The 61,629-nt window shown below is 41.4% G+C and overlaps 5 protein-coding genes across 8 annotated transcripts in view; 2 read left to right on the forward strand and 3 right to left on the reverse strand.

The window, feature by feature from the left end:
• fancb (FA complementation group B) overlaps positions 1-2,710 on the reverse strand; it is a 5,794-nt gene extending 3,084 nt beyond the window's left edge. Inside the window, exons 1-5 of the mRNA XM_071927024.2 lie at positions 1,624-2,710; positions 1,355-1,510; positions 1,129-1,218; positions 818-946; positions 46-218 (exon numbers count right to left, since the gene is read on the reverse strand). Coding sequence (XP_071783125.1) covers positions 46-218; positions 818-946; positions 1,129-1,218; positions 1,355-1,510; positions 1,624-2,571 — 1,496 coding nt within the window. The 5' untranslated portion in view covers positions 2,572-2,710. The remainder of the gene's footprint in view (positions 1-45; positions 219-817; positions 947-1,128; positions 1,219-1,354; positions 1,511-1,623) is intronic.
• Positions 2,711-3,075: 365 nt separating this feature from the next.
• mospd2 (motile sperm domain containing 2) lies at positions 3,076-17,673 on the forward strand. 3 transcript variants are annotated; one of them, XR_013505144.1, is made up of 16 exons: positions 3,076-3,315; positions 3,401-3,458; positions 3,881-4,036; positions 4,981-5,067; positions 5,231-5,385; positions 6,797-6,857; positions 7,023-7,061; positions 7,180-7,304; positions 7,519-7,692; positions 12,948-13,066; positions 15,102-15,195; positions 15,366-15,462; positions 16,132-16,252; positions 16,474-16,576; positions 17,004-17,393; positions 17,454-17,673. XR_013505144.1 is itself a non-coding variant. In XM_078286184.1 (15 exons), the coding sequence occupies exons 1-15, from the start codon at positions 3,283-3,285 to the stop codon at positions 17,154-17,156; spliced, it is 1,575 nt and encodes a 524-aa protein (XP_078142310.1). In that variant the 5' UTR covers positions 3,076-3,282; the 3' UTR covers positions 17,157-17,673. The 3 variants fall into 3 exon arrangements, 2 of the variants coding, with proteins under 2 accessions (XP_078142310.1, XP_078142311.1); XM_078286184.1 differs by having other exon boundaries at positions 17,004-17,673; XM_078286185.1 differs by having other exon boundaries at positions 3,404-3,458; positions 17,004-17,673.
• A 3,850-nt stretch (positions 17,674-21,523) lies between these two features.
• On the reverse strand, positions 21,524-24,944 carry LOC139933062 (ankyrin repeat and SOCS box protein 9-like). 2 transcript variants are annotated; one of them, XM_071927064.2, is made up of 7 exons: positions 24,686-24,944; positions 24,455-24,534; positions 24,261-24,368; positions 23,427-23,577; positions 23,039-23,173; positions 22,129-22,320; positions 21,524-22,006 (listed from the first exon to the last, which is right to left on the reverse strand). In XM_071927064.2, exons 1-7 carry the CDS (start codon positions 24,768-24,770, stop codon positions 21,864-21,866), a joined length of 894 nt encoding a protein of 297 aa, XP_071783165.1. In that variant the 5' UTR covers positions 24,771-24,944; the 3' UTR covers positions 21,524-21,863. The 2 variants fall into 2 exon arrangements, with proteins under 2 accessions (XP_071783165.1, XP_071783167.1); XM_071927066.2 differs by lacking the exon at positions 24,261-24,368.
• A 3,306-nt stretch (positions 24,945-28,250) lies between these two features.
• gpr143 (G protein-coupled receptor 143) lies at positions 28,251-34,256 on the forward strand. Its single transcript, XM_071927086.2, has 9 exons — positions 28,251-28,509; positions 29,831-29,940; positions 30,487-30,581; positions 31,089-31,181; positions 31,650-31,759; positions 31,849-31,957; positions 32,483-32,600; positions 32,709-32,964; positions 34,014-34,256. Exons 1-9 carry the CDS (start codon positions 28,251-28,253, stop codon positions 34,115-34,117), a joined length of 1,254 nt encoding a protein of 417 aa, XP_071783187.1. The 3' UTR covers positions 34,118-34,256.
• A 693-nt stretch (positions 34,257-34,949) lies between these two features.
• On the reverse strand, positions 34,950-57,141 carry tbl1x (transducin beta like 1 X-linked). Its single transcript, XM_071926992.2, has 16 exons — positions 57,106-57,141; positions 56,178-56,340; positions 43,661-43,765; positions 42,784-42,929; positions 42,090-42,309; positions 40,627-40,756; positions 40,202-40,343; positions 40,024-40,087; positions 39,788-39,885; positions 39,521-39,581; positions 39,281-39,402; positions 39,069-39,143; positions 38,841-38,968; positions 37,482-37,647; positions 37,270-37,371; positions 34,950-37,069 (listed from the first exon to the last, which is right to left on the reverse strand). The coding sequence occupies exons 3-16, from the start codon at positions 43,716-43,718 to the stop codon at positions 37,043-37,045; spliced, it is 1,539 nt and encodes a 512-aa protein (XP_071783093.1). The 5' UTR covers positions 43,719-43,765; positions 56,178-56,340; positions 57,106-57,141; the 3' UTR covers positions 34,950-37,042.
• Positions 57,142-61,629: the final 4,488 nt, after the last annotated feature.

The following is a 61,629-nucleotide window of genomic DNA, read 5'->3' on the forward strand; positions in this document are numbered from 1 at the left end:
TACACAGTAAAATATACAATCCACTTAAATAAAAATCACATTTACATAGAGCTGTCAGTAGTTAGCATCACGCCCACAACCAATCGGTCCTCAATGATGCGATGCCACAGCTTGTCAACTTGAGGTTTTGAACACACTGCTGGCATGTCTTGCATCTTGTCATCCAAGGCCTCATCCTTTGACTCATCATCCCCGTCCCACAGAGCAATAAGGCCTTCCTGTACAGAAAGTGCAAAGACTATAATCAACAATGACAGTGTGACAGCATTGACAGCAATGGCAGTTATGTCAGTCATTTCCATTTGAACTGCCACCCATGAGGTACACCAATAGTGGAGTTTTTTTTAATGCAATTAAAAAATAGTGTGTTATAGAGATAATTTCTGTCAAAATATAATTGTATCTACATTTTACAGTATCTGCATTCTGTCAAAATTGCAACATTGACATCATATCATATTGCAAGGTCTACCAATACTCAGTCAGGACTATGAGAAAGGTAAAGGTTCCAGGTTAATAACATTACTATTATACTATTATAACACGACAATTACAGTGGGTTAGCAAGCTGGCTAACGAGGCCTATTAGGGGAAGGGTTGCTGGTTTGATTCCCAGTTCTGACGGTGTCCAAAGCTACCGAAATGCCTCTGAACAACGACACCTAACCCCCACATGTAAGTACCAACCTGCTCTAGGACAGATATTGAAAACTAGCAAACACTAGGTAAATACTGTGATACAACACAACAGGCAATGGTTTGCAGTACATTGTTGTAGCTGTACATCTCATAATGCATAAATATACATATTCAGTACCTGCTCATACTGGGTGACAACAGGCTCTCTTTCTGAGACGACATCAGTAAGGGCTTGGACTGACTGCAACAGAACCCTTTCCTTCACCCTCACGTCTCTGTGAAGCTCCTGCAGCATCGTCAAGCCACTCTACACACAAATGGACAGACAGATAACATTTGATTGACATGAGAACACACTGAGTGACTGATAGGTTGAATGATTGATTTGTTCCTTTCAAGACAACATTCATCTCATAAGAATAACATCATCAGATCGCTGATTACACAACCTAAAAACCACTTCAGCAATGCTTTGCAGATCATGTCTACCTGTAGTCTGGACTCTAAAGCTTGAAGAGTGAGGAGATACTTCTCCTGTGGAGGATGAGATGTCTTTCGTGCTCCATTCTCCTGGCCACTCTAAAAACAAGTATTTTCCATTAGTCATGATGACCTGCTTCACATTTGCACTTTATTCAGGCAAAATACCCTTTAAAAGCAGGTTGCTTCTTAACTGTCAAGCAGCATTGCCCATGAAAAGGAAAAAATGTCTTACAGAGTATGTAGTGCCACAGAGGTCAGTGATGAGGAAATTATCCAATGGCTGTCCTGCTGCACCCTGATCCTCAAAAAACAGCAGCAGCTGGTCTGTTCCACATCCCAGGAAGTCATCAACATGAACAGAGCTGACACCTGACCAGTGGGAGGCTATCTGGGGGAGACAGTTTAACAACGTGGGATGGTAAAAATTGGCAACTGAATGAAACTATAGGAAACATGGATAAGGCATGGATCTCACACGGATAAAACCACACATTTGCATACCTGAAATGTTTCCTTCCATATAGCACAGACATGTCCCTGGTCAAAGGATATGGTAAACAGACAGCCATTTCTTCCTGTGTTCACCACCCGAATATCTTTAGGCCGCTCGAAGGGGAGCTGGCATACCTCTTTCAGAATTCCATTCTCAAAATAAACTAGCTGCCTTTTAGAAGTTGCTGCAACCACGGAGGATTTCAACACACCATCCACCTGTTCAGCTGAGAGCACCAAGATGCACTGTGTAATGCAACTGTAGGGATGAGGTAAAATCATAGTGCCATCAAACACCTGTCCATTCTCTACAAAATACCCCAGGGTTTGGCTCCCGACTGAACCGCTGGACTGGTCTCTCAAGCCTTCTTTTGAGGAGTTTTGCAGTCCTAGGACGAATACCTGTCCTTTGTGAAGGGGGAGTTCTCCAATAAGGCTGTGGGAGAACTGTATGGGTATTTGTCTCACTTCACCTGCCTGCAGGGATGTGTAGAAGACATCACCAGCATGACTCCACAACACTGTGGGGCCCTGGAGAATGGACACACTCTCTCTCATTTGATAAGGGAGTTTAAATTCCATGTGGGGCTCCAGTCTGTTTGAGCTGCTCAGCATGAGAAGACTGTACTTGAAGCTCTCCCCTTTGTGGCTCTTTGCCACTAAAATGCATGGTGTATTGACTCTCTTCTGACCATCCAAGGCACATTTACATTTTACAATATCCACGTGTGCTGAACTTTTTCGGCTGATGATGATAGACACTCCATCATCATTTGCCTTTAGGAAAGTGTTGTCTTCCCGTTTAAATGAAAGGCTGCTGAATATTAACTCAGACGCGTTTCTTTCACTTTCCCTGGGGGCTGAAGCACGTTTGCACTGAAATAAAATTACTCTTCCACAGAGAGATAGCCGATGGGGTTTTTGATTCCAGTCTTCTAAGTGCATTCTCTCCATCATGCAAAACAGAAACGAGTGCCATCCAGGTTTGCCCCTTTTTTGTCGGGGGCTAAAGGTTAACGTTACATAACATAAGGAACTGTCACTCGCATGGCAGTTGTGCTACCAGCTGTTAATGACACCTAGCAACAAGTGGACGAGTAGTTTTTGCTAAACCTAAGTTAGTTGTGAAACCAAGCATAACGACTGCCTAACACTGTCGCCGCAAACAGTCAAATCATTACGCCCAGAGAGTGCATGTACGTGCTAAATAAAAATAGATGTAACTTAAATTGTGATAAACAGCAACGCAGATTAGCTGTTTTAACAAAATGTATACTCATCTCTCTCATACTCGGGCTCTGCTCTGCTCAGCTACTCTCTAGCGCGCCAACAGAAATTGAACGCTTCCTGTGATACCAATCCAAGTGCATTGTGGGTGAGAGTTGGTAAACAGTTAGCGTTAGCTGAAGTGCTTAGCTAATCCTATCTAAAAGGAAGCAGCTGTGTGAATAATTGCTTTACTTGTTATCTCGAATATAATTCAACACTATTTCTATCAAATCAAATGCATCTGAAGTAAACAATGAAACGGCCACAGGAAGGAGAGGTGTGGCCATACTAGAGCCGAAATGGCAGTGACAGGACGTCAGTTTCACAGTTCGCACTGATTCATCAACGTTTGCTAGTCAACAAGGAACTACCAGCGAGAAGTAAGCCGGAGACTTGAACATGGCTGAACTTGACCAACACGAACCGGACCAGGTATCGTTACAGAACACTAGCTTTTCTCGCCAGTTTATTTTGTACCCAATAACGTAGCTAACGTGAGCTAACTCTCTGTTGACAGGAGATGGTGAAAAAGATTGAGGAGACGAGACAGAGATTCAAGAATGAGTACCTCCAAGGTAACAGTTACTGTGGATAAACTGACATTAACTTGCTCATTGGCTAACCAGTAGCTTTGGCATGAATTGTGGTAACTTAAGCGCCATCTGTTACTGTACACCAAGTTGGAAAAATATGCTAGGTTAACTGTTTACTACTTTACTTCATGTGTGACCTGATTGATCATGTACTCAGAGCAGACAGATAGCTAGCTCTATAGTTATTGTAGTTTAGTCTAAGATAACTTTGGCAATATGGTCCCCTGGTGGGATTTACACATTATATTTACTACACAACTCCATGAGCATTATTTGCCAAGTAACATTATTTTTCTGTATTTGTTAGATAAGTTGCAAAGACTGTCTGTTTAAAAGTGAAAGTATGTGTTTGACCTCTATAAATTCGCTAGTCATGTGACCTGCCCTTTGTCTTATGTTTACAGATTCATCAGAGAAATATGACTCCAGAGATGTGGACAGACTTGAGAAAGATGATGCTCTGGTGGAGGGGTACCTGACATGGAGAATATATGTTGTTGACGATGCCTTGAAAATGATCGATGACAGTTTTCAGTGGAGGAAAGAATATGGTTTGAATGGTAGGAAGATATGTTGGATTCGTTGTAATATCTTGTTGTGCACATCATCTAAAGTTAGAAATGTGGTACATATTTAGATGTTTGTGAGCCAGGCACACAGATCAGTGGTTGTCTTTGTGCTCCTCTGGGATGGATCCAGACAGAGTGTTATTGTGTGTTGAGCACCCATATCTCTATGCGTTCCCTCCTAGAACAATCCCTTCTGTTTATGTTTTCTGAAGAATTACTCAGAATTGCTGTTTGTTACTCAAGAAATTGCTGGCCTTTTAAGCCAGCAAATTCTATTTGTCAAATATTTGTTTTTCTGAAATTAGATTTATATAAGTCATTAGTATCCAATTTTCACATGTCAGATAATCTAAATGCATTATCACATGTTGGAAATATTTTTGTTATTTTTATTTGGGAAAGGTTGGTGACAAAGTGTGTTATTTTCTATAAACTTAAGCCATGTTCCGCTTAACAGATAAGAACATAGAAGTGCTGAATTAAGTGCAGGCTTTCTCTGCAGGTCTAGGAAGTCAGGAAATGTAGTGAAAAAAATAATTCCCAGGTCTTGAAAAGTTTAGGGGAATTACACAAAAAATGTGGATGGAAATGTATTGTTGTTCAGCCCTGACTCACATATGCCCATACATTTTTAATTGCTGTAGACCCATTTCAGCTGTATTTTGTTGTTGTGAAGACTAATCTCGTGCAAAAGAAAGAGACGGCCTTGTTGAGTATTGTCCAGGTGTTACATGAGATATTGAGCACCAGTGAAAACTTTCAAATGCAGGAATTGTTTTTGTGCCTTCAAATCATGAAATTAAGGCATGGGAAAGTTTGTAGGAACCAAACAATGCCATGATCTGTGTAGCTACAGTTGGTATTGAAATTTTAAGCACCAGCTACAATGAAAGGTTTGCCAATACTATCTGTGTATATCTGCCTATGTGTTTCAGATCTCTCTGAGAGCAGCATTCCCAGATGGATGTTTGAGACTGGTGCTGTCTACCTCCATGGCTATGACAAAGAGGGCAACAAGCTCTGTATGTACATCAGGTTTTATTACAGACGTACTTAGTCCTTAGATTTTTGGCACACACAAGATAACTACACACCTAAAAGTGTATAACCTTAGCCTAAATCCACTCATATCTCATTTATTCATTGCTGTCAATAATGTGAACTGTGTTTTTTTTCTGACTTTAGTCTGGTTCAAAGTAAAGCTACACATCAAGGATGCCAAAACCATCGTGGACAAGAAGAAGTATGTTGCTTTTTGGCTGGAACGGTATTCGAAGAGAGAGCCTGGGATGCCACTCACTGTTGTGTTTGACATGTCAGAATCTGGACTCAGCAATATTGTAAGTCCATGATGATCAAAAAATGCTCGAAAATGTGAATCTTTTCCGTTTTTCAGAAAATTAGCTTTTTGTAATTTATTTCACTTATTTATTTTTATTTTTTTAATTGATGTGCCATGTGTTAATCTGAGTATTAATTGCACTCCTGTCTTCCAAGTTAAAATCCAGATCTGGGAGAGGAATGTTTTTTGAATTTTCATTCCCTCCCTATTAAACATGCTTGGCTCTTATTTAAATAAGAGCAATTCTTTGCTATGAGTGTCATTGAAGCCCTGGTGAGCATCCTAATATTTCTCGCTGTTTGAGCCGTAGTCATGGAGGGATTGATATTCTTCAGTGGTTTAACACTTTGGAGATTAAAGTGACCTTTAAATCCGGTTGGTCAATCCAAGTGGACTGCCTAATCCATAGACTGACTTTGTCCCAGACTCTCTGGCAGCAAGCGCGTTTCATGGGCCAAACTCTCTCCTGGAGAAATGTCTCAATTGAACACACATAAACCAACACATGCAAGGCAGAAAGGATAAATAGCTGTGCAACCCAAATATGAAATTAGCGGATTAGGAGACGGGTTTGGAAACCAGCCTGATTAAGGTTTGGTGAACCACAGTACGGGCTGGAGTAGGCCTAGCCAGTGTGATCTCATTAACGCTCAGCAGTGTGCCTGCTGCATAGCAATGAGACGTGCAGCCAATAATGGAGCCCAGCCAGGCTATAGGGGCTGCTTCCATTGACAGATCTGCAGTTTGTCTGATGGTGATAATTAACCTATTGCTATAACACACACATTTATCACGTTCACCTGAAAGAGAGATTTCAAGTGTGGCAAGAATCTTTCACCAGAATACACGCTTTCTAGATAAGATTTACAGTATGTCGCTTATTTGTTAGCAATGATATGATTTGATTTTACTGTGCTGTGCTTGCTGAATGGTAGATGAGATTTGTCTATTTGAATTAGACCCATATATTCATTCTCATTTGCACATGGGGGGGGGGGGGGGGGGGGAGCATTTGAGTTTAAGCCATTTAACTCTCCCTAGTTTTGTATGGAAATTGTGCAAAATCTCCTAGAAGGGATCAGGTTAGTTCAATCAAAACGTAAACATCACAAGGTTATATAATTATCTATTTTGCAGACGAATGACCATTAGTCACCATTTTTCTGTAGGCTAGTGACATCCTCATTAATTCCCTGTAGTTGAAAATTGGATGGATTGAGAGACTGTTCAGAGGAACTTGTGACAAATTTTCATTTGCCATGAACTGTGTCATTGCAGATCCAGAGGCTGTTAAGAGGGAACAAGCATTCTCCTTATTGAAATCCATAAAACATCTATTATAGTTGAAGCCCTCTGTAAGGTTCCATATAATGTACTAAGTCACACTTTTTGTTTACTTTTTGTTTCAGGACATGGACTTTGTGAAGTACATCATTAATTGCTTCAAAGTATATTACCCAAAGTTTTTATGTAAGTAACAAATAAGTTGTAATAAAAATGCAATAAATGTGTAACCTCATTCCCATATGTTACGTTTACTCGTTTACTAATAGAGATTTACAACTAATTTCAAGTCAAACCTGGGTACATTAGAAATTATTTCTACATTAACATTTTTCTTTTTTGCCCTGTCAGCCAAAATGATCATCGTGGATATGCCTTGGATCATGAATGGTGAGACTCAAACCTACCTTTTCCATTAAGTTCATACAAGCTTGTATATTTCTATGCCCATCAGAAACTGATCACAATGATGATCTAATCTAATACATCTATTTTCTTTCCGTTGTAGCTGCATGGAAGATTGTGAAGACATGGTTGGGTCCTGAAGCGATCAGCAAGCTCAAATTCGCATCCAAATCTGAGATCCAGACATTCATAGGCCCCGAATACCTGCCACCTCACATGGGTGGAACGGTATGTCATTAAGTCTCTCTATATGTAGAAGTGTTCTGAATTTACAAATAGCACTTCTTTACATCACTCAATTTAAAAACATCCAGTAGTTATGTGACTCTCTGTACTTACTCTGTACTTATCGAGGATATGTGACCACCATAATTTACATTTAGCGTTTACACTCATGTAAAAACATGCTTGTATTGATATAACTTATTTGGCTACATTCCAGGACCCCTTCAAGTACAGTTACCCTCCCCTTCCTGATGACGACTTCCAAACGCCCATCTGTGACAATGGACCTATTGTCAGCGAGGATGATACGGAGAGTAAAGAGGGTGAATCAGAGGGCAAAGACACCCTCGAGTCCAGCTTCAACTCTGACGTTGCGGTAAAGCCCAAAAAGGTACAAAACGTTTCAAGTTTATTTGTAGTTATTTTCAGTCCCTTCAGCATGTGGAGAAGCTGTGAAAGACAGCTGAAAAAAGCATGGTGTTTCTTATTCCTTGTACACCAATTAACTTTAGAATTTAAGGCAAAAGAGCCCCCTGTGTCAAGCCTTGACTTTGTTAGCAAGCACAGTCTGTGTGTGTGTGTGTGTGTGTGTGTGTGTATGTATGTGGGGGGGGTTCTTAGTTTAGATCATATCTTCTATAAATCCAACTCTCATTGCTGAATCTGGATCAGTAAGTATTCAACTTTTGGATAGAAATGCTAAATTGAATCAATAAATAATGTTAATGTTCAAGCTAAGGTTGGGAGCAGGACTGTTTCCATGGTTATAAAATGTGGCGTAATCAGTCTTGAGTTGTTCTGTGTAACCTCTCTCATTCAATCTAACAACAATGGAAGGCTTTACTCATTAACACTAACACTGTAATGTTGTGAGCTGAGACTGATTGAGTCACGATTAACTCTGCATCTGGCTTTTTCAGGCAGTTGAGTCCATCTCTCTCAGATATGCAGCGGTATCCTGTTCCTAGATGTACTGTAGTCAGAGATTCATCTTCGCTTTGATGTGTTCCTTCACTCACACAGTCTTTAATTGTTGTTGTTTTTTTTTGTTTTTTTAAGTTGAGTCTGAGATTACAGCATGTAATCGAGGCCCCTCTGCCGAGACAACTGTGAATTAAGTGGCAGTAATGCCCTGATTTGGCAGCCGTTAAGCTCCTGCTCATTGTCTCTGTGAAGGTGACTCCTAATGTCTTCGGCTGCAGTTTAATCCTGCCAACAATGCTCAGACATCACAGCCAACCTCACTCAGTGCCTTGCTTCTCTCATCTTCTGAGCTGCTATTAGGGTACACAGAGTGTGTCATGTCTGTTACTGAAGCCGCTCCCTGCTGTAGCTGGATTGCCTTTTTCGCCACACATCCACCTCACTTCAACACTGGGCTCTTTCAGAAATGTTCACAGAACGGGTCCCCATTGGGTGTTTCTTTTTGTTCTGACTAATGGCTTTGTGTTTGACCTCGTTGGAGACTGGAGTGATGCGGCGGTCATGACAGCCTGTCCCGTGCTTATGGGCTAGCTGGCAAGCAGCCCTAATGCAACCCCATCAAAGAGATGCTCACAGCTTTTAGCTTGAATACATCCATGCAGCCACCGTCAACCTCCCTCTCGCTCTGGTGTCACCAAACTGCACCATAGTTGCGGTCAGATCATCGCTATATGCTACAGCCCTTTACTGCCTACAGGACTACAGCCCTCACCTATTAATCTATTTAGCTTCTTTTCTAGCTAGCGGCATGCAAACCAAGCCTGCATGGAAATAGATGGAAGGTGTTAAGGAGGTCATCTCAGATGTCTGGTGTGGTGAGATTTTTGCTCTTGTGCAGTGTTGTGTCCAACCATGACTGTTTATTCAGTTTGTGTTGTTATTTAGTGTTTCAGTTATTATTTGCTGTTATTTTTGTTGTTTTTTGTTTGTTTGTTTTGCCTTTTTTCAGTTTTAGGAGTAACCTAGATTTGACGACTAGTGCATATGTGCTGTAGTATATAGCAGCTGTATGCTAGGCAAACCCCTGTTGAGCTTTTAAGCTATTTGCGTAACCTGCTGCCCATAGGAGACTCCTCTGTATTCGCTGGAGACCTGTCAGTGCTGCGTCACCCAAAGCTGCTCCCATGAGCCAACTAAGCCCCAGCAAACAAACAGCAATGCTCCCATTGTAAATGAATACCACATTAGTCATGCACAACAGATTTAGATTTACAAAACAGAGATATGCAAATCAGTCAGTTGGTAGCCTCAACAGTAATCCACAGTCATCAGTTTGAAAGGCATGCTGATGGTCTTACTGTAAGATACAAGCATGGAATCACCTTGCACTCCTTCTTGGGCCTATTTATGGCAAGCGTGGGTCAACCTGCCTTGCATAACCCCAGAGAAAATGGTATGGAGGTTTGTCGTGGGGCTCATTGTTGGTACAATATTTAATTCACCAGGGATTGAAACCTATAGCTGTGGTATAACAAGCACTGTAATCCTCTGAGCTCTGATGTTTGGAAATCAAGCATTTTTTACTTGTGAGCCGGGTCCATGGGAAATAAGAAGATATTTCTTTTTCAGGTTAGCCAGAGAGGCTGGAGTTACGCAAATACATTACCATGTAAGAGACGAAGTGTATGAATATGACTCTGTGCGAATGGTCTCTGAGTGAAGCAGGTTGATAAGCCCCTAATGAGCTAGGCCTTATTTCTGAGTGTGCTAGCCTGCGCTGCGACTAAAACTGTGGCATTGTGTTAATACCAGTGAGAGTGTCTGTAGACACTTAAGGCCTGTCTGAACGCATTCCACAGCCTTTTGCTCAACACTCTTCTTCTCATCCTCCTTGCCTATATAAACAAGAGATACCGCCACCCTCCCTCCTGAATACCTCTGGGTTCCAGCACTGCGTTGATAACTGATCGCTACGGGAAGCTAATTGCCTTTCTCTCTGTCTTGAAACAAGGGCTGGAGGTGGTAAGGCAGTGTAGGATCACACCCACTCAAGGAGCTCAGAGTCCAGGAGATTTCTACAGACTGGAAAGGCAGGTGTACTCACGTGTCTAGTGTTATTTGTGAGTACACCTCCCTCACCATCAACTGATGTCATCACCACTGTGGACATGTTCGCCCCTTGACCTGTCCTGGACCACCTTTTTAAATTTAGCCCACTAAAATGTGTTGCACTTGTAAAACGTCAAAATTTTGGATTTTTGACTTTTATATGAAGTGATACAACAGTGTAGGCTAATTGGTTGATAACCTACCTTCTACACAACATCATGTAAACGTGGAGCCAAGCCAGTGACTCCTTTCACAATATAATTAGCACAACAGAGAGAATAGGTGGCACGTTTGTGCCCAGAATCACTAACAACTTATATTTGCACTAACTCCTAACCTTAGATTATAAACTGTTTGAGTAAATACTGTTGTATCACAGTAGAGAAAGACACTCCGCACTAAATTGTTTATCCTTCCGTTTTTATTGTGTCATATTTTTAGCATCAGTGATCTTTGCAAAAATGCTTTATTTTTTACTAACAACTGCCATTCAGGCAAATTGGAGCATAAGGAGGATAAGGCTGGTGTTTTTTAATGCATTGCTTACGGTCAACAAATCCTATGAAAATAACAAAATCAACAATGATTTTGTTTTGCCAACAAGTCTTGTCCATGTAGCCGGTGCCCAATGAAGCCATGTCCCAGCAGCCAGAGAACTCCATTGTATTAAAAAAATGATTAAAATCACGTCACAGAGCCATGCCGTTGCTCTGGGCAACATATTTCATCATCACGATGCACCAGGCCAGCCGACTTTTTCCTCAAACAACTTAATAGGCCGGCTGTAAACACGTTTGCGATCTCAGGAAAGTAGTTCCGTAGCACCGAAAATAGTTCCTGGCGTAATGAAGAATTTGTTCCCATTTGATTTGGTAATAACTACAACAGCCTGACTTTTCGTGGTAACAGTTAGCGATTTTAAAAATTGAAACTATGTCTTTGTGAGCTGTATATCAAGATTTTTAGCTTACAATTGGAGCCAATGACTTCCGGGTTGACGGCTAAAAACGGTACGTGGGAAGTCAGAAAGTAACGGGAGTAGAGCAAACGCATTGTTGATTTTGTTATTTTCATAGGATTTGTTGACGGTAAGCAATGCATTAAAAAACACCGGCCTTATCCTTTAACACACGCTACCTCTGTGCCTTGACCTCTAACACTATCTTTTTCCAGTCCTGTGACTCTGGAGAGTGCTGATCACATAGAGAACCCTGTTTTGTGCCTTAGTGTCATAATATGTATAATTGATAGACACTCCACATCATTAGAAATTTACTAAGCTTGCAGCTTAAGATGATGTAAAATTATAAACCTTAATTATTTCTTTGTCTTCTCATTTCATACCTTACACAATGTGTGTATAAACCATGTTAAAGTTCTTTCTTGTTTGGAAGTAAGCTGTGGTCCATTTTATTTCTATGATTTTGATTATTTCAATTTTTTAATTGATTTTTAACAATGAATCTGTTTCTCAAAATAAATGAACAATTATTTTCATCTTTGTAAATCTATACTGGATTTAGATAATGTGATTTAATGCCAATAATAGTTCCAATGATATTTTTAACGCAGTCCTTGACTTTGAAGTCTAATATTTGGTTAGCAGTTGCATTGCTTAAAAACACTCCATTTTCCAACGTCCAGGTACCTTTTCATTTCATTTCAGTATGTTTTGCTTTTTCTATCACATAAGTGCCTGACTGTATTAGACCTGATTTTTTTTTTAAATGATAAATAAATGGAGACATTTCAGAAGCAGCTAAGCATCTCTTGATATCTTCATTCTGGCAGTAGCGTGGCAGTCAGCCATTGAATTAAGATGACATTGTGTATGGGTGCTTATCACAGCAGAGGACACACTTCCCTTCTGAGTCATAAATGTTCCCATCACAGGGAGAGCCCACTCACCTTTCCCCTGCCCTCCCATCCTCGCCTGATGCGCTCACTCTCCCATCTGTCTCACACAATCTGTGGTCTCAACAACACAGTGAAAAAAGCCCAGTGATTCAAGCATTCACTTCCCCAACTGACCTTCATCTATAATTTCCAACCTTTATGCAAACGCTGCACAATTTCTGTTCTGTCAGCTGTTGTATGGTCCCGTGCTATGTGTGTGGCTGATTTGGATGTAGAGGAGAGTTTATGGGTGTTTTGTTGAAGTGAAAGTGACAATGTATGAATGATGCATCACCACCTCTGGCCTAGTTGAACTAGTTTCGGTCAGGGGATTCTGTGTTGTCAAAGGTCATGTGTTTGTTATTTTGGTTCTGCATTCACAAACGGACATGTTGTTTGTGCTTCTGTGCTTCCACTGGAGGCTACTAGGAATAAGGGTCAGGTGTTTTCATGAGGGTTTTTCTTTAAAAGGAAATAACTTTTGAAGATGGCTTCCATTATGATAACAGATAACACTTCACACCATTATTTCAGATGGACCAGTAATTAATCATTACAGATGACTGTCAAGGCCTTCATTAACTGATAGCTTTCTCCGTATGACCGAGGTCAAGGGGCAAACACTGCGTTTTCAGAGAAAGTGCCAGATAACAGTCACATGCTTAAGTTATCAGTGTCCTAAGCCCCTTTCTAATTAAGTGGTCTTTGTTGTTTCAGGTGAATTTCCTGGAAGACAGTCTGAGGTCAGAGGACAATGATAAAGGAGACACAGCCAATAGGACCAAAGGAGTCAGGAAGCCACTGACCACCTTCAAAGGACCTCTACTACATGTTAGGTACTCATCCTGCTTCCCCCTTCTCCATCTGGTCATCTGCCTATACGTCACCTTACAGCCAGTCATAGTGGCACCATGACTAGAAGCCATTTGTGTCAACACCAAGACACCAAGGTGTAGATGATCGACTTATTGACTCATTGGCTAAAGCCATTTATCATGTGTTTGTACCTTTATAGCTCAATTGATCTAGTCAAATGTGGGCAGAAATTAAGGATGCCACCCAATCAATTGTTCACTGGGTAGAAATTGGTTGGTGTAGTTAATTATTATTGTGCTGCGGTAATCAATGAGAAACATTGACCAATGACCAATTAATCTTTAACCAAGGAGCACTCGTCACTTTTGCCCATATCGTCATACATATCAAATGTGCAAATGAGGGGTCATTAAATTGCAAAGGGTGCTGTTGACCTCAGCAACATATTAAAGTCAATGGTGAAGTACAAAGGTTTATAGCAATCACACAATGATGTAATCAGATATTGTTGGTTAATTTTATACTCCACATAAGCTAATGTAAAAGCTTCTTAATTTACCAATGCAAGAATTTTATCATTGCGGTTGGCTTCGTCATTGAGATTAGATTGGTTGGGTCTCATGTAAATACTCAGCAGGGTGCCATTTGCATTCAGATATTGTATGACGTTACTCCTCATTTTCATAAATAATGTCCATTGAGTTGTGTTTTTACAGAGTAAGGTCTTTGATCTAAGGTTTTTGACAGCTCCGGGCTAAGTATTAAAGTGATAAACAGATTTATATGAGCCTTAAATGCAATTATGTTTCGGAGCTGTTAGCCCTGATTCGAGACTGGGGGGCTTTAGAAGTGGGAGGGGAAGGAAGGCTTTGATCTTCAGTATGTGTTTGTCAAAGGTTTCTGGAGCCTAGAGAGTCATTCTGGGCTCAAGGGAGCACCAGTCTCCACAGCTGTTTTACTGGAGAAAAGAACACAAGAGGACATGAAAAACAAAAAATATCTTTGTTCTTAACTGTTCCAGTCCATGGAGTGTAGCCTAGCTGCATCAAGGAGAAACCTTATAAATACTGAACAGAAATTCTAATCTTTTTGGTAATTTGAAAATGAGGCCTATTGGCAGAGTAACGGTGTATTGAAGTGTTCGCTGAGGCTGAATTCATCTAATCACAAACTAGTTAGAGCTTAGTGAGACAGTTTGGGACTTGGTTAGAGGGAAGCATTGGGTGTGCGCACAGATCGAGTGTCAGAGAGTGAAGCAAAGTGCCTCATGGCTAGTTTTTAGGCCATGGATGTGCTTATGCTCCAGATTTCACAGCTTTGATGCACGATCAGGGCTCTTTTCTGCCTAAACCTGATAATAATGGGGTGTAATTCCTCATGTTCCCTGTGAAGGGGCTCAGATACGGCTGCCCCAGCCACCCGAAGCCCTGACAGCTCCATATGGGTCAGGGATAAATGCAGCACATCAGAGACTGTGAGAACGGCCCAAAGAATTGTAGTTAGGAGCTACGTTACTTGGAAATGTCTCTATGGAAACTATGCAAACAATAGGATGTTGACTCTACTGGTGCTTTCTTTTTTTGATACGAGTCCATATCTAAATTAATGTGCACACACAGGCAGAAACCCTGTATTTGAAAGTATGCGTTGTGATTATTTTGATTTGCACAAAGGCCGGAAAACGTTGCCGCTCACAGCACCATTCTTGAGTCAAGATTTCATAAAGCAGATTGTTTAGCTGATGTGCAGCAGGAAAAGCTAGCAGTCCCTGGATAATCACACCTCACAGACTGCAAGGCCTTCATCTAAGCACAGGAAGCTTAGCAGCCCAATCAATATTGCTAAGATACCACAGAGAAGAACAACAAAGCATGCTGTAAAGCAAATGGAAACTCCTGTGTGCATCTACTAGTTATTTCAGCATCGGAGTGCCCAAATAGACACTTTATGGCAAAGAATTATTTATTGAGACCTGAGCCTCTGCTTTCCACCCAGACAGCCCATTAATGTGGTTCCTGTTCAAAGATATGTGTTTTTCTCTCTCTCTCCCTGTAGCCCTGCAGAGGAGCTCAGCTTTGGTTCAAAAGAGACAGAGAAGAAATGCCTCATTATCCTGAACAATGTGACCAAAAATCAAGTGGCCTTCAAGGTGTGTGCGTGTGTGCTTGCATTCATGCTTGTGTGCTTACTTATGTGCTTAAGTTTGTGAGCATGAGTGGACAAAAAAACACTATATGCTGCTATAGTGCAGACTTTCTGTTTGTGTGTGTGTGTGTGCGTGCATGGTATCTATTCAAGCTGCCTCTGGTGTGTCCACAGGTACGAACCACAGCACCTGAGAAGTACAGAGTGAAGCCCAGTAGCAGCTGTTGTGAACCAGGTGCATCAGTTGATATAGTGGTGTCCCTACATGGAGGTACTGCACTTTAACTCTGCACTCTACTCCACTCAGGGCGGATGTTCCCAAATATTCTCCTGAAGTTCAGAATAATCAAGTGGTCCAGTCTATTACCTACCGACAAAGTGCTGACAAAGTGCCGCTTTCTTTTTCTGACATACATATTTCAAGAGTGATAAAAGAATCATCTCTCATCTCCCCAAAACAAACCTTCAGAAACCGAACGTAACGGGACTTGACAATGTTGTGTGAGTTAAAATGTTTTGTGGCCTTCAAGCACTGAAATGTCAGATGGGGCTTACGATGTGCTGCACATGGCCCAGAAGAATCAGCTCTGTTTCAGATGATTTTTTCTGGCTTTTAACATGAGGGGTTTTATTATTACCGTGTGTCTCTAGCACTGAGTTTTATGAAAAAGGTTCTTCTGTTTATGAATCTGAACGATGCTGATCAAGTCAGCTGTCAGCTGGTTATTCCGCTTGACTATTTAAACAATAATTGACCTAAATTACCCCTTCACATTTAATGAAGAAGAATTGTGTCTTTTGTGTAATTTGATTCAGAGATAACAAAAATATATTCCTACATCAAAACCACAAAGAGCAATGGCCTTATTGTTAAAATTGTTTTCGGAGTCACATGAAATTGTCTTTTTGGTGTAATCTTGTCCTGGCTGTGTTTGTGCAGGTTATCAGGCCTCTCTGCAGGACCGCTTTCTGGTCATGGCTGCTGAGATGGACAACGCTGGAACACAAGAACTTGCACAGTTCTGGAAAGAAGTACCGAAAACCAAGGTCATGGAACATAGGTACAAGACTGCGGTCCTTATTCAGCCATGTCACTTAATTAGCAAAAGAGATTGTAAGACAACAAGTCATGCCTTTTGCAAAGCCATCTTTGGTTTCACAGTCTGGGCCTCAAGTCAACTTGTTTACTTGATTCACCATGGTGTCTTGCCACACGGATTTTCACACTACAGTCGTGACACTGGACTTGTAGGCTGCTAATGCCCTCTGCTCTTTCCTGTAGATTACGCTGTCACGTCCTGGAGAGCATTAAACCAGCACTGAGCCTTCTTGGGGACGGCCCTGTGGAGCCAGGAACCAATGGGCATCAGGATCTTAACATAGCGGTGAGCTCTGATTGGAGGAGAGGCCTTGATCCACCAGACTGCTTATTATCTTTTTGTTACAATTTATTTGCTACATTTGTTCACTGTGATACTTTTGACTGCCCTTATACATTTTTTAGAATGACATCTATTATTAGTAGAATTGTTACTAATTTCAGTGTTAATTAACTTAAATTATCTCTTGACTAATCCTGTACAACCAGACACTGGATGATGACTTATATTTTTCCCCAGTAAGTATAATGTGTAGGTTAAATATAGGTTTATTGAGTAGTTCCCCTATTAAAGTCTAGTACAGCACCCAGTCATTAATCAGCTCCCTGGATAATCATTACATTCCTAATTTACTGTACATTTTTAATGGTTTGATGGTTTTTTTCCCATGACTTTCATTATGAATGAACTGAACCAAATCTTTTCCCACCAGCTCATGCGAGTCGTTGCCTGCAACGCAAGGTTGGAGCAGAAGCTGGATGGGTGTCTGTGGGTCCAGAAGCTTCTCATTGGGCTGGTGTTGGTCCTGATGGTGCTCAACCTCCAGTGTCTCTACCTATTGGGCACGGCCCGGCGGCCATCCTGACCCGGCCCAGCAGCCTGCTCCTGCATCTGTCTACCATAGACACACAGACATCCAGCGGATCCGTGGTTAACCATCTGAGGGACGGTTGGTCATTCTGAGCTCACCAATGAAACCAGAGCGGACCTTCTCCTCTCCTCTCCCCTCCCCCTCCCTCCCTCCCTCCCTCCCTCCCCATGGGCTGTTGTCATGGAGAGGAGGAGTATTCTCTGGCAGCAGTGAATTTAGGGACGTGAATTTGTGGCGTTTTCAAGTTGCTACGGAAAGATTTGTACTCGTTTCTTTTCAGGCACTCGAGAGTCACAGTAGCAGCGACTCTAACCATGTGAGATGAAATCAGTGTATTTTTATGACTGATCATGGCATAATAAATGAAGAGTCTATTTATTGCAAAAGTGACAAAATGTAGAAAAATGTAGTTGATTATTTTGTATTTGATTATATTTCTGATTATAATGTACAATATTCTTTAAAATATTATACATATCTATATAAGAATAAACAGGCACTTTTTTGTTTATCTGCTTCTCTCATTGTGTTGGGTTACTTTTATCATTGTGTTTGTGCAGTCAGGTATTTACTGAGGCAGAGATAAGAAAAAGAAGAGTGAACTTGTGTAGTTACAAAGAGCAACTACACACCCAGCTATATAAATGTCTCAGCCACTTAGCAGTAACAGCACTGCAACTTCTCTTTCCCCCCTGTTTTGCATAAATATCCACACTGTTGCTGTGCATCTCTTTAATAAAAGCCTCATCAGTGCAGAGGTGTCTAATTGAAAACATTGCAGTGTGTGACCTCGCTAAACCTCTCCTCACTTATCCCCGGGAGCCAGGGGAGATCTCTGTCTCTGCTATCTCCTCTATTTGTTTTAATTACCCCGACACTGGCAAACTAAAAATACCAAAGCAATTACTGGTGAGTACAAGGACGTGGCAGAACCCACTCTCGTAGCTCGGTGGGAAGGCTAGATATCTATAACAAGATCCAGCTCAGAGCAATCAGACTACAAGCCGCTGCACAGGGGGAGATCATGCTTTGGTTATTATATACATGCTCTTGGACTTGTCTGGCGTCAACATTTGCATCTGGTTTGCAGTACGTGGTTGCTGCTTGCATTTGAATAACGATTAGAATGAGTCAAGCAACAGGGAGTAAACTAACTGAAAAACACGTGAGTTTCATCATACGCACTCGGCTATGCTTTGCCTCCACAAAAGCTGAAGCCCCTGGAGATCACATTCTGCAATTTGTTTCGTAACTCCGTCTATTTTGGTAGTTACCATTCACATGGTTTCCTGTTTCCCTCCTCTTACCACGCGATTGTAAAACCTCTTTCTGCGGTAATGGCTGTTTGTTGAAGGAATTGGATAGTTTTAGGAGAACATGTGCACTGGATGTAAAACTTGTATTATGTGTTTTACTTCAACCCTCAGTAAGAAATGCATTCGCCGCTATTTGGGTAGTAAGTGCATGTGCATTAAGAAAAGGAAAATAGAGTGCTTGCCTCTCTAGAGAATAAAAGTAAAAGCTTTGGCATCACACATAGGTGGGCTGACTCTTAAGTGCGTCTGTGCACCTCTCAGTACCTGACCCAACCCAGAGTCATTCAGGAGATACACCGTCCAGGTTATGTAAGGGTCATGAATACAAATGTATTAAGCCTTCATAAGTTGTAAGACCTTATCAATATTATGGATAAGGGCAAAATATTACACCATTACCAGAGATGATGCAGTCGCTGTAGTAGAGAAGTGTGTGAAAGCGGTCATGTGACAGTCATTCCCTCAGACAGATTCCTCCCTCCTGATTCTCTAGATGTCACTAATTACAGGGGTCTGGTAGGTCTTTCCAGGGAGTCTCAGAAGTCAGAACTCCTCCACAGTATTGATTTAACATTAAACAGCAGTAAATCGAAACCAGGCTCAGTGTGCGGCTGGCCCCAGGTACTCATGCAACGTTTGAGGGGACAATGATTTACTTCAAGTGGCAAATTGGGACAGGGGATCAATGGAAAGTTAATGAGTATTGCAAGTAACAAGAAGCTGTGGGTGAGTTGAGCAACTGTTGCTCTCATCACCGTGGAGAGGATCTTGATGTTCATGGCAAACTACCTTGTGTTTTCTATTGAAATCAAGGGTTCTAACATAATGGTGATCAACATTACTCAGTCCCCATAACAATGGTTTTATTACTTTCATAATGAGGGCTGATATCTCACCTTTTTCTCAACTATACCAGACATCAGCGGGGTACGCAAGACAGCTAGATGTGGAGGCCACACTCCAACATTGTACCATTGTTATCAATTTCTTCATAGACCAAAATCTCCCTATTCACTGCTGAATACTATAATATTATCCAGTGTGCAGTGACGCAAAAGGACAGGCTGATGCCAATGAGCAGATACCTTACTGAAAGGGTTTATTCTCCATACACCAGAAATGTTTTCTGCCTCATCACTGTCTTCCTTACCTTTCCATCTATCCTAAACCTGTTTTCTGCTTCCCTTCCCTATATGGTATGTTGGCTCTCTGAGGGGCTTCATGCACAGACAAATACAGAGAGGTCAGAGGACACAGGATGTTTTTTTAGACACAGAGAGAAGGCATGAACATTGACAGGCGGTCAGCTTTCTTCCACCTCAGAAACATCTCCAGACTCCATCCATCCCTCACACCCTTTATAGCTGAAACTCTCATACATGCCTTTGTTACATCCAGGCTGGACTACTGTAACTCTGTTCTCCTTGGAGTACAGTATGTCCGAAACTCAGCAGCCAGAGGTCTCACCTGATCCAGACCTTGGGAACACACCGCTCTCACCCTCCAGCACTCACATTGTCTCCCAGTCCAAATCACATACAGTACAAGATCCTCCTGCTCGTCTTCAAGTCCCTCCACGGTCTTGCCCTTCCCTTTCTCACTGACCTCCTCCATCCCAACACTCTTCTCCTCTCGGTCCCCACTGCTAAAGCTCCGCTCTATAGGTGATAGGGCCATAGGTTTGCTGGCCCCAGGCTGTGGAACTCTCTGCCCCAGGATCTTCGTGCCGCCACCTCCGTTACTTCATTGAAGTCTCATCTTCAAACTTCTCTTTTCAAACTTGCCTGCCCTCTGTCTTCTTAAAGTGTGAGCTTTTTGCTTTGATCATTGTTTCGCTGCTGTTTTGTTGTGTCTGTTTTGTTATCGTCAGTGTACTCAAATCCTTTACTTAAATAAAAGTAGCAATACCATAATGGAAAAATACTTCATTAAAAGTAAAAGTTCTGCATTCAAAAGTATAGAAATATTAGCAGTAGAATGTACTTAAATATCAAGTCCTAATCCTGAAGAACGGTCCCTTTCAGTGTGTTAAATTACTGATGCATTAACCTGTAAGGAGTATTTTAATGTTGTAGGTAAAACCACTCCATATACTGTTGGGTCGTTTAAACTCTAACAATGTAACATATTTTATGAGCTCAATGTATGTTTTGGTTGTAAAATATTATTCTACAAAGTAACTTGTAACTCCAGCCATCAGATAAATGTAGTGGAGTAAAAAGTACAATATTTCCCTCTGAAATGTAGTGTAGAGTAAAAGTATAAAATCACACAAAGTAAAGTGCCAGTACCTCAAAATTGTACTTAAGCACGTACTTGAGTAAATCCACCTCTGGTTATTGTACATTTTAATGTCTTGAATTTTGTGCAGTGTCTTTGGATACCAGGAAAGGTGCTTAAAATAAAATGTAATGTATTGCTAGGAGCTTTGGGAATGATACCTCACTCACACTGTGCTTTCATTATCACTCATATTTTTGGGACTTGTGTGGACAAAATTATTCAGAGCATCAAGAGGAAGAGACCGCTGTGTATCACATGAGATGTTGCTGCTTCAGGCAGAGGACAAACAAATGATTATCATAAAATCAGCCACCACATTATAACTGCTAGATTTGAGGGGGGGGGGGGGGGGGATAGGGAGAAGTGGTGACCTAAATCTGAGATCTTATTCCTAGGCTTGACTCACAGGTTCCTACCATCTGAATTAATAGGAATCAAAGATGAATAGTTCACTACACCACACTGACATCGCATCACGTTTATTACCTTGATGCATGCGAGACCCCAGGCCAGTGTCTTCATGGCTTGTCTTGACTGAAATGTGGTTTTTAAGGAAGAATTAAACAGCCAGGGTGTAATTGTATTAAAATGTATTCATTCCTATGATGGAATACTTTAGTGGCATTGTTCTATATGATGTGTGTTGTTTTTATCTTTTTTTTTTCTGTATGTGCTATATGTTGCATACTGTATGTTTTTTGTCCCTGTGTTGTGCATCATAAATAGCCATAGATCACACACTGTAGGTACAAATAACTTGATATCAATTTTTAATCATGTTTCAAAGGTGCTTTGAAAAAGCAAAGCAAAGCAAACATAAAACATCAACTAAAACATAAAACATAAAGTTCCTTGTTTCAAGATTTTGAAGTCCCTATATAAGTCCAATGTGAACTTGACAATCAGTTAACACTCTAATTTCATATCAATTAGTTTACAGCAGTCTATCATAAATGAGAAACATTATCACCACCATCACAACCATACAGTACATGAACTATGAAGTCCTCTCCCATCAAGATGATGCAAGTACACCCCCTATTGACCTACAACTGAAATGCATCAAATCTGAAGTAGAAAGGCTTTGCAACAGACAGAAATTTCAATGCCCCCCCTGGTCTGATTGGTAGAGAAGATACTTTTTCAGTTCTGTGGGGAGGTGAAGGTCACGAATCCAATCCAGTCTCTCCTTGCCCACAATTTTCCTGATGTATAGCCGGCAGAGCTGCATTAGACGGGACGCTCCTGAGCAGGCATCGAGGGCGGGAGAAGCGGGAGCCATGACAGAGAGATGTTTTGATTATTAGCTACTGTTCGGACACGGAAAGCTCCACAGTCAGACTATTTGGTTAGTTTGGAAGGAATACCTCCTGCTTGTCCCAGCAGCCTCTCCGCCAGGCTGCTGGGAGGCGCGAGGTCCAGTGGCTGTTTGCCCTCAGAGTTCCTGAGGGAGCGATCCGCCCCGTGGTCCAGCAGGACAGACACCAGCTCAGGACTGGACAGGCGGGCAGCAATGTGCAGGGGGGAGTCACCGGACACACTGCTGTTCACACTGGCACCTGAAGGAGAGCAGAACCCAACGAATGCGACTTTAATGCCATGCCACACACTCACTATACTGAGGTTTGATGTTCTTATATTATGTAAGTGGGAAATTCAAATTGGTAAAGAGTATGAGTTCTGTAAATGGTTGTCTCCTTTTAGACTGAAATGAGATTTTGATTATCATTATTCTTACGTAAAGCACCACTTTAACCTCTTTTAATATTTGCATAAAAGATTTTGGGAGCATTTCCTTCACTCTTAGTTTGATAGGAGGCATTTATTTAGGTCATGAATATTCAAATCAAGAAATCCAAAAGAATGATTTAATTTAAGTACACACAGCATAAATTTCACGTAAGCAGAACCCCATGAGAAACAGAGTGCGGTTTGTTTTCCTGTTATTGAGTGGCAATATAATTTGATTTGTCTGACTTAAAGAAAATGTGAAACTTATCTTTTGTAAATCATTTATAAGTTGAAGTACTAGCCCACTCTTCAACCTGAAAGAACCATGCATTTATTTCAATTTTTGGTTTGTTTTTTGTTGGTTTTTTAAGATTTTTTTTTTTGCATTTGTTGGACAGATCAAAGTGGAGAAACACAGGAAAGACTGGGAGAGAGAGGGGGATGACATGCGACATTGCATTTACAAAACCACTGAGTCACCAGGACGCCCCCCCCCCCCCATGTATTTCTTTCTGAAGTAAAGGTAAATTGAAAAGGAATTCATACCGAGCTGAAGCAATTTCCTCGCAGTACTCGGATGCTGATTGGAGCAGGCCATGTGGAGAGGGGAACCTGATTGGTCAATATGCTGATCCACATCTGCACCATGCTGAACGAGCGTCTCAATGCACTCTGGGTGACCTAGACAAGAGATACCAGAATCATCAGAATGAGACGTGGTGTACATGAAAGGATCTGCTTAGAAAACTGCTTGCATATTGCATCCTGGGCAAAGAATCTACTATTCTTTTACTTTGTATCCCACAACAACACGCACTTTTTATATCTTATGCATTTCACACAGCTTGTCTGATGTTTTAGCATTTTGTAGAGACTGAGTAAGCTGCTTCAGTGTAGATTATCTGTGTACACGCTGAGGAATGCGACATCTAACCTTTGGCTGCAGCCCTGTGCATTGGAGAACTGGACTGGCTGGTTCCCATGGGAGTGGCTCCATGCTGAAGGAGCAGCGACACACAGGTCACATGACCCCGGGCACAAGCCTCAGACAGGGCCGTCTTTCCATCCACCGTCGGAGAGTTCACCTGGTGCGGACCAGCAGACGGGTTTGAGACAAATCACCAGACATTCTCCGCACAAATCCTTCAAATCAAAATTTCCATAATGAACAAGCCATGGAAAAGTAATGACACAAGGGGAAATGAATGTTTTACTTTGTCACATGCAGACATATTAATACTGTGCATGTCAGAATTCTGTGTGATAGTAATATCGAGTTACAAATAATATTAAGATGTTATGAAGCTTTAATGTAGGCTAGCTAAAATCCTCCATTGATTATTATATATATAGCACACTTAGATTAGCTATCAAACATGTGACTTTGTATCCCGTGCACTGTAGTTGTTTAACAATAGCAGTATTTTTGTCTGCAGATTTGTGCTTGTTAATGTGTGACTGTGTGTCTGTGGCTGCATGTGTATGCATGCATGGGGTCATGTGCATCTGTGTTTTTACGTGTGTGTGTGTGTGTGTGCGTGTGTGTGTGTGTGTGTGTGTGTGTGTTTGGTTAATCTCCTACTAATATGCACCCCACACACAGTTAAATCCAGCAATAATTGATATGGTTTCCTTCTAACTAGAACATCATAAAGTCTTTCAAGGGAAATATAGTGGTGATGATAGACCACAAAGCACACTATCTTGATTTGGGGTTGCCTTAAATTCAGTCATGTTCACAAATCACACACTATAATGCCTTACTGACATTTGCCCCGTTTTCCACCAGAAGCTTGGTGCAAGCCACATGGCCTTGTATACATGCTCCATGCAGGGGAGAGACCTGGTCCAGAGTGCTCAGATTCACACAGGTGCCCTGTGAACATTACACAGCACACCTAGATTTAGTTGAATAGATGCATATTGACTTGACCTGAACTACAAAATCCCACAAGGCTTTACCTGAGCAATGAGGCTCCGCAGAGTGAGGATACGTCCGTTAAAGGCTGCATCGTGAATTGGAGACCAATCTGATTCAATGTCTTAGTATAGACATTATAGATAAAGCATATGGTCAACTTAAACAGTATCATACATTCACATAATGTAAATGGCATCATACTTTACAATGACATGTTGAAACTTTCTGTGTACAGCAGTATATACTCCAGCTGCAGCCAAAGTGCTACTCACCACTCATCAAAGGGTTAGAGAAAAAAACAGCAGGTCCAGTTTGACATGTATTGTCTCGCGGATTCTCTTTGTGCCCGGCAGACATAGTTCACAATAGAGTTCCGAAAACTGTTTTGTGGCCTGGGTGTTTCGCCCCATAGATTTTGTAACAACAGAGGCTGAACTGTGACTTTGTGGCAAAACACATCTGAAATGCGCTTTGTCCTCATCTGTTTTCAGTGTGTTTGGCATCTCAGGTCACAGCACTGTGATGTCATTTCCCTTTAGACAGAGTGTCTGCCACGCAGGAAGCAGGCTATTTGAATATAGTGGTTGGTTCTCAACCAGTGAAGGTGCAGAGAGAGAGAGAGAGAGAGAGCCAGGGCCTGTTGAGCAGGTCTGTAATTTGACACTGTTAACACATACCATCCACACCCATCCCCTCCAGCTGGGGAGAGATGGGCGGTGTTGGGGGTGGGCATTGGTTGAGGTTGAGTGGAAAGAAGGGAAATGAAGTGGTAAGAAAGAGGTGGGGCTCATAAATTCTTCATCTGGTGCATCTGCATTTTCATAATCTGTATGTGAGGTGCATGTCAAGCATTATGGGTTTAAAAACTGGGTGGGCTATGGCTGAGCTTGATGATTGTTTATTCTTTTCCATTTTCTTTCCTGTTTCATCAAAAATGCATGTCTGCAGAGTCCAATTACAACCACAGCAGTAGAACTTTTACATTTGCTAGGCCTTTCTTAAGGTCTGCTATATAAACCAGAAAATTCACTAATATTTTAGGACAACCCAAACGTTTCGATTTATGTATGTATTAAGTATGGTTTTGGGGGAGGAAGGGTGGCCTAGTGATTCAACTGTAAGACATGGGTTCAAGCCCCCATGTCAGCAAGCAGCCGCCCTGCTGAAGTGTCCTTGAGCAAGACACTCATATGTGATTATTAATTTAGGCTACTGTTAGTGCAACAGCAGCAGACGGCTCTCTCCGATCGCACTTACAGTTCTTCCCATGGAAATACAAACAAGTGCCTGCACGCCCATCCTGTTCCATGAGAGGCATAATCCTCTGTGATCCATGGGAAAACATTTTGAAGAGCCGTGCCGACCAGCAGGTGGCAGCAACAGAGAGCAGACGTGCAAAGGCAGCAGAGAACAGCAGGTCAATATTCTAATTGTATTCCTTATGGAGTAGTTAATCCCTGGCAGCAGGCTACAAGCTTACCATACAATTGACTTTGTGCCTTGTCAGGGAAGGTGCATATGGATTAGAATGCCATTGTACAAACCCAATGAATGCCCTCTCTGTACTGAATAATGAAAGCCCTTGATGCTTTGTTTCCCAAATAAATCTGCCTCAAATGTTCACCCATTTTCTCAGATCTCAGTCCAAACGAGCATATCCAGCAGCTGCTGTGACCTCTCCTGTATCTAGAGGTAGTACATGTCTGCTTGGCTGCAAAGCAGAGGTGAAATTAAGCTATAATAACAAATTCAAATATAGGCTTAATCATGATGCGAGCCGCTGCAAAACTATTCATCTCATTCATCTAGAAAGCAAAGTGTACCAGAAAAGACTATTTTAAACTTTTTCCTTATTGTCATGAATCTAAGGAGGGGGGGCTACGCCTAACGTATTGATAGGCTTCCCATCCCTATGCCGGCACAAAAAATATGTAATTTTTAACCCTTTGTAGCACAGATCTGACCTTTTCATGGCCATCTAAACAGAAAGAAAACATAAAATTTGATCTTCCCCTGTTTAGACAGCAATGAAAAAAGCTTCTTTCCCAAAAATGAGACTTCGTGTTAATGTGTAAATCAATTCCTAAATGAGCTTTTTATAACATTTTGAGTGTTGTCTATACACTAGGAATTGATAGATGAGGTAAATCAACCTCTTTTACTGCTACCATCGTACAGTCACTGCATTTAGCAATACACAGGATGTGATGTAACAGTCCTTTGTGCCTGAATCCAGGGCGAGCATTCATACAGAAGCCCAATTCAGATATTCCATGAATGAGGTACTAACACACAAATGGTGACCTTAGAGAACATCAGGCTACGCTGTTATAAATCTACAGGAGCATCAGACAGGCAGCACCATTCACCAGCCACCTAATCTAAATTTTACAGGGTTGACTGTGTGTTCAGATTCAGTCTGACTGTCTATCACAAGCATGCAACAGGCAGTTGTCTTTGACATGCTTCATAAAAAAGACATACCACATAAGAACAATAACCAGACATAAGGGTTAAAAACATACATGAGATTAGAGGTAAGTGTGAAACTGAACTGTACCAACAATCAGGCTAAAGGGATGGGAAACTCTTCTGGCTTGAAACGGCCTGCTGAGCAGTTCAGAAACCAAATTGTATCAGAAAACAGTAAAGTTTGTTGTGCAAGACAATTATACCAAGAGTTAAGAATGGATCCCAGCTGACACTACTAACAACAATATATCAGCAAGCATGCTACAAACAAGCAAATGCTAATAATATATCAACAACAACAAATCAATATACCAGCAAATGTAATTTTTTTATTATTTAAAAATTTAAACTGGAAATATGGTTTCAAATAGTGGAAAGACAAGCCCAAACTAGTGTCGATGTGGCTTATACTTTGTAGAAAATAGGTTTATATTAGGTCATAATTCAGAGTGCTTTTGTAGCCTACTTCTATGACTTACCCAAAGACTAAGGCTTGGATTAAACAAAGTCGTCTTATGTGAATAGACATAATGATATGACCTAATAGCAACTGAAAACTTATAATAAGCATTTTCTCCAAGTCCAAGCAAGCACAGCCAGTAGCTGCTGTGGCCTCTCCTGCAGGATATCTAGAGGTATGTCTGCAAATTAGTGGAGAAACTAAGCTTAATCACAAATTGAAGTATAGGCTTCATCAGTGTGTAAACCACAGCAAAAGATCTCATACATCTAGAAATCAAAGTGTACCAGACAAGAATCTAATAAATGACATAATTTTACACTTCTTCCTTTCACAAATCTAAGTAGGGTGCCAGGTCTAATTTATTCATAGGCTGGGTTAAAGCAAAATCACTAGTAATCCAAGCCTAGGGATAGTGTGTCTGTGGTAATGAATAGTTTATAGTGACTTTATCGTACTTTATAATATTTTTATCTCATATAGTATCATCATAATATACCTATAATAGGGACTTACAGTATTATTGTGTGTAGTATCCTCATATAAGCCTGCTACCTTTATTAAATGATGATGATGATTTTATTTATTTTTCGTAAGGGATAGGCACACCATTTCATTCTGAAATAACTAATTAAAAGTATGACTCGCTGCACTAGCCTAATTAAATACCTTCAATAGCAGTTACACTCACTACTCTCGCGTCACACAACAGTCTTTTGTCGGTTTCTTCTGGTGTGGCACAGTTAAGCCACGGCTGGAGGGATTAAATGGAAGCACATGATGATTCAACCCCGTGATTTCTGTGAGAGTTAGGCCCTGGACCAAATGATTTTTACCCCCTCCTTTTCTTTTCTTTTCTTTTCCCTTTTTCTCCTGACACCGTAGCCTACTTCTCCTTACAGTCCATGATGGCATCCCCACGGCTGGAGACTTTCTGCTGTCCGAACCGAGACGCAGCGACAGAGTTTGTGGTCACCTTCCAGCCCGTCCTGTTTGGGGCATTAAGTATCGGCAGCGCAACGTTGAGTCTCATATTTTCTATTATACAAATTTTGCCAAAACGGAAGGGCTACAGAAGACTTGGACAATATCCTCTGCCAAAGCCCGCGTCCTCGTCACGAATACTGTTCATCATCAGTATATGTGACATATTGGGATGCACAGGTAAATAAACTAACATTGCTTAAGTACTACAAAAAAGAGAGGGAGAGGCAATGGGCGTGTAGGTTTACGAGCGACTCTGCGCCCATTTCACAACATCCTATCGCTGGATTTACGCAGGCACGCAACTATTTTATTTTTAACCCCTTGTGGCACCTGTCTGACCTTTCATGCCTGTCCAAACAGAGAGGAAACATGACATGCCATCTTTCATGTTTAGACAGCCATGAACAATCTGATTTATTTACGAAAAAATAGAGTTCATGTGTGTAAATCGAGCCTAAGTGAGATTTTTGGAACATTTTGAGTATTGGTGACTCTTGGAATTGATGAATGAGGTTTTAAGTCAGTCAACGTTGTGACCTCTACATGTCACTGTAATAATGAATTTCATTTCAGCTGGAAAGGTTTCAAACTGTAGAAAGGCAAGTCCAAGCTAGTGTTGCTGAGGTGTTGATGTAGCTCCCTGCTTTGTAGAAAATAGGTCTATATTAGGTTGTAATTCAGAGTGCCGGTGTAGCCTCTGTCTTATTACAAAACTAAAAATTGGATCAAAGACCTCTCATGTGAGTAGACATAATGAAATGACTCATAGCTGCTGAAAGCCTGAAATGAGCATTTTCTCTGTTGATCTATATGATGATAATGCATAATGCAGCAGCACTATGAAAGGAACTCATATGTATTCAGTGAATGTGTATTCACTGTCTGTTATTTTAATATTGTTGCACTACTCATGAAAAGAGGTGATACATGAACTGTTCATTCATCACTTTGCTTTTACACTTGGTGATAGAGAAGACAAATGAACTGGTGTATTTTTATGCAGGCTACTTTATGATTCATTTACCTCTGCAAGCAAAAGCACTTAAAAACACTTTAAGCATACCCATGACACAATTTAAAATGAAATACACAGCACTGCATCACATAAAGTTCCTGAGAGAATTCACACTTTTCCAAGCCTCTCTGCAGTGAAGCTGGAGAGCTGAGATGTAGGAAATGAAAAGACCCTTATAAAACACACCTGGAGGCTTTTCATATTTCCATTACACACAACTACAATTAAAAGGATTCCATGACAGCATCAAATTAACAAAGCACATAATAATACAGAATGAGAAAGAACTTTGTTGTGCTTTCTGCGTTAATTGAAACCAGACTCTTTTTTTTAAATGCTCCCATTGCCCATGCAATGTAATGACTTTTCTCTTTAGTGTTTGCATTTGTTCACCACCTCCTCTGGTTGCATTGGGTGTGAGTGGCGACTCATTGACAAGTGAGAGTATTATTTTGAGACCATGTGGTTGTTTTCCTGTTCCAGGTATCATTGTAAGGTCATCCGTCTGGCTGGGCCTGCCAAACATCATCGACCGCATCTCAGTGGCCAACAGCAGCGACGCTTGGCCAGAGGTCTTCTGTGTTGGCAGCGCAGTACGTATGGTGCTCGTTGATAATGCTGGACAGTTAAACGGTCCAGGGTTTAAGGCTTTATCTGAGAGCTAAGCAAATGTACAATACAAGGAACTGCAGGCCATATGAATTTATTTGATTAACTACAGCTTTATGCATGATAGATGACAGTAAAAGGACTGAAGTGGAACAGTAAACAAGTCATTTCTAGTTCGAGGAGAGTCAGCAGCTTGTGAGCATTTGTTCATTTCTAGACCATGTGAAGATCCTTGAAAATCCCGATTCCATAGATGAAACTACACGGAGCATTTTAGGTCATGAATTGATTTATTTGGTGTTATGTACGCTGACTGAAACACGTGCACAACAGGTCATACAAGACGAGTGACATCACATCTTCGAGCTGTAAAAGCCCAGAAAATCGGTTTATCTGATAAACAAAACATTTACCCTATAAGATTTCTCATTATCAAAGAGAAATGTTTTATTATTACTGATGTCTCTGTTTCTTTATGCATGGTCTGTATAGTACAGCATGTTGTAATAAATGTAATATATGTGTTGCAGATGTGGATCCAGCTGTTCTTCAGTGCTTCTTTCTGGTGGACCTTCTGTTACGCTGTCGACGTCTTCCTGGTGGTGAAAACATCTGCAGGAATCAGGTGCCTTCCACCTTGTCCTCCTTTTACCGCCACTTATTATCACTTCACCGTCACTGCCTGTTATAGAAAGGAACATAAAGCACACACTCCCACTGATGGGCAAATATTGTTATAAAATATTCATACTGTGCTAACAAAATTTCACTAACATTAGGCAGAATGTATGAAAGTCCCCTTTCTCTCTCACTTTGCTCCGCTGTCTGTCTAATGTAGAATTAATGCCTCTACTTTCACTACTCTATTTGCAGATGCTCCGAAACACATTTGAGCTTTGGGGGTTCAGAAAATAATAAGTTTACTGAAGCTGCACCAAATAGTTTGAGGTTGCTATACCTTGAGGAGAAGAGTCAAGTAGTTTAATATGCTGCTTCTTGTGTTTAAATAGGTTAACAATATATTCCGCCTCAGCTGGTGCAGCGCATTGTTTTGTTTGTCTGCAGTGAGAAAGAAGCGGCGCTACAGTGTGGTGAGAGCTCATGTCTCATGACTTGTTTCTCTCCCCATCAGCACCATCATCCTCTACCACATGATTACATGGGGTCTGGCTGTGTTGCTGTGTGTTGAGGGTGTGGCCATGCTGTACTACCCATCCATCTCCAAGTAAGAGACTCACACACTGGACTTGCACCAAGCCTGTGTTGTCCTTTAGATATTTTTATGATTGCAGCTCTTGTCCTGGAATAAACAAAGAGCATGAATTTATTTGTTTGTTAGATTGACTGCAGGAACAGGAGAGCATCAGAAATGACTTTGCTCCAGCTTTGCAGATATACAAGCCTATAACCCTACCTAAACTATTTTGCCAGTATTATCTCCATAGAAAAATCACTGTTTAATCCATGTCTGTGAAACTGGCTCGATGACTGTTGTCCCAGTGAGTGTTATCCCTGATGTTTGACTATACTGTGCCACTATGATTTTAATTGCTTATCAGAAGACAATAGCTTTTTTGGATGTAGAGGAGTTTTGCAGACAAGAAAGACTTGCAAGTCTCAGTATCTAGTTTACATGGTAATATACTTGTGTAATTTCCAATGCTGCTCTCACTGTGTTCCCATTTTTGTGCAGTTGTGAGAACGGCCTGCAGCATGCCATACCTCACTACGTCACCACATACGCCCCCATGCTGCTGGTCCTCATAGCCAACCCTGTGTTCTTCATTCGTACCACATCTGCAGGTCAGTTCCCCGCCCTCATTTAGCACAGAACAGTCTGTCATACATTCATATGGACACAAATAATCACCACACTCATCTTTTCTATTTAGTGACATCTTTACTAAAAGGACGGCAAGGAATCTACACAGAAAACGAGAGGCGCCTGGCCACCGAGATTAAAATACGCTTCTTTAAAATAATGCTGGTGTTCTTTATTTGGTATGTCACTTTCCTTTAACAGAAGGGATAACATAAAAAATGTATTCATGGGATGTAAAGTGAGCTTTACAGTTCTTTGTGTTTCACATTTACATAATTGCATTGTATAATGCATGTGGAGAGATTCCATAAAATGTGAACTGCATGTGTTATGAAATTAGTTCATTATGGAGCCATCTTGCTGTGGTGTGTAGTAATACACTCCTTCCAGTAATGTGACTTACACAAGACAAACTTATGAAAAGTCACATGTTCTAGCCTCAGTAAGAGGTCACACTAATAAACCTATTTATCCACAGTAATTTCAGGATATTAGAGATGGATATCAGCTGCATATTTGTATGTTGAAAAGAAGAATACATTTGGACCTTTTTTGTTGCTGGTGAATACAAAATAGAATGTGAAATAGTTTTATAATTTTGAAAGTTTGAAATAATTTTGCTTTTACGTGTTTAAAATGCAGCCTCACTCACAGAGAGTAGAGAAAAGCTAATGAGACATTTCCTCCTGGCCCTGGTGTTTCAGCTGGGTGCCCAACATCATCAATGAGAGCCTCCTGTTCTTCCTGGAGATGCAGGCAGATATTAAAGACAATAGTCTGAGGAACGTCAGGAATGCAGCCCTCATCACATGGTTTATCATGGTGAGTTACAGCACATAAACACACAGTATATGTAAAGTATACAGCAGTTTTACCACAATGACTTGCATTGTAGACCCTTTTGAGCAGTCTGTGTTTTTACTCTTCCAGGGCATCCTGAACCCCATGCAGGGTTTCCTCAACACCCTGGCTTTTCATGGCTGGACAGGATTCGATGTGGACCTCAGCCTGCAGCGGAGGAGGGAGTTGGCCTGGGACTCGGTTTCCACCTCGGTGCCCAATACGGGCGGCTACAACCCCATGGTGGGCACCACTCTGCTGTACCAGAGTCATGTCCAGGAAGCCAAGAAGAACATGACCGGCAACGGGCAGCAGCCCTCCGACGCCATCAGTGTCCTCTCAGAAGGTAATGGGGCCGGCAAGGGCGGTGACAATTACAGCTCCCCAGTATATCAGGGCTGGTGAAACCTAAACCTGACACACTGCTCATCAGCATCCTCCACGCTGCATGGTGTCCCCTGAAGCTGTGGCAGGACCGCCTCCCCTTAATATGAAGTATGTTTTCTTTAGATTAGATTATTACAGCGTGATTTCATCCACCAAGGAATCTGCTCCTTCCATCAGAAAACAGGATTTATCTAGTAGAGCAGGTTTTAATTGTTGCAATTAAATTGTTTGATGGTATAGATTAGGAAACATTGGCCCAGGATATGTAGTTGTATTTGCGTAGTTAACAGTGTAATTATTACAGTGTAGATTACTTTTGCTACCTGGAATTTTTCATCATGCTGCTAAAATGATATGCACAGAGCAATGGCAATGCTATTAAATAGGTCGATGAACCAGGTAAAAGATATTGAGGTATACAACATTGATATGGATTTATTGTATCAAAATGCAAATATTTATACTCTCATTCTAGTAACGAGGGCAAAATATTGAATGTATTTTGGGATGATTTTGTTAAGTTTTCATAGTATTTTCTGCTATCTAATATTTGTGATATGTTCCTGTGCATCGTATAGATAATGTTCAAAAACTATTCACTGTTTTGTTTCAGCGTTCAGGGTCCATGACATGATAAATCCTAAGAAATAAAGTTAAACTTTTTAAGGCATTTATGTTTTTTATTCATGAATGTAGTCCTGAATCCGTTTCCCACAAAGTCAAATGCAAATTTTGATCATATCTTCCACCTATCTTGGTAGTGAAAATGTATTAAATTACAAATTTTTCACCTAAAAACAAACAAAAAAACGGAATTGCATTGTCAGGATATTTGTCACTCATATTCCCAAAATACATTTGTGAGTAAAATGTATTGATGAATGGATACATAATAAAACATGAATATCTCGACGGGTAAGCAGCTCCTGTCGAGATGTTTTTATGTGTAGAGAAAGATAGACTCTACCACACTTCACCCAGTAATCTCCCCCTATTTTGTCTTGCTAGGTTCAGAGTCTAGTACAATTGAAATCCACATTTCCAGCGAGCTTCGAGACTATGAGGATGTAGACGCTGATGGAGAATCCTTGGAGAACTCTGTGAGACACTAGCTGGGGTCACCAACTACCTGCCTCCCTCTCCCTTGTTGTGTGTGATCATATTTCTCTTTCAGTTACATTTTTGTTTTAGACCTTTGCTCTTAGCTGCTCCTAAATCATGAAAACACCTGGGCCATTTTCTTTTCTGTAGCCTGTCTTCCAGTTTCCTATTGAGATTTTCCAGCAATCAGATGGTTTTGATATTTCATTAGTTGACATGACAGAATAAGTCTGCCTCTTGATTCCAAGCATTTCATTTCTTCCTAGCACTAAGCCCTTTTAATCAGTCTGCAAAACAGTGTGGTGTTACATTATTGACCCATCAACTGTACAGTAATTGAATGGTCCCACTGGTACTCCACTGTCTCATGTAGCAGTCAGATAGTCAATAGAACAAACCTGACGTTTTCTTATTGATGAATAGAGGCTGACCTTTAAATTTGCCTTAATTACTTGAAGATACAATTCTTCAAGAAAATGCATTCAGTACGATGCATGCTGGTTTTGTGTTATGCACTCATAGTATTAAGCTTCCTAAGTACAGGATAACGTAATAAGCTAATGAGTCTTTTTTTTTTAAAGAGAAGTAATTGTGTTTAGACTTTCCAAAGTTCCAGCTGTCCGTCTTGTATTTTTACTCATATCTATTTTATACAATATTAAATATCAAGAATGTTTCTTAAGGTTTTGTTGGTGACAGCATTCTTTGATGTCTTTTGAGTGATTGCATAAGACTTGTGCCATTCCCAACCCTTCTTTGGTCCTTCCCACATTAGATATATTACCACCTCAGTTACTTGATCTAACGAAATCAAACAAGAAACAGACTCCGCCAAGTTTTCCGATATCAAAATAGAGTGATTTATTTGAGACATTGAGTGACTTCATCGTTTTGTCTTGAAACAGATGAGCGCACCCTAGACTAGGGTGCGAGAGAGATAGTAGCTGTCACAGCACTTATTCCACACTGGGCTCCTTAGCATGCCAAGATGGCCACCAGCCACAGCCCAATTCTCAGTCTGACACAGACAATAACGGCTCTCAGCAAATAAACAAGTCAGACAACAGTGAGCCATCCATCAACGTCCAATTCTGACGTAAAGAAAAAAAACAAAAAAAAATAAAACCCTGGCCCTTCACTTTCAGCAAAATCCAAACATTTGCTGAACCCACCATCAGAAAAAGTGCACTTCACATTGCTCTAACAGAGTTTGACTGAAAGGGAAAGGGACCAGCAAAAAAGGCATATCAAAGAGGTGGCATGTTAGTGAAGACAGTTTTTACATTAGACCCCAGTAAGCAGAAACAGACATACTGCACACTGTTAAAGCTCAGCCCACCATTCAGGCATTTCATCTCAATCAGAAGTCACATCTGACCAAATCTGATCAGCTGGCAGCATCATGTGGGACCTAAACTTAACTGGACCAATCGTAACCTTTTTAGCAACAGCAGGACTTTTGCTTGACCAACCACTTTCTAGTCATAATGTGCGCTGAATTTTCAGTAGACTGATCAGGGGAAAGTGCCAAACGGAAACCATGGTAATGATATTTATGCAGCAGTTTTTCCCCCAGACAGGTGGGTATGATGCCCTCACAGGTATGCTTTGACAGGATCTGTGCCGTCCTGCTCCACACAAAATGTGAAATTAAAGCAGCAAGCCAAGCAGAAGACGATGATGACAGTTACATCCCCATATTTAGCTCGTTCACCAAATAATTCCACTGAACGAGGAGCAGATCTCTTCCATGGCTTGCAGCGGAACATCGATCAATAGAGGAGAGAAAAAAAGTTGTTTACCTCATCTGTCTCAATGCCACCAGTGACTCACTGGACAAACTAACTTGATATATTGTATACGACTGGCCAAGCCGAACATACTCTGTGACAAAAGAAACTGGTCTGACATGCACTTAATTTTAAAAAGGTCTTGTAACGGAATACCAGCAAAGAAAAGATGTGAGAGCTCTAGCCAGTAATGAGCCCCTACATGATGGCATTAAAGTGTACTGTATATAAACATATATACACAGTATATAAGTCTGTGTATTCATCTAATTTACATATCTTTACATTCATTAAATTTACATCCAAAAGGGAGAAAATTCTCTTTATAAACCACACTTTTCACATCATGTAGACTCGTCCACAAAATGACGTTTCCTAATCCCCCGAGTGAATCGAACAGGTCATTTTAAGAGGTTAGTTCTTGGCAGTTTTTCTTTCGTTGACCTTGATGTTAACAAACATGAGCTAAGAACTACCTTGTAGCGGCACATTTCATTTTGTCCTTTTGTGGAAAAAAAAAAAAGATCAGCAAGAAGTACTCTTGAAACAAACTATTCTCCATTGAGGAGAAGTTAAGCACCCTGTCAACAGAGAATGCCAGTGCTTCACTAATAATGTCACTTTCATCATGTCTCCAATCTGTTGATTTGGACATGAAGCAACATTTGCTCAGAGGAACTCTAAAACCTTTCATAATTTGTTGCCCAACACAGCCAAACACTGGTGTGTCTCATTCGCACCTTTCTCTATATACAAACTCATCTGTGTGTTTCCATCCTTGGCCATATAACAGCTGGATCAGTGGCCTGGAGGGATCATAGCACTTCCTCTTTAGAAACCTTTTAAAACGTGGATGCACCCAGGGAGTTGGATTTAGTCCAGTCTTGGGGATTTCTGAGCCGACTTCCGCTGTGGTCTCCAGTAGGCATGTGCATTATAAAACACACATCCACAAACCGTGAGGCTCACTGGATTTAGTTGGTTTTGGTTTCTTAGAGGCTGCTGCAGTCACGTGGTTTTCGTCCTGTGAGGGTTTTGTTCCACTCCACCTTACAGCCCTTCTTGAGCAATGAGAGTGTGTCCGCTGATGTCAGAAGAAGGCAATTTGCTGCACATTCCAGAATTCATCTTCAAAGTCTCAACCAGCTATTTTCGGAGATCAAGAACGCATACCTGGAGGGTAAAGATTACAGGATTAATGATTTTGAATATCATTTTCTTTTTTAAATCGCTGTTCTCCAAGTGCTAGTCATGGGACTTTTCAATCAGTGTTATTTTATCAAACAGAAGCACTGAGTAAATTAAAGAGCTGCACATGCAAATAACAAATCATTACAAATCTGAAAAAAGTAATCAAAATGTCCATGGCTTACCGAGCCGTCTGATGCACTTGCACCAACTTTGTCCCCGGTGCTGTTCCAGCAAACCTCAAAAATACCACCGGTTCCCCTGTAGCTGTGCACCAAGGCTCCAGTCTGAAACCACAGAGCAACCGATAAATGACCGACTCCACCGAGAGACTGCAATCATAATAAATCTTCTCTTCTGCTGGTTGCAACAGCTTGAGTCGCAGTCGGACACTTACCATGGTGTTCCAGATGTGGACGCACTTATCGAAGGAGCCGCTCGCCAGGTGCATGCCATCGGGGCTGAAGGCCACGCTGTAGACCGGCTCCTGGTGCTTGGTCAGCGTGTGAATACACACGCCCCGCTCCACATCCCACAGTCGCACTGTCGAGTCGAAAGAGGCGCTGCGGGTGTGGGAGAGACAAGTTTAAGGGTCATGTTTTCTTTCAACTGCACACATTCAGATTCTTAATCCTGTTTTTTTTGTTTTACTTAAAAGATGATCCATTTAGGCAATTCTTAAAATATCCTTGTCAGATGAATTACAATAATGACATATTGTATAGCTCCTGTGAGCTGCTCCCTAATAGCACATTTCATTCACTTCCTTATTTTATTAATTTCCTTATTTCCTCTCCCCGGTCCTTTTGACGCGTAACTTGGCAGTCTACTGGGAAGGATTTTTATGATGCAGCAAATCAAGCCCCAGAACTCCCAAACTGAACCACATGAAAGCAGAAAGCACATCTTTAGGGGGTTCAGTTTGTCACGGCAACAATCATGTTTTTGCTAGCATCAGAATGTCTTGTCCCATGGAATTTCACAGCATTACATTAACCCCACCATCCTACGCACGGCACACTGGAAACATGCCTGGTGAAGAGGCAGCAAAAAGTCGTACTTTGACGGCATACAAACAAAATAAGATGTGTGAACTTTTCAAAGTGAGACACTGTGAACATCTGTCACCCTGAAACTGAGACACTGTTGAAAGCAAGTGATAATGAAAAAAACTGGCTGACTTCCATTAACACATCTTCATCACCGAGATATTAATAGGCAAGCCTAATCGGCTACGGGTGCCCTTGGCAACAATTGAAAGTGAGCTCAAAAGGATTTTATGGAAGGAGCGAAATTGAAGTCAATTAAAAATGTATGGCACACATTCAGCGGTGGCATTTACTTAAGATTACCAAGTTCCTTACAAGCTGTGCCGACAATGGCAGTTTTACATCCAGAGTGAAATATATGCACGTACGCTGGGATGTCAGCGAGGCCTGTAAATGCCTGTGGTATTTGAACTAGAACATTTATACATGCATGCACGTCTGGGTCAGGGCGTAAGGCTGTGGGCCACTGACAATTACTAGCACTGGGACTTTGCCTGGGACATGGTTTCCTTTTGAGCGCCAGGCCCTGACAGGCGTCTCCTTCACAGGCACACAAACGGACACAGGCACACACACACACACACACACACACACACACACACCGTTCGTTCTGAGCACACAAACCTGAACATTGTCTCAGAATTGAACAAACTTGGGTGGTGCCCTGTGGGATACTGTATGGGGTCTGTGTGTGAGCGATTTCCCACCTGGCGAGCATGATGTTGGAGTTGGGGTTGCTGGTGCCGGGGCCTGTGGGGCTCCACTTGATGGTGTAGATCTCTTTACTGTGAGCTTGGAGGTCATGGACACAGGAGTCCTGCTTCATACTCCAAATCTGTGCAGGAAGGCAACAGCAGGAACAAGTACGATTGAAAAACACCAATCACCACTCGTCTTTGTCGCTGTTTTTCCTCTCTGAAACTAAAGAGTCTCACCTTTAAGGTCATGTCGTCTGAGCAGGAGGCAAGCAGCATACCTGATGGATCCCACTTGATGGCATTCACTTCATTCTGAAAAACACAAATCAAAAACATACCATCAGAGTAAAATAACAGACTCATTACATAAGTTCTGTCGTTTGCTTGACCGCCTATGGGGTCGGGACAGTGTGAGATGTCAGAAGAGGAACACAAGAAGTCCTGTTTACCGTGTGGCCCTGGAAGGTCTTGAGAGGCCGGTCGCTGCCGAGTCGACATACATGGATGCACATGTCTGTGCTGCAGGAGGCAAAGGTGGTATTGTTCTGCCAGTCGACATCCAGCGCTGGGGCTGTGGAAGATTCAAACACACAGGCCCACATTCATTAAGGGTTGTGATGCCTATGAGCGCACAATACACCTCTTGAGTGAGTAGAAAACAAAGCGCGTGTGATGCACACTGGCTTTACCTGAGTGAAAGGGGAACTGCTGCTTGGCTTCTCCTGTGTGCGCGTCCCAAATGATTGTCGTCTGGAAAATGAAATCGTACATTAAGAATCATGAGTGCATGCTGTATTTCTGTGTGAAGGATTAAACAGAATGCCACATAAGAGGCTCTTTAAAATGAATACTGAAAGACTTCAAAAGTAGTGGAAAAAACATCAAGGATATTACTATTGAAAGCAGCCATCAACAGCAAGGACACAAATCCATGCTCAAGGTAATTTATGAAATACCTTATCAACACCAGCACTGAGAATAGAGTTCCCCTTCTTGTTCCACTTCAGTGCAAATATTGGCCCTTTGTGCTGCCCCAAGGTGCTTGCCAGATTTCCTAATGGATAAGAACCATATCCATTTCTTTTAGAAAGGATCCTTCAACAAATTATCATTGTTATTATTCACAATAACAATGGCATTAAACGGTGCTGACTCAGGTAACGATACTATGCCACAATAAAGGAAGACATACCATCCTTTGTCCATATCCTGGCAAATCCATCATACGACCCTGTTGCTAGGAGAGTCCCATCGCTCTTTTGGACAAAAAGATAATAGAACTGTTATTTAACCATCCTAAACTGCACAGTCTGTTTGCCACACGGTAAGAGAAGAAGAGGATAGATGTGGATGGATGATTGGGAACCTACATTCCAGTCTAGTGAGGTGACGTCTTTGTTGCTCGGGACGTCCTGGCCACCTTCTCGGATACAGTGGCGCAGCACCAGCTGGGTGGAATTGGAGTTGCTATTCTCGTTTAGGTTCCAGATCCTGGCTGTGGAGTCCCCCGAGCTGAAGGCAATACCAACACACCAGGGGAGGTCAATATATTGTTGGGAGTACGAGCTGTCAGAGTTGGTTCTTATTAAACCGATAAATCAATAATAGCAATACAGCGTTCACATCTTTCTACATGAAAACCAATGCGGACATACAGTATAGCGTAATTCAACCAGCGTGCGTAATTCAAGTAAACCCTCCAAGCTTTAGCTAATTCAATTCATGCACATTTCAGTGCACTGAGTAATACACACAGGAGTGGAATGATGATGAATTAGGATCCAGAGAGACTCACCCTGAGGCCAGCAGGTCGCTGACAGGGTTCCAGGCACAGATGAACACTTCAGACTCGTGGCCTCTGAGCACCGTGGCTTTACTGGCTGGTATCTCCACATCCATATCCATCTCCATGGGCTCATGGTTATCTGATAAGACGTGAACCCACACGCACACACACACACACACACACACACACGGACACGTGCAGACATACACACACGCATACACATTTGTCAGAAGAGCTAGGGGGTAATAAAAGAAAAAGAACATTTTATTTTTTCTCGAACTAACGAATGTTTATTCATGCCAAATGTTCAAAGGCGATGAGGGGTCACCTTTTGAATAATGGGGAGACATCTTCAGAGAAAATCAATAACCTTATAGCTGGTACATGCCGCTGTTTATTTTTGTTTCTCTTAATTGGAGAATACTGACCTACTTGGAGGACAAAAAGCAATCATGGAATAATCAAAGCCCAGAACTAACTAACCATCCTAACATGGGACTTTGATAGCTTAATGCGCTTTTAGAGATGATTTTCTGCAATACCATGTAAAGCTGATGCCTCCCTGCATCCTCAGACACTGAAACCTAACTCACATTGAGAAAACTCTTCCTGTTGTCACCCACACCTTCGAATTAAATTCCTAAGGGATCTGCTGACACAAACATCCGCTCCGTTTCCTCTTGTCTAGGGCTTCACCTGATCTACACCTCTCCGGTTTCACTCGCTGAACTTAGCTTAACTAAACAGCTGCTAATGAACTCGCATTCTGTGAAAACCACACTGCAGCGGGGTATCATGTCCTTCCAGCACACACTTTAAACTGCAAAGATACTTTGTTTTGAGGGATGGGCAGAGTGGTTGGACAAAATGTCCCTCCGTTTTGTGTAATGTTTTTTATGTGTCAAACTGTCATATGATAATTTGGAGATATCATCTGAATTTGGAAAGCTGTGGCTGATTTCGTAGGCGTAATGCATCCATTAGCCTGCCTTCCTTGTGACAGCACAAGGCAGAAACGCAGCCCACAAGGAGCAGCCCCCGCCTGCCATGTCTTTCAATTCTCTCCCCTCTCCCACACACAGATTCACTCCATCACAGTGCATATTTTAAAGTCTTATATTTAGAAAAGTTCATGTAGTCAGTGGATACTCGATTATTTGTCAAAATTAAAAACTGAGAGTGAACATTGTACTTTCTTTCCCGAGCATATGACACAAGGTTGAAAATTTAAGTACATAAACTATAACAGTAAAAACATAACAATGCGTTTTATTCACTCATATTCATTTATAACGTGCCTCTAGAAACTTACAGGGGGGAGAACCTTTTTTTGTGCTAGAGGAGACAATACTACTTTTTTTTCCCCTAACCTGATTATCATATGATCACAACTTTCCTTTTACAGAGATGAGGCCGATGCCTGCTGTGATATATTCGGCACACTCCCATTAAGAACAGGAGATTGAACTTACTCATGTTGTGGGTGCCGTTCTCCTCCCCATTGACGGTGGCTTCTCCATTCTTTGGTGCATTGGACTGGTGGCCGGAGACGGATGCAGCCATGGCACAGGCGGCCTGCTGCTGGGCTAACTTGTCGCGGAAGGCCTGCTGCCGCGTCTGCACCACGTCTGGCATCACCGCGTCGATGAGGGACAGCGACTCGATCGGCCGACCATCAAACACTGTACCGTCCTGCCAGGGCAACAGCAATCAACGATGGATCATGAATTTATTACACCGACAATGTGAATATAAATCAGTAATTTAGAGTAGAATTTGCTGTAAAATCGTATTGATCTGGAGTCCATTCAAGTTATCATATCTATTAATTAGTAAATAATTCACATCTATTGATAGTGATGTGTGTGTGTGGCCAGCCAGCCCCATTAGCCACTTCACTTCACCAGAGACAACACAAAATCTCTGATGTGGAACCAGAGACAATATGTGTGTAGTTGAAACTGTGGCCCGGCTGACAAGACTTCTAGCATGAAGATGACTGAAAATGCCAGAAATGTTGCTTTGCAGGAAACTGACTTCAGTAGAGATGTACGTTGAGTTGTTGTAGAGATGAATGTAGTGAGTATTTTGACAGTAGCAGTCTTTGTATCGTTAAGGGATGGCAGACAGCTCTGGTAGCCGGGGGCACCGGCGCCCTGCTCTCACCTCATTGATGCTGATCTCTGCCTCCACATACTGAAGCCCTTTCTGCAGGATGGAGATGAGGGCAGCAGGGGGCACTAGTGTTCCATTGATGTTGGACTGGCTGATGTGGCTCTCAATGCCAAAGGTGAATGCTGAGTGAGAGAAACCTGAAAACAAAATCCGATTCACATTCATTAGCTGGAGGGTGCCAAGCACAAGATGTACACAAACACAACACAAATATTCAGAGGCGAGCCTCGTCTGATCCAAACAATGCTAATGGTAATTGTAAACAAAGACCAAATAGCACAACAAAACCAGTATGACATTTGAGCATGCTATAACACAGGCCAAAGTCAATGTTGACATCTCAGAGCTAGCTTGCTTTCTGCCAGCTTCAAAGACAGTCTAAATAAAGACTAATAAAACGCATCAGCTAGGACCTTAATAATTCATCTGCACCCTGAAAAATAGGTTAGTGTGAAAAGCATGTTGACACCTATACATGAGGAAGGAAAGTGATATTCTCTGCATCCACAAAGCATTTCCATTAGAATGGATGAATGGCCTGCTTATTTCCATCCAGTCACAGAATCATTTTGATGGGTCTCATGAAACATCCAAATTAAGAGTGCTAATAGGTCAATGGGAGTTCACTGGTATGTAATTGTTGTAATGAAATGAACAGCACAAATTTGTGCTTTTTCTGTAGAAATCTATTGTTTGATAATTGCATCTTGTGGGCATTGGTAAAATTAGATGCCGAGAGTTTGGATAACCAAACACTACAAACTGCAACCATCTGCAAGTTTATGTGTCCCCAGTAAAGCCCCAGTAAAATATTTTCAGCAGACAGCAGCGTCAGTGTGTTCAGCAGATCTTTGTCTGTCAGACATACCTGATTCTTGGAGGTATCTGTAGACCAAGAAGTTCACTTCGTCACTGGTTATACTCATCTTAGCCCACCAAGACGGAGGAGGTATGTAGGAAGGCTGGGCTCACTCTAGAAAATATAACACAAGAATAGGAGATTTTGAGGTTAATATTCATTCCCCGGTCTCACAAGATAACATGTAATACATAAATTTCCATAAGAGTACCCCTCTGTTGGCCTCCTATATCATTTTGACAAATGACATATCTATCATGTTCCAATAAAAATAGATATAATCACTGCACACTGCATGAATTATGTCTTGATCCATGGCTAGCAGTGCAACCACGCGCAAACTCACTTTAACACACACACACACACACACATGGGATGGCCCTGACTTGCAGCCTCTATTAGTATATGCTCCCTCTTGTCTTGCCCATTGTTGCATGATTCCTCCCTCTGACAATGTCAATGGCTGGGTCACTTAACCTGTGAATCCAACTCTAGCACTGGAGCTAAGTATTTCCAACCTCTTTTCTCTGACCTAATGGCAGCATCTATATCCATTTGGCTTCCACAGAGAAGTGGATGGTGCCTCCCATTAGTGACCTGGCCAACCATCTAGATGGAAGGAGGCCTGATAAAGCAGTAAGGATATTAAATGCCAGTCTGCTGTCCATCTAGTAAATTACAGAAGAGAGCATGAGGCTAATTACTCATATAGAAGCCAGTCTGACTTTCCCTTCAGGATTGTTTTCAACAAATAAAACTGTTTAATAGCCCTTATGTTAACATTTCAATTGAGATTGTCTCAAAAGTGGAGGGAGCTCAACGAACAAAAAAGGCAATTTAGGTTTTATTAATTCCATCAAGTTTTTGTCCTCAGGCTGATGAACACTCACGAGAATACTGAGTAGTTTGTCATTTCCCGATGGCTCATGCATTTACATTACCAACATAATGCAAATGGAACTGGAACTGCACTTACAAACAGACACTCACACACACACAAATACACATACAGTAAAAAATCCCAACTTTAAAATTGTAATTCCAACAAGGAGCTAGGGAAGAAAATGGTTCTGGAGCAGGGTAAAGATTTGACAGCGATAAATGTTAAACTTGATTCAAACACACACTACAACCTGAGAATGAATCATGACCATATGTCAAAACTATTTCCTGCCTTACCTGTGGGAGATAAAGGGACAGACATTTTGTCCAGACTAGACAGAGAAATAAAGGGGGGGGGGGGGGGGGTGTCAGGTATGAAGAATGCATGCTTGTCTAACTTCCATTCCAAACACTTTCAAGGCCCACTCAAGTTCCCCTTTGGTAGCATAGCAACAAGAAGGATCCAGCAAAATAGACAGAGAATAGTGTTGTCCCAATTACCAGCGGGCATACTGCCAGAGGGGTTGAACATGTTACTCAACATGAATTATTCACTCCTTCACCTTGGGATATTCTTTCAGATGGACTCTAGCTTTATTGTACCACAGCACACATGCTAAGGGCCTGCAATGGAACAACCTCTGCAATTGATGGAGGCAGAATATGAAGTTTCTTATACATTTTCCAACAGACAGAGATGGGGCTATTAAGTCGAGGCTGGTGTGAGAATAAATATCACATTGAGACAAACTTTTCCTGCAATACAATCGCTAGAACACATAATTCAATCTCAAAGAAATATTACCAAACAGAAACATTACTGGTTTCAGCACAGCATTTCATAGTTTCTAATTATTATTATTATTATTATTATTATTATTATTATTACTACTATCATTATTATTATTATTGGGTGGCCACTGATCAGTGGGGTAAATCAGTGGGCATGCACTTGAAAAAATAAACAACTCATTAGACAAGAGCTCTTTACTTCCCTCTTCCAGAAACCCAAACAACCCTGGTTCTTTCAGCCTTTCTACCTTGGCCGTGTGTCGCCCACAGCCCGCTGCCACCCTGCTTCTCTTTGGCTAATTAGATAACATGAGGGGCTTGGAAGGGGCTATCCACATCAAAGTGGAGAGCCGCTGCTCCCAGGGCCGCCGCCACCACATACCAAACAACTGGAAACATAATTAACAGGCAGCCTGGAGGGGCTTGAGTCCCAAAGGGGAAAGGCAGCAGCAATAATCCCTCTATCAGATGGGCCCATGATGCCACCATCCATTACACCACTCCCTGGGCATCCAGGCCTCCCTTGACAAAACACTGCCTCTTCCAGGGAATCAGACAAAACGCTAACCTCGGCACTGGCTCGCAGGCTTATCCACTGTGAAGTGATAAGTGGAGTCAGAGTTTGAAGACATGATCCCTTTCAAATAAGACAGACACCGCACAGGTAAAATGGAAGCACTTGCGAGGCTGCTACTACAAAAACTTTCTTTTTCTCTCTTTATTTACACAGGAAAAATTTGTAGAGCATGTGTACTCCTTTACAGCAACTCCCTTTTCCACCCTCATTCATACTTGGGACTAGAATTAATTCCCATTTTACAATGGTATCAACATTTTCGGTTTCATATGTAAACAGCTGAACGTAGAAGAAGAAAGACATTGGATAAAAGAGACAAATGGACACCCTACTGAGCCAATGATGAGAACCCCTGCCGTTGTCCTCAGGCTCATTAGGGTCATCTTTAGCATGTTTACTGCACAGTAACGGCAATTACTTAACAGTGTAAACCACACCAAGCTCCCCAGCTCTTCACCCAACCTTGCACCAGAGTGCAACATGGCCTGTGGCTGTGTAGAAGAATAATAAAGCCCTTCATACTGGATTATCATCTCATGTGGGCACCACGATTTGAGTTTACTCTCTAAATTCAAAAATTCTTTGGAGCTATCATGAGATTGAACTTGACACGCAACATTATGATGCCTCCCTGTTGGAAGGCACAAACACATGTTATAGCTTGTCTGATAAGACTCACAACACCTCCAAATGCAATGCCTGAACAAAAATAAAAGTCATAAATAATACTATATGGTACTAATAACAATGATATCCAACAAGGTGAACTACATAAAGGAAACCACTGTGTGCCTTGCAATTATTCTAAATCAGTAACACTCAAAAAGAAACAGTTCTGCTGTTCAACCCCTATGGTGAAGCTACTGATATGCCCATCAATAGAGGGATGTGGATTTGCATGTGACTGAAATTATCAGGGGGCCTCCGTATTTGTTAAAAATGTCAGTAATTTCTAGTGGAGTTTCTTATTTTACAAAATTATAGACTTGGCTGGTCTCAAACTGGATTTAACAGAAACATTACACTAAATATGCATTTTTAATTTTGAAAACTTAAAAGGTAACCCATGTAAGATAGCGTCAGTTATGTAGCTCCTGAGAGCTGCTTTCTGTTGTCATATTTCATCATTTTCCTCCCTACTGCTTTAAATGTATGTTGCTAGCATTAGAGTGTGCCATCAACCAACTAATTTCACAGCAATGTATTGATGAAAATCCACTGCATATTATTGACGTACATCAAAGTACATTTTCTGTAATGGAAGCAATATCATTTCAGTATAACTGTAGGCTATATAAACATACAGTATAAACGGCAAGATGCATTCTTCTTGTTTTTTTTCCTGAGAATCCATGCTTGTACATGACCACACTAGCGCTGTGGCTAATCTGCGATCATTGGCTGAAAGGGTTCATGAATAATAAGTAGCTGGCTCCCATGGCCGCACGACCCATTTACGACACTTGCTGCCAGCGACGCTGTCAACTGCCACTTCACCCGCTGTCATTTCATCTAACTAGCTAGTTAATTAATAAAATAAAACAAAACAGAATTAGAGTCTTTGATACTTCCACACTCAGCAAAACAACACTACCGCAAAAAAGCTGATGATTGAGGTCACCAGACGTACATTAATTATTCATGAGGTAATGGACAAAAACTTGCATTTTATCAAAAATAAAACATTATCAAGCTTTACATCTAGAGGAAATACTACCTGGGTGTAAATTCAATCCACAGTTGGGGGTTTTAATCATTTACAAGACACACTTTTATGAACATTCTCCATAGAGCCCCATTCTATCTGGTCTCTGCGAGAGAGAATAGCACTACCACATTTGACCACTAGGGGCGTTTTTCAAGTAGCATGTCTGTGTAACTCATAAAAAGTCTGTCGTAATACTAGATGAGGCCTAGCAAACATTGTGTAGACGCACACGTCTCCATTGATTACGTTCCTATACTTACTGTTTGCCATCTTAAAAATTTGGTTATTTTGATATCATTTGGAGTTGAATGCAAATCGTATCTAGGGAAATAAGTCGCGTGATAACACGGATCCACGGGGATTTTTAGAAGGGAGAGCGGGCACACTGGGAAAAGGGCTTAATATTCACTGTGGCCAGAAATATCTTTTAAGGTTCAAGATGGTTCTGAGACCGATTAACACTCAAGCTCATTAATCTTAGCTAACACAGAACCACTCACAAGGTTTATATAATTGAATATCTTAATTAAAATAACCTGTGTATTATAAGTCTAGGGTTACACCTATCACCTATCAGTGCTCAGTGTGTGTAATAAGAAAGCAAAACTCTACTACAAAGACAAATTTTTGCTTGCTAATCTGTCCTAAAATAGATCAGGATAGTTTGTGGTGTGGACTCAAGGACACAACATTGCTTTGCCCAATTTGAAAGAACTAGAAACAAATTCATTGATTGGAACAGCACAAAAGAAAGCACGGTCCTTTTCAAAGACGGTTGATAGCAAATTTTAACACAGTCTTCATGTCAAATTTCAGCTACTGTGGTCACAACAAATAATGTAAATGTAAATAGTTATTTAGGTAGAATTCTAAATAGGGCTCATCCCCCCAGTCACTAAAATAGAAAGATACAATTTGAACACAAACATTTGATCTAAAAAAATAATGGTGCTGCGGGATACAGCCAGCCATCATGTACATGTAGGGTTTTGTAAGAATGATGTAGAAAAACAGGACACTACAAAAAAGGCAGTTTAAAAAAAGAGAGGAAGGCAGAAGCACATTCTATACTAGCATGCCAGGGACCCCATTTTCTCCTGAACAGTCACCTCCTGACAGATGTGCAAACAAGACCTGGAAACAGAACAGCAGCCATTTTCTCTTGAACTGCTCTGCTGAGTAAAACCCGCCTTTGAAGCTTTTGGTTGGGCTGCAGTCTTGGAGGAGGGGGGGGGGGACATAGGGAGGGGGAGGGGGGAGGCGGTGGGGGAGGGGAGCGGGGATGATAAATAATGATCCCCCACACAGGTAGTCACAACAACCGTTTGTGCATTATTCTTTGCCTTTCTCAATGAGTCACTTAGCGACAGCCAATGTAGGTCGGCGAAACTGTGGGGGATGGTAGCCTATAGTCTCCAGGGGAAACACTTCTCCCACGCCTGCTTTGGGTGGCAACACTTTCAGCGTTTAGGCCTACTGGTTCTTTCAGCAGCTAACAATGAAAAGGGTCATCGGGGTAACAAATTCCACCGCCACAGTGTAGGATATAGGTGAGAGGTGTGTTTGGCGCTACTACAACCACTGATACTGCAATCCTGCCCAGATCCTTTGATCCTGACAGGGATTACAATGAGCCAAATCCTTGATATACTGGGTATGCATAAATCACACTTTGAAGCGATTGCATCATCTTTGGTGGGCTTATGTGAATAATTGAAGATTTTTATTTTTTTTGCAAGGCCCAATGTGAACAAAAACATGTTTAATGTACATTTTTCTCAAGCAGTAGCATAATGGATGTTCACATGCGCCGCCGAGCCTGTGGTTTATTTTCTCCCAGGGGAATGGATGGGGGATGGTGACAGATACTGAGGATCACTGAAAGGATTTATCATGATGGCTTCTCATCAGGACCTATGATCCACCCACATGCTGAACCCATTAGCATCTAATAAAAATGACAACTCCCACTAGCATATTGGCATCATAACAACCATGGGACCTCAGCAGGCAACGCAGCCTAAGAGATCTGCACCTGGGTTGTTTTCCCAAACAGTACGGACAATTCAATACTGCGATGTATTGCGATTTCATGGCACTTTTATTTCATTGGACTGCAGTAAAAAGCTCAAATGGAACAAAATGTCCAACTCAATTATACTGATGAGTAAAAACTTCGGAATCAACTACTAGGTGAAATAAGGACTGTAACAAAAAGGATTTTTTCAAAATTTTGTAATTTTTGCAGTAAATAATAGGATACTACTGTTCTCTCTCGAACAAAAATGGAGCAAAAGAAAAAAAAAAGAAACAAAAGAGAAAGGCAAAACAGCCTTGGTGGTAATGTACCTCAGAGGGCAGCACGCCTCCTCTTACCACAGCATTGCGATCATGTGTAATTTTACAGACCCAGATGAAATTCAAGGTCTTTCCGGTCTCTTTAAATGACTACTTTTTCCATTTTCCAAAACAAAGTTCTCAAGAATAGTATGTGGCCTTTCAATAAAAGAATTGAAATGCACATTTTTCATTAAAATCTGACCAAGGGATCAGCTTTTGGCACTGGGAACAAAAATGTCACTGTATTTAATCATCTGGAATTTGAGAAAGCAAACTACCAACACAGGCTACTAAAAATTACGGTACGTTAATGAAAATTTCTCATCGACTTTGCATATTGCTCGTCATAGGCTTCTACTTGCTAACTGGAATTTACACCAGGGCAATTGCAACCTCAAGTAATAATTCATTCTCTCATTCTCGCTCTAGTGCGTGTGTGTATGTGTGTGGGGGGTGTTATGCATGTAAATACTGGAGGGGACTGTGGGACACAGAGAAAAATAAGTCATATTTCTCAATCTGAGAGCAGCAACACAATTACCTAATACCGCCTCACCATGTTGCCTAATGCTCCTCACAGAGAACAAAGCAGGAAAGCCCCCGTCAGAAACACTGCACGCCTGATCTGTTACTTCAGCCTAAGACAACAATTAAAAACCCTTTCATCAATATGACCTCGCGTTCATGTGACCAGATTCACATAAACTGATCAGTTCATACCAATTGAGGGAGATATAGATTTGTTTTTCCACTTAAGTCGGTGTGCTGGGTGCAACATAGTTCACTGCCCCTTTTTAACCCATCAAGGACACCGAGTGAACAACTGAACTCATTCTCTTTTAAATAATTAATTTGCCACTGTGCAACAAAGACAGCGAGTAAAATGAATGAAGCGGTTTTAAATCTAGGCCAACACAACAAGACAATGCCACAGGCTTACCATATTTCATGCCTTTATGTTGTGTGACATGATAATGAGTCAAAAGTTCCTGACAATAGCATCTGTAATAGAGATAAGATTATGAGTTCATTTCATCAACAACAACAAATTCAATATTGGAGGTATATTTGTTATACAGAAAGACAAAAACATGGTGTACTGGCTGCACATTGCTGAGACATTATGGATGCGACCATTATCTTGAGCGATGATAGGAACCTAAACTCATGGATACCAAGTCCTTATGCAACCATATTTCTTGACAAGCCTGTGTACTAAAATTAAGGGATAGGGCTTTTACTGAGAGAAAAACGGTAAGTGAAGCGTTTAGCCACTTAATCATTTCAGCCATAATCATTTTTTTTATTGGGTGCTGTAAATATAAAATCTGTATCTACAACGGCAAGCAAGAATTACCGTCATTGAGAATGTATTTGTCAACACAGAAGCCTCAGCCAGGCAATTGTTTTCAGCAAGATGCCCGGCTTATTGAGGATTGCACAAATAAGCTGTAAACACAGTGATACACCGATGTAGGCAATAAAAGTGTTGCTATGGTGACCAGAAGATCCTGCTTCTCTGTCAACAGCTGCTCATGCCACCCTAAATGCCCCCCCCCCAATCTCCCTCCCTCACCCCCCCGCACCCCCCCTCCACTCTCCTTGAGCTTTCCTTCCATCTGACATCGGGTCAAGCAGGCAAGGCGGACGAGTGCGCTGAAATACTGATCTCCATTCTAAACCATCCCTTGACTCTTTCTTCGCAAAGCACATACACAGTAACATGACACTAGTGCTACACACAAAAGATTTCCTTTCAGTGTGTGTGTGTGTGTCCTCTGCACAGTGCCCATCAAGCAGCTGACTGTACACATGGAGTATATACTGAAAGCATGGCAACGCTCTATTCCTCCACATTCTCTACGACAAAGCATTAATCCCCTGCAATAGAAAACTGACCTTGTAATATTTCACAGTGCACTAACAAGGACTGGAGCCCCAGGTGAACACAACCAAAACATTATATATCTAGTTTAAGACACAATTCCTGAGATTCTTTACAGTAAATTGCTTGGCACGGATGCATTCTCACTAAACGTGCCTAGCATTCTGCCCTCCTCGTCTCATTTAGCAAATGATTAACCAACTCTTGCTGTAATGATTTACAACTATCAGTGTAATTGCAGAGCTATACACCTCCGCCTGCTACTATCTGGTTGAGGTGCACGTAGTACATTAGTGCCAGAAACAGGCGTGTTTTGTCTGTTAAGTGTACGTGTTTATGTGAACCACCAGTACAGCCAAACTGTGGTATCACTATGACAAGTTTCAGACTACAGAGTAGGAAATGGCAAACCATGCTGTAGCAAACATGAAACTTTCACTGGTATTCTACAGATGGTCGTTTCATATCCGGAGCAGTGCGCTGAAAGCCACTATTCAGGGTTTTCCTCAAAAACAAGATAACCTTACCAGTGGCTGCCCACGGCCATTGACTGCAGACAGATGACCTGCATGAGGATACTGAGAACAGCAGAGAAATCTTTACGACTGCATCATTAATTATTAACTACTATTTCTTGTTATCTTATGTGAGCATATGAACTGTCTCTAGTAAAGGAAGGCATTTCTTTTCAGCCAATGATTGACATTAAAATCAACATAATATTCAAATATGTGAAATCGTCGACTGTGATGATATTACTTTCATGCCTGTTCAATAAAAATGTCACAGTAATAACGCGTAGAGCATGCATTTAGTCACTGCTGTGTTGTAGGCTGAACTGGAACCTTAACCCTGTCACTTGTCCTCTAATCATTTCAATAAAACAGTGAATGAGTAGTTCACTTCACACCAGGCCAACTGATTGCCAAAAGGTGTTTCATGAACCTATCAAGTACACATAATCACGCTTAATGATTGGTTGCTAAGTTAAAATGTGATAAACAGGAAACTAGTTTGCCATATTTCAAGCTTGTTCCAGTCTTTTTTATTATTATGTAAACTATATAGAAGAAATGTTTTCTGACAAAGCATAAGTGTTGTGAGCCATTATGTAAAAGCCATAGTACAACTCAAGGATGTTCTTTACTGTAGCTACAACTACTTTGATAATGCTGATGGCATCCTCACTGTGTCTAAAAGTCTCAAGTAAAAACTGCTTTCTCGAGTATTGTTGCTTTTTGAAAATGATGGTTTTAATTGCACACTTTTCTTCATAAGGTTTCCTCATTTCTTTCACCACTATCTCCCATGTTACGCAATTCACAGACTAGCTGACTAGATAAGCTTCATGGCTTTTGTACGAAATCAGGAGGGGATGAGAGCGAGAGTGAGACTAATTTGAAACAATATTACCTTTGGTAGAAAATGTTCAAATTCTGGCATGCACGCGCTTGGATGAGTATCATCCACTAGTACCAATAGTGACTCCACTCAAACGCTTTCATTCTGAAAACCTAGTCTAAAATTACACTTCTGACGCAGGCACGGACAATGGCAAAGTGGACCTTAATATTTGTCTAATTTCCTTGTTATAATCATCAAGAAATAAGATCGCCTGTTTGCAATTACAGACTAACCTTGGAAAAACTGCGTCCACTGATCCTGAGGGCCGCTAATGCTGGAGATTGACTACTGAGCATAAACTCATACAGACAGATGAGTGCTAAAGTGAAAATGTTCCATGACAATGAAATTTAACTTTAAGAATCTTCATACAAGGACACTGAATATATTAATTGCAATTAGTGTAGACATGACAACAGGAACCGATTAGCTGCTAGACACTAACCAGAGCTGGAAGTTAAAACACACCCTTGAATGCTTGTGGCTTCCTCCCACTAACTCTCACTTAAAAACACATGGTCTAAGGAAAGGTCAAGGCACAGCAGACACAACGATAAGCAGAGCCACCCTAAATCCAAAATAAGTCCAAATAAATAACTATAGCCTTGAACTAGCCAGTACTTGGATGTGTGTTATTTCAGAGTAACTGCTAGTCTGCCAATTGGCTGGTAGCCCATGCACACTGCAAGTCTCTTTTGGAGGGAGAGAATGGCTTACCTCCCCCCATGGCCTATCATAAATAAATACTGCTGCAGAAATATTTGGACAGTCAGATACTGAGCTTTACAGCAGCATGGGCTGACATGGGCTTTCTCTGGGACTTCCTTGCCCTGCTTGTGAATAGGGAATAAATCTCTGTTTTGAACGCATACAGTCTAACACAATGTACCTTAGTTTTCCCGCTGTCTCTTCTGTGCCTCTGCCCACCAAGTCAGGTCCACAGTGGTTAGACTTCAATGACTTATCAAAAACCAATTTAGAGAAAAAATGAAAGGACCGACTACAGGCCATCAAAATAATGGATCATGAACCTACACATATTGTTTGCCGTCAGCTAATTTCAGCCCTCAGCACAGTTAACACTGAAACCAAAGGCAAGGGGTTTCATCTCAAATCCTGTCACCGAACAAGAGGTAGACAGACAATAACCTGTGGGCCAACTATGTTATCTATTTATGCCCTCCAAGGACTGGATTCAGAGGTAACTACGTCCATCTTTTGAAACAGCCTATCAAAAGAAAAACAATATAATCCCATCAGAACAGTATGTTCACTATGTCTGATCTGATTCAAAGTCTATGCAGCATCAAGAAAGCTTACAGTTGCTCTCTCTGTCAACACAAGACCATAAGCTCAAAATGAGAGGCACTGATGACTTTTGACATTGTGACACACCAACAGCATTTAGAGCTCCACAAATGGAAAAAGGTAGAGTTGTCTGAGACAAGCAATTAAGACATAATAAAACCCCATTGTTCCTTTAATAGATGGCACTAAAGCTGTTTTTCTAACGACTGTAATTGGGTTTTACTGCAAATCATCAAGTCTACTAACGGAAAACCGGTAAGAAGTCTGGTATGTTCTTTCTTCATGTACAAATCCACTGAAAATGAGAATCAGTCTGAGGTATGACAGTTGTGGTATCTCTGTAGGGACGACACTAGTGTGTGTCATCCAGCTTTATGACCAATAGCTCACTATCCAATAAACCCCAAGGTGGAAAGGAGGTGGCAGCGGCAGCCAAAAACCTCAAGTCAAGTCCGGTCAGTATCTTGTCCTCAGAGAGGTGCCGGGACCACCCAAATTAGCTTCTCCACAATATAACTTTCTCATTAAAATGTGTCCATTTGATTTAAACAGCATGGCTACAATACACTGACTGGAGTTGGGTACAAACAATATCCAACAACAGCCCTTAGGCCAACAAGAAAATCACTTGGGCATAAATCATTGGTGCCATTAAGTAAAGGAGCGGAATCAGGTTAATATAAGATTCCAATAGCAGTGTAGTATGTTTGTGCCGTTATTTGGGTTTGAATTGATCCCTCTCATGTACTGCCTCAACATAGACTTAATCATGAACACTTTGATCCTCAGTTCCCAGGCTAGACATGTGAAAGTGGTTGAACATGCTCTATCCCATCACTCAGTTAACTACAGAGAACAGCCAGAGCTGCAAACTGGAAAATAAGAAGCATCTACATGAGACAAAATACTTCCAGGCTTCTTTAAACAAGTAAAATGTTTCATAAACTGTTGTGTGGACAGGTGGAATCAGCATGGCCTACAGCTTTGTTTTTTTTCTTTGAACATTATATAATGCTGTCGTTGGTGTGCTTTAAGACAAGTGTAGTTGACAGAGTAAACAGACAACAGCTTTGTATTGTAGCCATGCTGTAACATAAACTGTCCCTTGAAGAGCTGGTGGCAATGTCTAGTACAGCTGAATGTATTTCCCCTCCCCCACTCATGCGCTTCCTAAGTCTGCATGGCACAATAAATGTGTATCATTCATAGTTCAGTTTGACAAAAAAGACTGAAAATGGATCAGTGCAACTTAAGAGGGTGCAGCCTGCCTAATATGCTATTTAGGGCAAAGTAGATACCATTACAATTCAATATAATGGGGACAATCTCCATCCTATAAAAAGTTCTTGTATTTTCTGAAGTAGCCTAGTCAACAGCTCAACTAGCGAGATTTAACACGAGTGAATATAACCAGCCGAAGTGAGATAGTTTAGATCCCAAACAAGGAAAAGGAAATTTAAAAGACACAAGCAGGAATTTCAACACACGTGTGGAGTGACTAATGTATAGTGCCGGCAATCTCACCATCAACGCCATATTCACCCATTTCAGAAAGTCATTATCTATACAAAAACCACAGAAACCTGAATACAGTGCAGCCTAAATCATGACAGCGGAGTTTCTTGCTTACCTTTATTATGAGAGTGAACTCGTGGTGTCCGCCACCTCTTCCTCTTCCACAAGGAGAACCTCCAACTTCAGTGAGCTAGCGACGACTTTCCTCCCATTTTGCTTATTATCATCTTTCAAGTTCCGACCGCAGGTATATGACTCACTGTCGGCTATTCGGCGTGCTATGGAGCGTATTTACACACACACAAGTGACTTACCACGTAGACTGTAAAGTTAAAATAAACACGAGTTTTGTGGCTGGGGCTGCAGGCTACACAGTGGAGTGGAGTTTCAGCGTTCTGAGAATGGAACGTAAAGAGACAGCGGCAGGCGCTGATCGGCAGTGAGAGAGAGACATAGACGGAGAATGGGAGGGAGGGAGAGAGAGAGAGAGAGAGAGAGAGAGAGGGAGGGAGAGAGAGAGAGGGAGAGAGAGAGAGGTACTGACCTTAAACCTGATTATTGAAAACATGAGCCCCCTCTATTCTAAGGCAATGATACAACCAATATTTACCAAGCACATAGGCTAATTAATTATCTCACTAATTGCATTTATCATCTATTTTCTACATCATTGCTCTATCTGGCTAGATCTGTAAACATCTACTATAGGTTATATGGTATCACTACTGAATGGGCACAGCTTACATAAACAGATAAACACGTGCTGCTGGCCCACTTCTGTTTGGAGGGCTAAGTCTTGGTACCGTCGCCACAGTACTAACTGTATATATTTCTTTGATATTCAAATAGCTTCAGATGTGTCACCAAAAGGGGGGAAGCTCAGTATGACGCAAATTTGACCCGAAAAATTAAATAGGCGATGTGCGGTTGTCCAGTCAGTGTCGTTATTACACCCTTTTCGAATAAGCGTGCTAATCTACATTATTACTTTGACATTACGTTACAACATGAGCACTGTGCTGAATGTGAGGCTACAGCCCTACCATGTATCTGGCCTCTGAGCCGCTTCCCCTCCCCCCACACTCCCGTATTTTTCGCCTGCCCGGTCACACAGTGGTTGATTAATTCTCCTTTCGCCTTGCTCAGTCATTCAGATTTGGAAAGTAAATAACAAGTTGACATCATTACGGCTCTACATTGGTGTGACACATTCCTTTGGTTACCGTACACACCGAAATATGTGCGCATGACATATGCTAAAGCCTCGATTGCAATATTATAGTAGTGTGTGTCTAGTCTCGAGTCTAAAATTATTATGGCCCAAGGGTTTGATAGGGAACATAATGTTATATCCAAGACAGGTTGAAATCTTTTATTTAAAAAAAAAAAAATACAGTTTGATGGAAAATGAGAATAGCATAATAGCCTATTTAACTGTAAACTGAATGCATGGCATGATGCATGGTTTCAAATTAGAACTATAGTAATCCTATAACAAATTTCAAAAGGTACTATGCAAATATCACAGCAAAGGAAAAAAAAATCATGCAGGAAATATAGGTCAAAAATTGGATAAATTATATCACAATATCCTACAGTAATACCACAGGAACACAATATTTTTTTCAAAATATGATAAGGTCTATGAATGCACTATTGAGTATCACAGGCATGCAAGTCCCTATAGGAATATTACAGGAATATTACAGTGATTTTTCATTTGGGGAAGTTTAAAATGCAAAAATCAATAATTGGTAAATTATGATTGAGGACTTAAAGCATCTCCCAAATATCCCTTAACACTTTCATACTGGGTTTAATTGTACTTATAATATTTGGGGCCATCTTCTTTTGGCTGTTATATCGCCACAGGTCACAGATAACTGGCAAAGCTAAGTGCTGTTGGTGATAATAAACAAAAATACCCAAGGGAATTAGGGATGGGTCATTGGAAGGCTTCCTCTGATTGATGAGTTGATTGGGTTAATCTGAAACACATTTTTAGTAGACTCAAATGAAATGGAGTATATATTTCCAGTGATATAACATGCATTTTGGATTGATTTCGAGACTTCATGCATGTTTAAAAATCAACAACATGGAACAGATTGACAATTTTCACATTTCTAACCATGTCCTCAATCCCTACTTGGCAACCCTTATAGATGGCATCCACGGAGGCAATATCAGCTACGGCCTATCAAGGCCAAGACTGTCCCTCCTTAGCATCCACAGTAGAGTTATGTGTGAATCAGCTTATTTAATTCCCTTCCTGCAAGTCAAATTAAACATATCCCTCGCAAATACCTAAATATGTGTGCACCTGACAGGGCATGGTCATATATTCCCATATAAGAACATATTGGGCCTGTAATCTTCACAAGATGCAGTTTTTAAATGGGACATTTACATTTGAGGAATAATCCATTTTGGATGAGTGACAAAGAAGAGAAATAAGTAGACTCCACAGAAGACGAGCAGGTCTGTGTTAGCACATCAGTCGGAGGTCTCTGATGTGGAGCTGCCGCTTGTGGGTCTTCGCTGCAGAAAGGCTCCTGACATATCCATGTTCTCCAGAGTGATCCCTGTTTTGGTGAGAGCAAATAAATGGAGACATGAGGGAGGCATAAGCTGAGATGAGCTCAGCTCTCTGGACTGCCAAATAGCAGTTCCAGCGCTCTCCCTCCTTGACAGTCTGAGTGTAAGGAGCCTTAGTGGGATATATGAGGGCAGACAGATTGTGGTGAGGAGGTGAGGTGCCTCGTTTCCAGAAAATAATGAGAAATTAGACTCTTTGCCCCGTGCATAGGGCTGGCCCTGATTCCACTTCTGATCAACACACCTGTTTCAAATATGACCCATCTGCCTCCTCAGACATTATATATTCCCCTAAGAAGCCATCAGGCCTTTGCCTCTTGCATCTCAGTGGGTATTTCAGAATTGTTCATTATTTTAGTCTAATACAGTGAGGACTACATGGTTGACTGCAAGATACTGAGGCACTCTGGAAGCAAAATAAAGCATTTCTATCATAGTGGAAGTGTAGATATGATTTAGGCTAATGTATTCCCTCGAAGTCATTTGCCAGGCTTCTAGTCCATACTGTACAAGGCTTATACAATATGTTTCTTGATCTAGATGAGTTGTGGTTGAAACAATCATATGCACATAAGTAGGATCCATAGTTGAATTGGAATTTAATTAAAAATGAGAATTGAACATGCTGTGCATCAAGGGCTTCTAGTGCATAGAAAAAAAACGAAAAGACATTATTTATGTTGGGCCTAGATATTTCTTCCTCAGAGTGCCAACAGTGCAGAACGAATCACAGGTTCAGCAAATAGTGCGGATCACAACTCACAAAAGTCAATACATTTGTATCCAAACCCAAACATTTAGCGTCCAACAATCCCCCGAACCCCCTCCTTCCCTGCCCTCACTTGTATTTTGGTTCTTTGATGATTACATTTAATTAATTAAGCTTAGAATTGCATCTAATTTTCTCCATTTTCTAAGTAGAGACAATAGCTCATCTTCAAGAGTGTATTAACTCATCTCTATCAAGGGCACCAAATTGCTATTAATTCTGACAGCACAGTATACGTTCAGATATTAACAATGCTGCCACTAACATAAACCCTTGTTAGAGAGAGATCTGGTTGAAAAATCCCCAACAGGCCTATAACTATGATTTTTTATTTTTGTGAATAACATTCCCGTAGTAGTTTTTCTATTCAATAGTGACTGTCTAAATCAGTCAATCAATTCTTTTCTATATACTATATTCTTGATGTGTACATTTTAGTGCAGGGCACCACTGCAATGCTAAATTTAAGGCTCTTATTCCAAGACTAAGGGGTAATGATGATGAAAATGGCCATCTTTCTGGACAGCTCAACACTCAACACTTGCATTGAATAGCAACTTACCGTCTGGAAAATCGAAAACATGGTACAGTTTCTACCCCACTCATACAGGCTTTGCCAAGTGCTTTGTCAAGTATTTTATATTGTATGTAAATAATCATGTGAGTAAAGTGATTTCTCTAATTTGAGATGTACCAACAATCCAAAAACGCACTATATTAATGGCTATCTATGAGTGGTGAAAGAGAGTGTACCATCTGCTCCCCCCCCCCCCCACCTAAAACCATGGATATGCCACTGTCCAGAGTTCTATTTGAGCGGTAATAAAATCACAACCCGTGCCTCAACTTTATGTGGATAGTCCATTTGTTTTTCTTCCCGTTACATCAGCCTCATGCAGTTTTAAAGGTCTGGGAGCCATATTCGTCAAGCCTTTAGTACTGTGCTGTGAGAACCTTGCCGGCTCTACAAGCTCTCTACTGCATGAGCGCTCAAAAGCTCATTCAGTCACTTCTAATCCCTCCACACTGCCTTCTGCCCTTCTATTACATGCTGTATGGTAGGAGCGCTTCCTGCCATAGAGCTGGGGCTGACCTCCTAACAAAGAACAGGTTCAATCTGCCTCCCCTCCCCCAAACCGGGAAGCTGATGAGGGTCACATGACCTTTCTAGACAGCACTGAGGAGGGATGGTAATATGTAACTGTGGGGGAAGGGTGCCGTGAGTCACACGACTCTTGTTGTGCCGTTATTAGGCCAGAGGAAGCGTGGGGAAAGCTCAGCCTGTAGCAGGGGAATATCCAGTTGGGTCTCTATTGCTCATTGTGCTGCGGTGTCCATTGACATATTGGATTTAGTTCCCTGAGCCCTTCTGCTTTATTTACACTGTAAAGAGAATAGGAGCACAGGCGTGTGAGCCGGTCTGGAAGGGCAAAGACAAGGCTTCAATATTTCTGTGTGTGTGTGTGTGTGTGTGTGTGTGGGAGAGAAAGAGAGAGAGCTTTGTGTACTCAGTAACATTGTACAGCCCCTCCCCCACTCTCTTCCTCCCCTCCCCCTCTGCAACCGTCTACACTGCCGAGAGACACAGAAGGGTTTCTACAGCAGGCACACTGTTATGTCATACAGACCCATTTTCCAGACAAAGTAAAGCAGCATACAAGAAAAAATACATCTATTTTCAGGAGTAAATCCCTAGGTTTCACATCAGACAGAAGAATAAGACGAGTGGATGAGCCAGGGAATTTATAAAATTGAACTTCAAAATATACAATCAATACGTGACCCGGTACAAACCTGCTGTTTATGTGTCACACTACTACAGAGTCATGTGTGTTTTCACTTTTTAAGAACATCTGAATGTTTGGGAACATATGCGTTTCTTTAGGAGGCCACATTCCTTCCCCTGCCATAACCAAATTCCTTTGACAGAGCAGGCGGAGAGAGGAAAGGCGGGAAAAAGCAGACAGATGTCAGAGATTCAAGGGTCGAGGGCAGGGGTCAAGGGTTGGTGCCCTGTGGATCCAAAAGCCTCCCCTTTCCTTTCCTCCCCCTCCAGCCTGTATGCAGGCCGTACAATGGCACTCAATGACTTTACAATACTTATTACAGTGACGTTTAAATCTTTTAGTCACACTGTTTCAGAAATCTGTGCCCCACTCTAGCTGCAGGTTGCTCATAAACTCCCTTATCTCTCCCCTTG

This window comes from Centroberyx gerrardi, chromosome 10 (genome assembly GCF_048128805.1).
Source record: "Centroberyx gerrardi isolate f3 chromosome 10, fCenGer3.hap1.cur.20231027, whole genome shotgun sequence".
Classification (NCBI taxonomy): domain Eukaryota; kingdom Metazoa; phylum Chordata; class Actinopteri; order Beryciformes; family Berycidae; genus Centroberyx; species Centroberyx gerrardi.

Coding starts and splice junctions, on each gene's coding strand:
- mospd2 (XM_078286184.1), top strand. CDS start 3,283: ATGGCTGAACTTGACCAACACGAACCGGACCAG. Junction 4,037..4,980: donor GAAAGAATATGGTTTGAATG/GTAGGAAGATAT, acceptor TATGTGTTTCAG/ATCTCTCTGAGAGCAGCATT. Junction 16,577..17,003: donor ATCAGGATCTTAACATAGCG/GTGAGCTCTGAT, acceptor TTTTCCCACCAG/CTCATGCGAGTCGTTGCCTG.
- LOC139933062 (XM_071927064.2), bottom strand. CDS start 24,770: ATGTCTGCCGGGCACAAAGAGAATCCGCGAGACAATACATGTCAAACT. Junction 23,578..24,260: donor TGGTGGAAAACGGGGCAAAT/GTCAGTAAGGCA, acceptor GGTCCGCACCAG/GTGAACTCTCCGACGGTGGA. Junction 22,321..23,038: donor GAGGAAATTGCTTCAGCTCG/GTATGAATTCCT, acceptor GCTCTCCTTCAG/GTGCCAGTGTGAACAGCAGT.
- gpr143 (XM_071927086.2), top strand. CDS start 28,251: ATGATGGCATCCCCACGGCTGGAGACTTTCTGCTGTCCGAACCGAGAC. Junction 31,760..31,848: donor CATTCGTACCACATCTGCAG/GTCAGTTCCCCG, acceptor TTTTCTATTTAG/TGACATCTTTACTAAAAGGA. Junction 32,965..34,013: donor CATCAGTGTCCTCTCAGAAG/GTAATGGGGCCG, acceptor TTGTCTTGCTAG/GTTCAGAGTCTAGTACAATT.
- tbl1x (XM_071926992.2), bottom strand. CDS start 43,718: ATGAGTATAACCAGTGACGAAGTGAACTTCTTGGTCTACAGATACCTC. Junction 39,582..39,787: donor TCAGTGCTGGTGTTGATAAG/GTATTTCATAAA, acceptor TTCATTTTCCAG/ACGACAATCATTTGGGACGC. Junction 39,403..39,520: donor GCAGTTCCCCTTTCACTCAG/GTAAAGCCAGTG, acceptor AATCTTCCACAG/CCCCAGCGCTGGATGTCGAC.